The following is a 72,089-nucleotide window of genomic DNA, read 5'->3' as shown; positions in this document are numbered from 1 at the left end:
TTTAATATCAAAATTAAAAATAAGTAAATAAATTAACTCAATAAAAAAATTATAAACAGTAATAATATAATTTTTAAAAATAATTAATTAATTTACCAAACTAAATTTTGATTTTCTAAATATAAATAAAATTATTAATATCTTTTTTTTTTTAAATTAGTTGAGATAAAAAAAAATAGTATCTATCTATTAATTAATAGTCTTTATTTTAAAATTATATAATATTTTTTAATTTTATTTCTTAAATAATTTTGCTTATAATAACTATTTTGGATTAAAAAGTATTTTATGTCATAAATAATATGAAGAATAAACTTTCTAATTGAATGTTTGGAAATTAATATTTAAAAATTATAATGAGTAGTAGAACAATTATTTAAAAATATAGAAGTTAATTTTGATATTTTTTTACATAGTTATTTAATTATATTTATTTTTTTAGATTACTATTTACGTGATAAATGTAAAAAGTTATTTTTTAATTACAATACATAATTAAATAGATGCATAAAATAAATCTTTAATTCGAGAGTGTGTCAAAATTAAATTAAAAATATATAAAAATTTTAATTATTTAAAAAAAAGATAAAAATAATTATAAATTAAATTTTTATTATTTTATATAAACATATTTTTTAAATACAAGTTTTTTTTGTATTTATATATAATTCTAATTTCAAATTGTAAATATTGGTGTATCAATATGCGCTACCATGCCAACTAATTCATTCTTTTTATTATTAAATGTATATAAAAGTAAATAAAAATAAAATTAGTTAGGATGACATGTTATTTATAATTTAATTAAGATGTTTTAATTTCAAGTTTTAGAAATAAAAAAATATTTTTTATAAATTATATATAATAAATAGTATTTTAAGAATAAAAGTGTTTATTAACTCTTTTTAATTTTTATATCTCCATTATATTTTTAGTATAATTAATAATGTCCAATAATATTTATTTTAGTATAGATATTTTTGCTCTCACTTCTAAAATTTTTGGATTCGTGTCACTGTTGATAAGAGAAGACATCAATAATTATATCTCTAATATTATATTATTATATTATCATTTAATCAAATATTTGTGTTGATAAATTAATGGAATAATAGATGAGCAATTAAATGTATATTTTACCTTGTACAAAAGTGAGAAACATAAATTAAATAGGAGTAAAAAGATTTATTGAAACTTGAAAGTGACCACTTCAGGAGGAGCTACCTTTCCTCGTATTACAGACTTGACACGTTGGTTAAGCCCATGAATTTCAGAAAATGATATTTTAGTCCTCTTGCATTTTTTCTTTCTGCTTCATCAGTAAACCCTAAAGAAAATTGAATAATTAATAAATAATGGGCGTTGTTGCTCATCAACCATAATATATATTACTAGATGTCAATAGTATGTCATTATCTATCATTTTTCAGTTATGGAATTTCCATACAATACGAATAATAACTGATAACTCCACGATGATAGATAGATAACCAACGTTAAAAGGGGATGAATTTTCACTTTCATATGCAATCTATTGTAACTTCAATTTTGAGATTGATTATATATATTTGTTGAATAATTTTAATGTTTTTCACGATTTCACTCCCATCCATTTATAATTTCACATTGAATTCCGCTAGGGAGACAATGAGATATCTATATAATATGTACAATTGGCTATTTGTTTAGTCCAAATTAAATTAAAAATAACAATGAACTTTTATTTACCCTAATTTCAACCCATAATTCAAATTACCCCATTCACCTTTATTGATCGTCGGTTACCCTAACCCCAAAACACATCACTGTTGTTGCTCGAAAATTCCCTGCCGCGCCGCTGCCTGCAACGTGCATCAGCTTTGACGAGAACTGCTTCGCCCATCCGTCTTCGCGAACGTCCACTGTCGTTGGCAGTACCGAATTCGCAACGTCGACGCTGAACATTCAACCGGTGCGTTGTCGCGCGACCTAGCACAGCCGTCGTCTCCGAGCCGAGCTGCAGCGTCCAGTCTCCGCGCTAATACCCAGTCGCTGGAAGCAATCCCGGCGCACTGTTCGCAGCTGAACATCCGGTTAATTGTAGACACGAACATCCATCATTTGTGATTAGAGATAATCGCATAATCAATAAGTGGGATCATATACTCAAAATGACCATCCATTTTGTTTTATAAATTAACCATCCAGATACATGTTGAATCGAACATCCAGTTATTATGTCGGCGCGATGTCCGACGGCGGCTGGTAACCGTGGCGGCGCTGTACTGACGAAATTCAAGGAGAAAGGGAGAGAAAAAGGTCACACCATATTGCGAGAGGGAGGTAGTTTCTTTGTTTTTATAACTGACGGTAATCCTAATTATTTGATTTAAATTTTAGATTGTAAACTATTCAAAATTAATTAATTATCTATAATTTAATTTTAATTTTAATTTAACCCCATTATACACATTGTATAAATTATACATTAACTCTTCATACTTTCTCTTTCACATTATTTCAAAGAAAGTTTCCTTAGATAATTGTAAAAGATTAAACAATAAATGATAAACTTCAAAAATTTTAAGTAATAAAATTTTAACCGTACTAAGCTGGTGTACAAAAAGAATTAATTATTAAATTAGTCATATTTAATATATATTAAAAATAAATTAAATAATACATATATTTATATATAAATATATAATTATTGATTTGATGATTAATTTTTAGTATATACATAGTAGTTTTTAATTTAATTTTATTGTTTAAATTCCTAAAAATAATTCATGAATAAATATTAAATGTTATATGTTATCGAATGTATATTGAGGAGTGTCTATTTATAAACTAAAAATATAACTTAATTATTATAATAAAATTAATATAAAAAATATTTAAATATTATATTAATATATAATATTTTAAATATATTCTAACATTTATCCTACTTAACGCTGGTAGGTGTTGAAATCTGGTATTCTCGTTGAATTTTAACAATCCATGAAGATAAGTGAAGACATTTTAAAAGCATATAGACATAGACTTCTTCTACCAAAAAAAAAGATAGACATAGACTTCTTTTCCTAAATGAATGCATGTTATTTAATAATATTTTTCATTATTTTAAAATAACTTCTTTGATGCTAAAAGATTTAGAGAAAGAGAAAAAAAAAGAACATAGTAAGCTCAGCTCTATGAGAAAGAGCAGTGATAGGTTTGGAAAGAAAAATTAAAACAGAGACAAAGACTTGTAATGAGAGTGTAATCAAGTTTCATTTCATTTTAAAATCACACACTTGCTAAGCCAAGTTTGCTATATATATACATGGCTAGTGACTATTAAAGCTCAATACTTATCAAGAAGGACACTAATCACTAATTGAGAAAGACAGCAATACAAAGAAAGACAACAATGCAGTTTTACACACAGTTCTTGTACACTATTACTCTCTATCCTTAATATCCCCCCTCAAACTGAGGTATGGGTTCTGAAATACTCTCAGTTTGCGCTTATACCTATCAAATAGGTGTTGTGACAGTGATTTTGTTAAGCAATCTGCAATCTTATCAGAAGAGAAAATATGCACAATATAAAGAGATTTCTGGTTAACTAGGTCCCTTAGAAAATGTAGATCTAGCTCCAGATGCTTACATCTGCTATGAAATATAGGATTTGCAGCAAGAAGACACGCACTCTGATTATCACAATAGATAGTAGGCACCACAGTTTGAGGTATCCGAAACTCTTGTAGAAGCTGTTGTATGGACATAATTTCTGTTTGAGCTGCACACATAGCCTTGTATTCTGCCTCTGTGCTACTTCTACTCACTTTAGTTTGTTTGTTGCTCTTCCAAGATATAGGGTTGTTCCCAAGATATACACAGAATCCAGAGATAGACTTTCTATCCTCCAAATTCCCTCCCCAATCTGCATCTGCAAAAGAGAAAATTCGAAGATCAGCGGCTTTCGTGAACACAATCCCATGATCCAACGTACCTTGCAAGTATCTAAGGATCCTTTTTACACTTTTCCAATGTAGCAAAGTTGGACCGTGCACAAATTGGGACACACGATTAACAGCAAATGTGATATCAGGTCTTGTCATAGTGAGATACTGCAGTGCACCCACCATATACCTATATTGTTGGATTTTCAAACGGTTCTGAATCATTGGAAAAGAGTTTGACATCTGTAGCTATTGGTGTATAATGGTTTAGAATTCTGCATTCCTGCCTTTAGAAGCAACTCTCTTGTGTATCTGGCCTGAGAGAGCATCATGTCACCATGAGGGAGATAAGTTGCCTCTAAGCCTAAGAAATAGTTAAACCTGCCAAGATCTTTCAGCGAAAAAATTCTGTTCAATTAAGATATCAATAGTTCAATTTCTTTTGAATTATTGCCCATTACTATAATGTCATCTACATATACTAATAAATAGATTACATGTGACTGATTATGTTTGATGAACAATGAAATGTCTGATTTTGTATTCTTAAAACCAAATTGGAACAAGGTATCTTCTAATGTCTTGAACCAAGCTCTAGGAGCTTGTTTCAAGCCATAGATTGCTTTATTTAGTTTGCAAACTAAATGACTATTGGTACTAACATATCCTTGTGGTTGGGCCATAAAGACATTCTCTTCCAATCTGCCATTCAAAAAAGCATTATCAAAGTCAAATTGTCTTAATGGCCAACCTAAGAAAATTGCAATAGTTAGAATAACTCTCACTGTGGTTGGTCTAATAACTGGGGAATAGATTTACTCGTAGTTTATCCCCTCCTTTTGATGAAAACTTTACCTACCAACCTTGCTTTATACCTGAGTATCTCACCATTTTGATTCTTTTTGATAGCAAAGACCCATTTACTTCCTATAATGGTTGAGTTTAGTGGTGGTTCAGTGAGAATCCAAGTCTGACATCGCTGTAATGTTTGTATCTCTGCATCCATTGTCTGTTTTCAATGTGGATAGTTAAGGGCTTGATTGACAGTAGTTGGGGTATGGTGTATAAGGTCAGTGGTTTGTGTGACAAATGCCTTAGGTTTACGGATTCCTGCCTTTGATCTGGTGATCATAGAATGAGTATTTAAAGGTGTAATGAGAGATAAATTTGTCTCAGGGTCAGTGATAGAAATGAGTGTGGGATGGTGTGATAGAGTTTGAGTTGGTAAGGGTTGAGGGGCAGGCTGAGCAAGAGTAGTGGAAGGATTAGGTGATGCCAATGGAAGATGAGAAGTTGGAAAAGGTTGCTATGTAGAGAGTAAAAGTGATGAAGGATGATCAATTACAAATTTTGTCAATTCTGCAGTATCTGCAACAGTCTCTATAGCAGATTGGATTGAGGAATCACAAAACATAGATTGATAAGGAAACAAATTCTCAATAAAAGTTACATGTCTTGCAAGATATATCTTACCATTCTTATTCATACATTTGTAACCTTTGTGGGTAGAATCATATCCAAGAAAGAGGCATAAGTCAGATTTATAATCAAATTTATGTCTATTATAAGGTCTTAAATAAGGAAAGCAAGCACATCCAAAAACTTTAAAGAAGGCAAAATCTGGTTTTTGATGGAATAAAATTTCATAAGGACTCTTATTGTCTAAAACTTGTGTAGGCAATCTATTTATGATATAGACAGAGGTTACAAATGCATCTTCCCAAAATTGGAAGGGAAGAGATGCAGAAGCAAGAAGGGATAGTCCCATTTCTGTGATATGTCTGTGTTTCCTTTTCACACTTCCTTGTTGGTGATGTGTGTAGGGACACGACTGTCTATGATGAATGCCCTGAGTGTTAAGAAAATCAACAAATGCTGTGGATAAAAATTCACCTCCTTTATCAGTTTGTAAAGCCTTAATCTGATGTCCTATCTGTTTTTTCATAAGTCTTTTATAGTTTTGAAAAGCTAGTAAAGATTGAGATTTATTTTCAAGCAAGAAGATAACTGTAAATTTAGAAAAACCATCAACAAAGCATGCATAGTATCTAAATCCATTTTTGGAATTAACCGGGATAGGACCCCAAAGATCAGCAAAAACACATTCTAATGGTTGATGATATGTAGTTTGAGTTTCATTAAAGTGAAGTCTATGCATTTTAGCCAATGGACAAATTTCATACATATATTGTAAAGATGATCCAGAATTAAAGATAGGAATAGAATACTGATTCATTACTATATGAACTGTTTTCATTGCACAGCGGCCAAGTCTTTTATGCCACAAGATTGTATTATTACTATTCTGATTACAAGAACTGTTAAAAGCACAAAAATTAGGAGGATTGGTTTCTTGATTGCTAATCCTATTTGAATTACATTGTATTGAAATAGAAGGATGATTATTACTAAAAGGTTTATGAGAATAGGTAGAGTTGTAAGACAAAGCATATTTCTCAGAAGCATGCCTAGGAACTCTGAGATTGTGAAAGGAATAGATCCCATTCCTAGCTAAGCTCTGTAGGAGAAATTTTCTGGTAGCTTGATCACGAATAAAGCAGAAATCAGACCAAAATTCAAAAAAGACACCATTATCAGCTGCAAACCTAGAAACGCTAAGCAGATTTTGGGAAATTTGGGGTACATGGAGTAAATTTTGTAATCGAAAAGTTATATTAGCATATGGATCATGCAAAATTGAAGAACCATAGTTTTGAATGGCAATACCTGACCCATTACCTACATACACTTGATCGGAGTCATTGTTGCTCGCAGTGGAAGTTAGCAAATTGGATGGATCGGGGGTCAAGTGATGGCTCGCACCAGAATCTGCAAGCCAGGCAGCATCACTTATGGAGGAGGAAGAGCCTGTGAGATATGCAGTTGGTTGATGGAAACTGGAAGGGGGTGGTGGAGGTTGAGCATTAAGGTAGGGAGGCTGAGAAGATGAGTTAGGGTTTCCAGAATTAGGGTTGAAAGACTGATCAAACCTATGATAGCAGTTCCATACTACATGACCCATCCTTCCACATAGTTGACACTGCATTCTTGTGTTATTGTTGTTGTATCCAAATCTGCCTCCTCCTCTATCATTTCTGCCTCCACGTCCTCTTCTAAAAGTATTATCTCTGTTGGGATCGAAATTTGGAGAAGGGTTCTGCACATAATGGGCTATAGGCATACCAAAGGTTGGTTTCTTGAAGCGTTCAAGCATTTCTTCATGGGAAAGCAAAAATGCTTCAGCCTCTATAATCCTAAAAGATCCTCTCTTTGCTGTTACGGAAGAAATATACACTGTATATTCTTCAGAAAGACCCTCAATAATAGCCTGAAGATGATCATCTTCTGGCACTTCATATCCCACAGCAAATAGAGCATCAACAATTCTTCTAATTTTGGACAAGTAATCAGCAGCGGAACCTGTTTTCTTGCACAATCTCAATTGACTCTTGAGACTTTGAACACGAGCAGAAGAGGCTGCCTGAAAGTAATCATCAATATTTGCCCATACTTCAGAAAATCTTGAGAGGTGAATCACTTTGTTCTTGAAGCAATTAGTCATGGAAGCAACGAGCCACGTTGTGAGGGTTCTATCTCTCTGGCGCCAGGTTTTGTATTCTTCAGATTCTGTTCTTGTTTTCTTGATAGCATCAGTTGTAAACTGCTCAGGAATCTTGGAGGGATCGAGATGACTTTCAAGACCAAGACTCTCAATAGTGAGAATTGCAAGGTATCTCCATGTAGAATAGTTATCTTCATTTAGTTTTTCAGCAATTGGGGAGAAGGTCTTCTTTGTTGAATCAGAAAGGATGATTTCCATTGTAGAGCTGAAACTAAGCAATAGGCTCTTGATACCATAAAAGATTCAGAGAAAGAGGAAAAAAAAGAACATAGTAAGCTCAGCTCTATGAGAAAGAGCAGTGATAGGTTTGGAAAGAAAAATTAAAACAGAGACAAAGACTTGTAATGAGAGTGTAATCAAGTTTCATTTCATTTTAGAATCACACACTTGCTAAGTCAAGTTTGCTATATATATATACATGGTTAGTGACTATTAAAGCTCAATACTTATCAAGAAGGACACTAGTCACTAATTGAAAAAGACAACAATATAAAGAAAGACAACAATGCAGTTTTACACACAACTCTTGTACACTATTACTCTCTATCCTTAATAGATGCAATAACAATCAAATCCGTAAACAATTTGACAATTATTTTTAAATGGATGAAACATTAAGAGAGTTTTAAGTTAGGAATAACTATAACTATATATAGTAGCTAGCACTATTTAGTAATAAGTAGTAGTAATTTCGTAGTTCGAGTTATAATTCAAATAACATAGTCTTTTCATATTAATTTAGAGGTCACGAATTCGAATTTTACTTCTAACTTTAAAAAAAAAAATATTGATTTCGTAATCAAATATATATTACATCCCTTATCAAGACTACATATATATTTCACAAGATTTTAAATCATATCTGCTACTATATCTTTTTCATTTAGCCTGGATTTGCTACTATATACAATAATAAAGATGCCTCCATTAAGTTGCAAGCCCCAAAACATTTTTCAGCTAGGAATATGCCGGAAAAAAAATGGATCAAATATTCTATGCTAACAAAGTTCTACAAATACTTATATATTTTATATATTTTATTGGTTTTATAATTATCATTGTTTTTTATTTAAAAATTTATTATTGGATAATAAATGGTTACATACACTAATTTAAACTTTAATATTTATTTAAATAAACAATTAAACAAATTAATTAATTAATTTATTGACTTTATTATGCTATATGCATATAATAATTTAACTTTTAATACATCGATCAAAAATGAAATTAAAATTTTCATAAATATAATTTTGATATAGTGATAATATATAAAAATATGTTATATATAACTAATAATTATTTTCTACAACATAATGATTTATGTTCACTATCAATGCATTACAAATTAGATTCATCAAATTCCATTTTTATTTGATTATACTATCACATCAATAAATATGATTAACTTTTATAACTATATCTTAGAAGACAATAATGCGATAAATAGGATTTAATAGAATCTAAAAACAGAACATCATATACATAACTTCATGCGTGTTGATGGTTGCTGTATCAGTAAAGAATTGACGAAAGATGCAACAACGAACCTATAAATAAAGTGTTATTTATATATCGGCTTCAACGAGGAAAAAGGCTCTCAACTTTTGCTTTTCATTTGATAGTAACTTTACTAGTTAAATAGTTTAATTTGCTCACATTTTATTTTTAAAGGGATTGTTGATTTGGGTATTTTCATTTTGCTTTTGATAAAAAATAAAAATAAAATATGAAAATATAATTGTATAAATATTTTAAAAATATTTTTAAAATATTTTTAGCGAAAATATTTTTAGAAAAATTAAAATAAAACAAAGTTAAAAATATTATTTCTATGTTTTCAATATCTTTAATTTTAATTTTTAAAAACGTTTCCAACTTTCGCGCTAACTTTTTTTCCTTTAATTTTCTATTATTAGTTCTCAACATGAACTCCTCTCTTCTCTAATTTCTATTGGTTTTGTCAAGATATTCATTCTTTATTTTCAATTTATACATATATCTCTTTAAAAAGATAAAGTTTTTTTTTAAGTTTTTCTTTTATTTCATTTGATCTTTTTGTCTTTTTTTTTTTTTATTTTAGCCTTAATTTTTGTATCTTTGGATTGCATAAATAAGATAAATAAAAAAAATAAAATAAAATTGAATATGTATTTATTAAGTTCTTTTATGTAGTACTAAAAGTGTATTTTCTAAATTAAAACTAGTAAATAATAGATTCACTAACTACCTAATTATTATATATTATATTTTTCATTTATTAAAAATATATTTTAAAAATTAATCAGCGAAACATATTTTTATTATTTTCGAAAAATAAAAATTATTTTCATAAATTAATCACGTTTTCAAAATAAAAAAAAAGTTAAAAATAAAATTATTTTCTAAAAATAGAAACAAAATATAAAAATAAAAAAAATATTTTTACACAAAATATTATTAGTATTGGTGATGATGACGGTAGAGGAGATAATGATGATAATAAAGTTTGGTTACACAAAAAAAATAGTAGAGGTAGGAGTGATAATAATGAGGATGAAAAAGACAATAGTAGTAGTGGTAGTAATTAGTTATATTGTTGAAAAGATTTTTGTGGGGGTTTAAAACCCCCCACAAAATACAAATAAAAACCCCTACAAAACTAATTTTTATTATTAATTGCTGAATTTTTTAATAAAAGGACCGTATTGTCCCAAAATAAAAAGGTCGAGGATCGAAGTGTCCCTTTTTTTTGGACAGGAATCGTTTTGTCCTTCGTAAAAATGGACAAGGACCGGATTGGGTGTTTACTCTTCATTTAATTTAGATTTTTTTTCACCGACCTCGATTCGGTCTAGTCAGAAAGATAGATCAAAGTTCAGCGACCACTAAGTTTTAATATTTATGTATAGCAAGTATATAGTATGTAGTATACTAAGTCTTTCTTTTTTTTCCTTCGATGTGGATATAGATGTTGAGTGTTAATATTACTCTACGCGTTTTCTAATAAAGCTTCATTCATTGCATAAAAGGGGCGTGTCTATATCTACTGTATACAGAATTATAGATCATAATATATTATTGATCATGGTGCGAGTGTTTACACACAGAAAAGGATGCGATCCTGTGATAACATAAGCATGATAAAAAAAAAAGTTATGATATAGTAATGTTTATGTATAAATATATTATATGATGAGTGGATTAATATATATGTTTTCCAAAGTCAGATGCCATATCGAAAGCGCATAGATCGTCACGTGTACGCATGATACAAATTTGTGCTCGGCAAAGTGTAAACATCATAAGGAAAAATATTGGTAGGAGAAAAAAAAATCAAGAATCAATAAGATATATTTATATGTGTAATTTTAAATTTTTTAATGTACGATTTTCTTTTTATTGACTGATTTTAAATTTTGTTTTCTTAACAGGACCAATATAATAAATGCATTGCAACCCAATATAAATGTAATTATGTACTCTTAGAATAATGTTGCCTGGCGGTGCAGAGTGACACATTATTCACATTTAAATTGGGTGCAATTGATGACTCCATGTACTTTCACATTCAGTTATATTTCGATGTACAATATGTATGTTGCGTTATATTTTTTTTATTTCAGTTTCATTAATTAGAAATAAAAGTCCGGTATGGTGTATATATCTGTTACTACATTCAAGTAGTCTTTACATTTATATAGATATTTAAACTAGCTTAAATTAACCCTACACATCTAAAGAATGAAAAATTATACAATTTGGGTTTTTTTTTTTTTTTTTGGGTAAGGACAATTTGGGGAAGTTACTAATTTTTTCTCAAGCTGAAAAAATGATGATTTTGGGCTAGAAGATAAAAGCTAAGAACCAACAATAGAAGAGGAGAAGAAATACAATAATTTTTGGACAGGGCTTTGATTTCAACCCCCAACGCTTTTTCTCTTTCGGAAAGGGCCTCCAAGGCCTTAGAGGCCCAATAACCTAATACTTTTTTGGTCAGAACAACCTAATCTTAAACGGGCCTGTTCAGCAAAAAGACAATTACCAAAATCGTAAGTTATTGGGCCACTATCAGCACACCGAAACATTACATGACCAAAAAAAAGATTATCATACCAATGAAGAAATAAAAAAAATTAATTCCGCAGATTGGTTAATCATTTGGAAGTTTCTGGTGATATATATAGTTGGTTAATTTTTTAACTCTCATACTAAGGAAACCATATATCACTAGCTTCATGTTGTGCTGTTTGAAGAGCTTACTAACACATGTTTTTGTTGTTGAGCTTATTATTGAACATGTTAACCTACCTAGGAGTTTGGGTACGGTTCATTACATGTCTAAAAAATAATAAACGTTACAATCACAAACTAAGTATGAACACACACATGATTGTCAAGTGTGGATGGCTCACGCAAACACGTATCTCACTCTAACACGTCTGTGACATTATATTTTTCTTCCCAATTTTTAAGTACTATATCACCAAGTAACATTTACTGGTAAATTGAAGGAATATATAATTATAGTTGAAATAAAATTGTTTTAACACTTGCTGATGAATAAGAGAATTATGGTTTATTATTCCAATTGATTAAAAAGGTTGACATATAATTGGGATGACTTTGTTATGTGTGGTGATGTCAAAACTTAGATGGCCATCATGTACGTATTGTGTAATCATAAATGGTGAATTATTATACCTATGCACATATGTAGTATCTAAAGTGAAAAGTCAAACAAGAAATTAAAAAGAGGAAAAGGCAAAAAGATGATTTTGCCGTTTCTCACTTTAAGTAGATACATAGACACAATAATGAGGATGCATGGACCATCAATAATTGTTCATATGCATCATTAATTAACCTTCTTGTTAGTCTCGGTTCAACTTAAGTGCTGCTGCTTCTTTATTCTCTTGTACACTTGAAACTGTAGTGTTAAGTTAGGATGTAAATTTGATTATTAGAGAATCTCTAATGTTAATTTTAATTTTAATTTTATTTTAAATCTTATAAGAAGATGATAATAAATATTTGAAGAATTATTTATTATAAATTATGATTTAAAATTAAAAATAAAATTTGTCTTCTTAATATTTAATATTAATTTAATTAAAATTTTATATTATTTTTAATTATTTTATCAACATAATTATATGAGTTATAAAATTTTATTAGTTTTTTATTAAAGTGATATTGTATCTTTAAAGTGATACCGATTTTATTTTATTAATCAACTACAATATAGATTTCAATTCTAAATCAATTCACTTTTTGAAATTATAAAAGTAATACTCTAAAAACCCTCCATTGGAGATGCTCTTAATTTCATGTTACCACTAATTTCAAAAATTTAAGTCGATAGAAAAAGACAACACGAATGATTATATTTCTAATACCAATGCATATGATCAAACTCTAGACCTTTCGTACATAGAGTTTTAATACCATATTATGAAACCATTCAACCCAAAAATTTAAGCTAATAAAAAAAGATAACATGAATGGTTATATTTCTTTGCATTTTTTCTCAAGTAAGAGTCTCTTTTAAATTTATTTGATTTTTTACATAGACCTACTTTTCTCCTTTTATTTGTCTTATGTCATTTTTTAATTTTTGGAGTTCACCAACAATATAAATAGTTATATTTCTAATAACAATTAGTAACAAAACACTACCACATTATGCTTCTGGTTTATTTGATCCTTGATGATGAGTCAAAAGAAGAAAGGAAATGAATAATATATGTATTTAACATGATTAGCAGTTAGTCTTTCTCAAAGAGAAAAATGAACTGTTAATCAATTAGATGGTTTAATTATATAACAGTCCAATAATAACATTATTTAATTATGTAGATTATAAATATCTTGACCAAAAAAAAATAGAAAATGTAAATTAATTAGTTATATTAAGATCTTGCTCACTTTATAGTCCAAATTATAGGATTACATATATTGACCAAAACCAAGGAAATTCGTAACATTATAGAAGAGCCAATTAACAGCACAGGAATTATGCAATATAAAAATGAAAATGCTTCACATGTTCTACATAATAATGCGTCATACTGTGATATAATACCTATATAAATAACCGGGAGTTTAAACTACTTTCGTTAATAAGCCACCGTATATCATTTCAAGAATTTTATTCTTCTTGTTATCTATCCTAATTAATTATATATAGGATTGCCGAAAGCGATAAGCCATCAACACTTTTGACTAAGAAAATCTGTTTAAATAGATAATTTGCAATTATGTTTTCTTGAATTCTAAGCCTTCTTTTATATTTACTTTGCTTCATGAAGAGATTAATAGGTTCTACATATATATAGAGCATGTTTCTATTATTGGTTCGAGCCACTGTATATTTGCATAATTGCATTCATTAAAGCTAATAAGTAATGTACGTTGACTATGTCTAATAAACTAATCAAACTTGTTCTTTAATTTGAATATATATAACTAAATAATGTTATGACTTAGCTTAACTCAGTAAATAGAGAGATAGCAACCCAAAAATATCAGGTAGCAGTACGTTGAACTTTGTTATGATTGATTGATCATGCCTCATGCGACTTTATTCTTAAATAAGATAACTGCAATACGGCCAAAGCAACAATGACATTAAAGTTATGGTCAAAAGTACAACTGTTATTTTCTAAACTAATTTAATACCAAAAACTAATAATCTACGGTTTTACTCGATTTTTATAACCTTAACAGGATATTTCGATAATATGTCAAAATCGAGTTTTGTATGAAGATTTCAAATATCAGAGAGTAATACGATTCTTCTTAAAAAAAAAATGAATTTGATCCAAAAATTATTTAATTATAATGTCAAAATAATTTTATATTAAAATTACTAGTAATAGAATAACAAGAGAATAAACAATTAAATAAAGAAAATAATAAAAATGTAAAATATTGATTAAAATAAAGTAATAACAAAATACACATAAAACAAACGACAATAAATTAAATAAGTAACATAAAATAAGTTAAAAATTGACTTCTAACATTCATATGTACTTGCACTCCATATTTTTCCATTACATGGCTATAGAAACAAAGAATTTTATGAGTTTAGACAATGATTTAGTGTTATCAGTTGAAGTCCTTAACTCTTCTAAGTTTTTATTATTTATAAACCATAGAAATGAACTTATCTTGGAACATGTTGTCCACTAACGATTATCTTACTCCCTTTTTTTTAGCCATACGTGACTTTGTCTTGACCATAAAGAATCTTGATTCTCAAGTTTTGACACTTATGTCTCTCTTAGTCTTTAAATCTCATGTCTCTTCAACTTACTCCTCAAATTTTGCACCTATATTTTTCACTTGGTTTTGAACTTTTGATAGTTGAGTAGCAAATTTTGATGTTTAAAAAAAGATAATAACTACCTTTCGACTTTGACGCTCTTTGTACCTTTTTTTTTTACTTCAGCTTACTTGTCTCTGTTTCTGTAGTCAAAAGTATCGAGAGTCAAAATGCTCTTTTATTAAAAAAAAAAAAAAAAAATCATTTTTGTACCAACATATATATTATAAGCAAAATGATAAATGAATAAAAAAACTAATTATAGAGAAAGACCAAGCACTTTAGAGATATATAGATCCATTTCAATTAAATTAGAAGACTCCAAAGTCTCACACAATAATAAGCCTACCTAAAAAAATCTATTTCATCATCACTAATCCAACATAAGCAAGGTCCAATTGATACCTCAGGTTAAGTACTGTTTGATTTGATGAGTTCAATCAAATTTCAATTTCCTTTTCCCACCTACATTATAATTTTCACATACAGTACACATGTTATAATTTAATAATAAAAATATTATTTATATACTAAAATTAATCACTAAAATCAATTATTATATATTATTTAATTTATTTTTAATATATATTTTATATTTTAATATATATTTTATACTAATAACTAATTTTAGTGACTAATTTTAATGTTCATGTAATATAGTTGTTTAAAAATACTATCCATTACATTCTCCGCCAACAACGAATTCCAAGGTGTTTCAATCATTGTGGTAGTGTTACATCTATCAACTATTCTATCTATTTGCATATGCAGGAAAAATCAATATACTTCTTTTTACAAACAAAAATTGTAAATAAATTATTTAAGGTTTCCCTATATCTAGCTAGTACAAACATATATGGAATAGTATACAAGCACATGTAACAGTTTTGGACGAATATATATATATACAATATGCTGACACACTTTATGATTTCAAGCGATAAGAATTACAAGGTGCATTCATTCATTCATCAAATTATTTGTGATGCAAAAAGAAAAACGATCCTATATATATAACTTTAATTTTTTGTGTGTATGATAATGTACAACATGTGGATAATCACAGATATATGCTACCAATCACGTCTCGATAGAAAAATAATCCTACAATAAAAATCTAGTTAATTGATTAATTGAAAGATACATACATGCCACAAATTATATTAGCTAGTGACATATCCAATTTATTCCGCCAATAGCAGCAAGATGAACAGTTATATTATTATCCTCCTTGTTTTTCATGTGCGTATTGATTGTAACTTAGCCTTATCCATTATTTTCTTTTTATTTTTCTTTCTTGTTTTGGCCACAGTGTCTTATCAGGCGACTGTTGACTCAAATGAAAACACATGTCTATCCTCAATTGTACAATTGAAATTGATGTTTATCGTTAATAATTCTTATATTCCAAATTGCATCTTCAACTAATTAGTCTGGATCTTAATTATCGCATTTTGGATGTGGGGAATATTCTTCTGATTTGTGGTAGTAGATAAGTGTTGTGTAATCATAAATTGTTTCATGAATAAAACATTGTATGCTTGTAGATTCGCAATCAGCCCAATTAACCATTCGAAGGCCCATTAACATATTGAACACTGAATTCCTCGTGGAGTGATGTTACGTAGCTAAAAATTACAAATAATAAATAAAAATATATTTAATAATATTTTTATTTATAAAGAGTATAAATTATTTTTTTAATTAATTGATACAATTAATTGTTTATAAATATTTTTATTTAATTATACCAAAAATCAATTCAAATTTTATAAGAATCAAATCTAAAATTTTAAATTATTATATCATTAACTCTAAAAATATTTTGAAATTATCACAACATATTTTATAACAAAATATAAAATAATTTAAATTTATTTTATTTAATAATTATTAATTATCGTTATAATTAATAAATATTAAATAAGATAAATTTGATAAATTTAAATTTTTAATTAAACAAATTTTTTTGGTAAAGTTATAAAGTTATTAAATTTTTAATAATTTGTTGAGTATTTATTAAAATAAAAAATTTAAATTTTTTATTAATAACAATTTTAACACGTATTCTTAGAAGTTAGAATTCATAATAACTAAATTTAAAATTAATTAATATTTTATTAAAATTAAATACTAAATAGAATAAAAATATTTGTATATGAAAATCAATCAATGATCTAGATATTATTGTGGTGAAGGTTTTAAAAGGTTTAGAGAAGGTGGTTGAATCTATGACCTTCTTATACTTTAATAAAGTAATCATTTAAAATAAACTTTCAATTTATTCTGTTTGAATTTAGCAACGAAAAATTTATGAGACAATTTCATTTTGTCTCATGAATATCAGAAAACAGAACAGAGAAGGGAAGAGAGAAGCTGACACCATTATGTATCCTGGTTCGGTTTTCTTGTGCAATGCAACCTACATCCAGTCTCTACCATAACAGTGGCGGAATTTTTACTATAGTTAAAGTATTACATACACCAATTCCACAGGATTGACACAATCCTTTCACTCTCAAGTTCTAACCTAACTTGACTTGGTTATGCTAATACCTAACTCTTCACTTTTAGTGCTCACCCAACTAAGAAAGGGATACTTCACTGGTACAAAATACAAGACACAGAATCAACCTAAAGAAATCTGAAATCACTCTAGACTTTTCACTCAAGTGTTTCTCTTTGTCTCTTTCCACTCTTAAGTTTTTACTTGAGCTTTCTCATTCTGCCTTTTACCTCAAGAAATTACAGAAAGATAAACATTAAAAAGAAAATTAAAATATGTAAAACATGAAGGAGATTAATGCTTCAAGAGCCTCTTTGCTATGTGATGAACCAGATTTGCTTGTCTCTGATTTAGTTCCTCATTCTGGCAGAATGCTCCTGTGACTAAGAAACACTGTCCAAGTTGATGAACTTTTTCAGAGAATTCTTCTCAGAACATAAACCTCAAAAAAATTGGTTATCTCTCTTTTTCTTCAGAATGATGAAAAATCTTCTTTTGTATCTCCTTGCATGTTGTTAAATTGCTCTCTCCTAGATCAACTCCTTGAGTTGTATGCTACCAACTTACCACATCACTTTTTCCAGTTAATCCTCAAATTAGAAATTTTGGTTCTAACCTTCTTCCTTGACCGAAAGCCACAGAACAGCAGAAAAAATATTTTCAATGGTAAACCCAAATTTGGGCCATTGAAATACTACTTGGTCCCCAAGATACAAATTTGACAATAGATTTGCAGCAGAGTTTAACAGAGATTACTTTCTTCATTTATTCTAATTTGGAGTGGCAGAGAGTTGGGGAAGAGGAGAAGAAAGCACGATGCATACAAGAGGAAATAAATTACCTTTAACTTCTACCTTAGCTTGATGTGATTTGATTTGGCTGATTAGACCTCTGCCTTTCTTGCTTAATCCTTCTCTTTCTTTCTTTTTTGGTGAACAGCTTAGAAACTAAGCTTTCTCTCTCTTTCTCTGAGTTCTGACCGAATAGGAAAAAGTGAACGTTACCTTTGTGAAAGCAAATTGGAGGGATTGACTTGAGAGATGAATTCGGGCTTGGATTGGTTCTTTTCAAGTTCAACCCGTTTTGCTTTTTATTCAACACCTTTGAATTTTTATTGTTTTGTAACCCACCAGCTTTGGTTTTATTTTCCATCCTATTGGGCTGCTGCTTTGTTTTTTTTTTGGCCTGCAACACTTAATCAAATTCAATTAAAAATTAATTGGTTAATTAGCCCAATAAAAATAATATTTATCATCATCAAATTAATTTAGTTAATTTCTTAACTCAACACGTGGTCAATAGATTTAATAATACTAATTGACCAATAAAATATAATATTTTTGACAAATATTTTACTAATTTTAAATATTAAAAACTAAATTCTAAATCTTAAATTTTATAATTATTTATAAGTTATAATGAGATTTTTTAATAATTTATAAAAAATATTTATAATTATTTTTTTTTAATTTATTATTGAATGTACTCTTTATTGTATTCATTATGAATATTATTAAATATACTCTTTATATACGTTTGTACCATAATAAATCAAATTAACTTACATCTATTTATATATCTTGGTAAATTGATCTGTGCTTATAACTCAACGCATACTAATTTGACCTTGTCTGTTTCAATTTACCCTAGCCATTTTTGTTTATAAATCGAACTTGTCTCGTTTGATTTACTAAGAGCACGAACTTCCAATTAATTATTGTTGTGCTATGTAATTCGAGGTCACATTCGATTTATTGCTTCATTTAGTAAAAAATAACATTCCCATGTAATTCGAATCTCACCAATTCGATTTACTATTAGATAGCGCGTAAATCGAATTTGACCAATTCGATTTATATAGAAATATAGTTTAGAAGATCAATGTAACATTTTTTGATTTGGGTGAATCACGTTAGCTTTGGTTTATTTATGTGTTTTGTCCTAGATTATATGTTTGAAGTTATGGATGTTATACAAATCAAAATGTTAAATTAAAAATATTTCAATAACTTCTACTATACAACTCATATTTTACATATAGATTATATATTATAAATAAAAAATAGAAATAAATTATAGAAAAAAATTATGAAATAAATTATGAAATATAATTATTAATTGATTGGATTAAAATTAATAAATAAATATACGTATGAATATCAACTAAAAATATTAAAATAATTTAAAATTATGATCTATTGACGTACATGTTAGATAATTCAAAAAATACATATCTTGAAATTTGAATAATATCAATCATAAAAATTTATTAATTATAAATATTATATGTATAAAAGTATAGATGTTACTGGTATAAAATTATAAATGTTATTTGTGTAAAATTATAGATATTAAATTAAAAATAAAAAAATTAATTAAAAAATTATGTGCATAATAAGCAGAAAATTAGCACAGGCACAATAATAAAAAAAATCTACCAAATTTAATAAAATTGTTAATCATAGATAATATTATTGCCATAATAATTGGTAAAACAATTTGAATACTATTAATATACTTTCTATTATTATTATTATTTGTCATGGTAAAAAAAATGAGGAGCGTGAGAAGAATAACAATAAATATGAATTTTTTATTTAAATAAATAAATAAATGTAATAATTATCAAAATAAATAATTTAAAAATATTTATCGTTTTGCATTTTTAAGTCATATTTCGTTTACCGTGTAAACAAAATGATAATTTATGTATCTTATTTATACCGTAAACGAAATATGACATGTTAGCTACAACGTACTTATTTCGTTTACACTGTAAACGAGATACATATATATTATTTTGTAGCTGACGTGCTATATCTCGTTTATCGTGTAAACAAGATATATGAATTGTCATCTCGTTTATACTGTAAACGAAATATGACTTAAAAATATAAAATAGTAAATATTTTTTAAATTATTTATTTCGATAATTATTACATTTATTTTATTTATTTAAATAAAAAAATCTCAATAAATATATATTATAATTAAAAAAATTAATAAAAAGACTAATTTTATTTACCAAATATTCCCGTCCCTCAAGGGTATGCACTAATCTTAGTTATCACTTATAAATGTCTGCCTATTATTGCATCAATAGCCTTTTCTAGGCCTAGCGATAAATTGATTAAATTCAATTACGAAGTCAATTTTGTTTTTTGAAATTATTTTTTATTTTAAATGTTAAATCTTAAATTATAATTCTAAATCTTAAATTCTCAAAAAAATAAATATAAAAATAATTTTATACTAAAAAATTAATTTATATTAATTAATTAAAAATTAATTTTTTATATTTTTTAGTGTCTATATTTATTAATAAAATAATATATTACATATGAAAATTGAAATTAAAAAATTAATAGAGTATTAGAGATTATCAAATTTTACATCTATTAAGAATAAGATTTTAAAATTATTTATAAGTGTGAGACAATTCTTATTTTTTAGTTAATTTTTGAAATCAATTTAAATTTATTCGGTTTTATTTCTAATAAAAGTATTGTTTACATATTTTTATTTTTATTATTATAAAAAATAATTCTTTTGGAAAAGAGAAAGGTAAGTGAGAAAGAGAGTGAATGGCTTTTATTTATTTGGTGTTAATTAAGATAAAAATTTACATGTAGTTATTTTTATATGAAATTGATAATTAATAATTATAAAAATATAATTTAGTTAAATATATTAAATTATCTAATAATTTTCATTTATCATTTCACACAAAGATAATTATATATATAGGTGAGTTTTCATTTTTAATTAAAAGGACGTATATGATGGATGATTGAATAATATGGCATGTTACATGCGTTAAAAGGAGGTCAAAGAGAATTAGAGAGTGAAGGTATTTTAGAAAAGAGAGCATGAATCAGAAGTAAAAGAATTGTATTAAAGATATGAATTAAACTTAAGTTCAACAATAACCTAACATGCCTTATATAAGAGAGATTAAACTATAAGACCCACCCAAGACCCTAACAAATTCTCCGAAACTAATCACTAACTAATTACAGCTAGAACAACAAACCTATACATGCATAAGACTAACAAACTAAACTGAAGGCATTCTAACAAACTTACACATTGATCAAGTTATTACTTCATCTTGACACATAGTTCCTTCAATTAGTTCAGTATCACACTTGTCCTCGTTCCCCCCTCCCTCAAACTCAAGAAAATTTTGAAAATTACCTTGAGTTTGGACTTAAATCTTTTAAAGGGATTAGCCGTTAACGGCTTAGTAAATATGTCAGCCACTTGATCAACAGCACTTATATGCACCACTTTTAGTTGATTTTTATTAACTCTCTCCCTACAAAGTATAAATCGATCTCAAAATGCTTGGTGCGGCTATGTAATATTGGGTTTGTTGCAAGAAGAACAACGCTGATATTGTCACAGTAGAGAACTGGAATGCCTGATGATGATATGTGAAGTTTCTTGAGAAGGTTTTGAAATTTGAACCTAAATTAACTCAGTATCCACAACAGCTAGCCCCCTATACTCAGCTTCAGTGCTGGATCTGCTGATCGAAACCTGTTTCTTACTCGATCAAGCTATCAAATTAGAACCCATGTAGACACAATAACTATAAGTTGATCATCTGTCATCAAGATCGGATGCCCAATCAGAATCTAAAATGGCAACCAAGCAAAAATTAGTGCTAGAATGAAAAATTAACCCCTGATGGATAGAGCCAGCTAAGTATCTAAGTATTTCCTTCACACATTTTCAATGAGGAACCAGAAGAGAGTGTATAAATTGACTGACTTTATTAACAGAGTATGCAATTTCATCAGGTCTGGTAAGAGTGGCATATTGTAAAGATCCTACAATTGATCTATAAAGTGAAGGGTTCTCAAACAATTCAGCCCCTTGACTCGTCAACTTAGTGGTGGAGAACATTAGTGTTGAAACACCTTTTGAATCAGCCATGCCAAATTTCTTTAAATGGTCACTAATATATTTTGTTTGTGACAAATGAATAGCTCCTTATGAGAGTTTTGTAGCCTCAATACCCAGAAAATAACTAAACTCACCAAGGTCTTTTAAAGAGAATATATCATTCAATTGAGTAATAGTTGAACTAATAGCATTAGGATCATTACCCGTTATGAGTATATCATCAACATACACAAAAAGAAAGAGTTGAAGATTACTTGATTTCTTAATAAAAAATAAACGGTTTGACCTTGTATTTGAAAAGCCAAAGGAGGATAATGTTGTTGCCAACTTAATAAACCAGGCCCTTGGGACCTGTCGTAATCCATATAATGATTTATTTAACCTACAAACTTAAGAAGAATCACCTTGATGAAAGCCTGGAGGTTGCTTCATAAGAACTAATTCATACAAATCATCATTCAAAAAAGCGTTATTAAAATCGAATTGACGAATAGTCCATTTATAAGAGAGAGTAATGAAGAGAATAATCCTAATAGCTGTTGGTTTTATCACTAGTGCAAAAACTTTATCAAAGTCAATGCCTTCAATTTGATGATTATCTTTAGCAACCAATCATACTTTGTATTCAAGGATGGTACCGTTTGGGTGTCTCTTGATGGCATACACCCATCTACAACCTATAATTTTTTGGTCAGAAATAGGGGTAACAAGGGGTTACGTTTGTGTTTTATAAAGAGCATTAAGCTCTTCCAACATAGCTTGTTTTCAGTGGGGTGCTAATAATACTTTTTCTATAGAAGTTAGTATATTATTAAAAAGATCTAAGGGTGCACAAGAAATAGTTAAAAATAATTTTGGTTTGGAAATTTCAGATTTGGATCTAGTTTGAATTTTGTGTATGTTAGAGGAATGAGGTGAGGGAGAAAAAGTTTAAAACTAAATTTCTAAGTCTGAGATGGGGATGATGTCCTTGTGCAAAGATTGGTATAAAGAAATAGAAGCACTAGTGTCTTTTGGGTATAAAAAAAAGTAGTAGAATTGATATTGTCAGCAGAATCTCAAAAAGAATTATTGACATTAGCTTGAGATACTAGATTACTAGTATCCGAATTTATGCTAGGGCCCTGACTTAGATTAGACGGATTATAATCACTAGAAGGTGAGATATCAATAGATAATGAAGGATTCAGAAATGAGGTATTACTTGTATTTGGCGGAGAGAAATTGATATTAGATGGCATGAAAGGTGAAATTAAAGGAATGGAGAGAGTAGGATGTAAGAACTGAACTTTAGAAGAATTTAGTGGATGAGGAAACATCTCAGTGTAAGGGAACATACTCTCATCAAATCTGTGAAAACATGAAAGGGCAATGTGACCATGTTTGCCACAAACTTGGCATTGAGGGCGCGAGTCTTGATTTGAATTTCGTCCATCTCTGAAGAATCTTAATCTGCGACTTCTTCTTAACTGTGAAGTTTCACGAAAATTTCCTCTTCCGATTTGAGTAGGATTTGTAAAATTAGCTTGCACATGAGGGCTAAGTTGAGATTTTCTAAACCTTTCATACATATCCTCATGTGCCAGAAGCAAGCCTTCTGCCTCAATTAGTGAAATTGCACCAGATCTTGTCATGATTGATGATATGTATATGGCATACTCTTCACTGACGCCATCAGTAATAGCAGACTAACAGTGATATGCTCATCTAATGAAAGAAGATGTCCAATACCAGTGAGTGCATCAACTACCTTGCGGATTCTTTGAAGATATTCTATAGCAGTCAATGCATACATCTTGATGTTCTTGAGCTGTGCCTTCAGTTGCTGAATCCTTATCTTCGAGATCTGGAAGAAATAGTCATTGATTTTGTTCCAAACTTGATAAGCAAAGTGGCAATCAAGTATTCTGTTCTTGAATGAGGGATCCAAGGAGGTGAGTAACTATGCTATCAATTGATGATCCTTGAGCTTTCATGATTTGTATTGCTCAGATTCTGTATCAGCTTATTTCAATGCTTCTCTATCAAATTGTGATGGGATCTTCTCTTCAATCAGGTGATCTCCTAAACTATTTCCATTAATGACATGTAAAGCTAACTGCTGCCAGGTACGATGGATATTCTCATCAAGCTTGTCTAAGATTGGGTAGGAAAAGGTGTTTGAAGAAGATTGGAAAGGAATAATAGCGTTGGCCATGGATGCAGAACCAGTGGCTCTGATACCATAAAGAGAATTAGAGAGTGAAGGTGCTTTAGAAGAGAGAGCATGAATCAGAAATGTAGAAGAATTGTATTGAAAATGTAAATTAAGTTTAAGTTCAACAATAACCTGACATGTCTTTATATAAGAGAGATTAAACCACAAGACCCACGCAAGACTCTAACAAAGTCTCCAAAATTAATCACTAACTAATTACAGCTGGACTAACAAATTTATACATGCATAAGACTCTAATAAACTAAATCAGAGATACTCTAACAAACTTACACATTAATCAAATTATTATTTCATCTTGACACGTAGTTCTTTCAATTAATTCAGTATCATATTTGTCTTCATTAAAAATACGTGATAATTCGTTATCAATAAATTATAGAAGTTTAACCGTCAACCGTAATTTGACACCTCTCATCACTCATTCCATAAACACGGTTATCACTTAGTTTCATGCTCTATAACTAAAACTCTATTTAGTAAATTAAATAATTAGTTGTAAAATATGATTGAGCTGAAAAAGAAGAAGATGAAAGCGCGATGACTTTATAGACAATATAATGTGGTGAATGGGGGAAAACCAAGCGAAGAGAGTAGATTGTGATTCATTTGCACTTTGTTAGTAATTGGTGGTTGGCATTATTATTATTGTAAGGGGATGGTCAAGATTCTCATACTTATTTGTCCCATTATTTATGCTCTTCAATTCCTTCTTCTTTAATCTTTATCCCCTTCTCTGCGGCACAGTCATTTCCTCCTCTCTCCTTTCCGTCCCATCATCATTTCCATTACAATTATTATTATTATTATCATTTTATTATTTTCAATGGTGGACTTATATGTGTGGACTGTGGACTAGTGAACAACACAACACAACCCACCTTAGCTTCCTTTTCTATTTTCCCATTTTTCGCACATTATATATTATATACACCAAATTGTAAGAGACGGATATGGTAGAAATAAAGCACAAGGTATAAGACAAAAATGACACTTTCAAATTTGTGAGATAAATCTATTCATAAAGGTTTCAATAATATAATTGTTTAATTTTGATATAATGGTATTGTAAAATATTTTATATACATATTTAATTATATTTATTTTTTTAGATAATTATTCACGCAGTTAATATAAAAGATAATTCTTTTTATTAATATAATGTTACGTAATTAGATACACATATATTTAATATAATATACTTCTCAATATAAATTATATATAGATACTTAAAAATAATAATGATTAGGAGTCTTTTTAATTATTTTTTAATAATTAAACGAGGAAAACATTAAATATATGTTTTTTTAAAATATTAAAGAAAGATAAAAAATTCAAAACTTTTTAATTTAAAAATTAGAAAAATAATTAGAAGGATGGGTTATATATATGTTATTATTTATTATGTAGGTAGACTAGTCCATTTTTTTTGTTGGTTTATTATAGTTAGGTTATAATTTGAGTTCTAATATTGTTAAAGCACTAGTGTTCTAGTCTGCCATATTTTTCGTCTTTATTTCTCATTATTTCCCTTCCTTAATGATTCTATGAAGAAAAAGGTTTGAGTTCTCTTTAATAACTATCTAGCTCGCAGGGACACTGCCTTATTTTGCTTTGCCTTGGTGACTTTTTAGTTTGCCCTTTTCTGGAATTGTTTGGTCATTACACATATTCTTGTTGAGGATATAATTATGGGTCCAATTTATTAGATCTTTCTTTGATAATATGGGTCCATTTTAAGATCCTTACGTATTATGATATATGGGACGGCTTGCACTAAGATATGGATTTTGTCAAACCAAACAAAGTTTATGGATACAAAATTGAACTTTGAAGTTGATATTGATGTGATTTGTGCACTAATTTTAATTTAAATATAATACGACATATATATATACAAAACTAATAAATATTATATACGTGTATAGTTGTATAAAGCAGGAGAATTTCACAAAAGTTCATCATTACTTTTTCTTTTTGTTTTTTTTTTTTTTTACTTTTTCACCTTCTTTAATTTTTTTGTCTCTGGATGCCATTATTAATTATATTTAATTATTTAAGTTTTGCCTTTTCTGGAGTAACAATTCTCTTATTCTCCAGAATAGCTTATAACTGTTCATAAAAATATATATTCGACTAAATGCAGTTACTTTAATTTCCGCCCATATTTATGTTTCTAAAGTTGACCTACATGCAAACAAATACGTCTAATCATCATCCCACTTATATGGAGTAAATTAACAATTCGATTCTTGATATTTTTTCGAATGATAATGTGATTTATCACGAAAAGTTAATTTATTTTAGTTTTTGTCTTCTATTTCCGTGTGACAACGCAATTTTTTTTTTATATATTTTTTGTCAAATCTAAACAGCAAAATTGGCATATCACATTTACTTGAGACAATTTTTTATGTGTCAACATAGATAATAAAAAATAAACAAAAACTTAATTATCTTTAAATTCAAATTAGTTAGGACCTATTTGTTGGGGATCTATTCTTTTTAAAAAAAATTAATACAATATATTTTTAAAATTTTTCTTATTCATTATATTAATATTTTTTTAATAAATTCTTAAATGTATGATATAATAAGTACAAACTAGTTAATAAATTATTCAAATTTAAAAAGATATTTTGAAGCTAAAAAATTAATTTTTAATATAATTTTTAGATATATAAATAATAAAAATCAAAATATAGTTAATACATTAATAATAATAATCCTATGATATATTATTAGTATTATGATTTACAAAATTTTCGTAATAAAATAAAAACTAACAAGCACATTATTTAACACACACACATATATATACTCCGCTTCTGCTTCTCTCTAATAACGAAAAAATAACTTTATATATATATATATATATATATATATATATATATATATATATATATGTGTATGAGAGAGAGACATATAATAATAATAATAGTAGTCATAATAATTTATAATTATTAAATAATTATAATCTTTTAACTAAGTATTAATATGTATAATTTTTTTTTGAGTAATAACAAACTTAATTTTTTATCTCGTTAAACTAAATTAATAATTATAATATATAACTATTTATAAATTCAAAATATTAGTAATATTATTAATTTATTAATGATATATATTATCATAAAGTCAGAGATTGATAAAGATTTATCGAAAGAATGCAGATTAATTAAAATTTTGCCTACATTAAAATTAATCAATTACTTGCATAATGTAACTAATAATTAAGTAGCGATGACTTATGATGAATTTCAATAGTTATTTGTATATATAGTCATATATAATGATTTTTATTGAAATAATAATATATTTCAATGCCAAAATACCAAATATAATTATTAATTAGTTTAAAGAGATGACAAATTAAGTTTGTCATTACTCAAGAAGAAATGTACGCATATCAATGCCAATTATTATTATTATTATTATTATTATTATTATTATTATTTCAAATAATGTATTAAATAGTTTTTATTTTATTATAAAAATTATCTAAATCATAATATTAATAATATATGTCACAAGATTATTATTAATGTACCGTATTTCAATTTTTATTATTTACATATTTAAAAATTATATTGATAATTATTTATTTAGTTCATAATAAATGATATCTGTAAATTTAAATAATTTATTAAAAAAATGTTAATATAATGAATATAAAAATTTGAAAAAGACGTTATTTTGTTTAAAATATAAGAACAAATAAAATTTTAATTAATTTGAATTTAGAAATAATTAAATTTCTGATAATTTTTACTTATCTACATTGACATATAATAACCACCTCAACAAGTATGATGTGACAGTTTAATTTAGTTTAATTTAGGGGTGTTCGCGATGCGGTTTGATTCGATTTTAAGGAAAAAAGTCATCCGATCTGAACGCTTAATTTATATGCAGTGCAATTTGGATTGGATGAAATTTTTTTTTGGAAATACGATCCGATCCGATCCGATCCGATCCGGTTACAAGCGGTTTGGATCGGTTTGGATTTGTGGTTTTTTAAATAAAAAAAATTAAATACATATAACAACTCTCAACGTCAAATTTTAAATAATCAACAATGACATAACAAGTCTTAACAATATTTTAGAAAATCAACGATAACATAACAACAGAAATAAAATTATAGGTTAGTTAAAATAAATAAATAAATAACATTTTGAATATAAAATACTTATTAAATAATAATAATACATGAATAATAGAAAAATATATAACAAATTGAACATGCCAATGAGTAATAGCTCGAATGGCATAGTCTTCTCATACTCAATTAAGAGGTTGCGGGTTTGAGTCTCCTATTTTTGGTGGATTGGATTTTAATCAGTTTTCGGTTTGAATTAGATTGGATGAGCAGTTTAATTTGAATCGATTTAAATTTAAACATCCCTAATTCAATTTTGTAACATGACAGCTTAACGTTTTTCATTCAAATTTAATAAAGAAAAATACATAAAAAAAACTGTGTTGTTTTAAAAAGTAAAAGATATGGATCGAAGTAAATTATTTTTTCGTGAAAAGTTACGTAGTTATTCAAAAAAATAGTCAAAAATCGCATTGATAGTTCACTCCGCTTATAAAAAATGGGGTTGCAAAATGATAGAAATTTTGTAGCAACAGAAATAAGCAAGCAACATCACATGCATTTAATATACGAATAAACATTTAAATTGGATTTTGAATAATTTTAAATTAGTCATTTTAATTATTAATAAATTTTATTATTTGAAAATTCTTTAAAATTATTCATGTCATATAGATTAGTTCATTCATTGTTTTCAGTTAAATTTGTAATATGCATATTAAATAAATAAATTTATAATAAATTTTATTATAAAATAATTAAATTAAAAAATATCACTAAATATAAGATAAATTAGTTCCTTTCAGATGATAAAAGACTAATTGATTTGATGGAGTATTTTTTTAAAAAAAATTTAAAGCATACAAATTTATTAAATATTAAATATATAGAATTTCTTGAGTATTAAAGTGGGTGTTTATTCTTAATTTATTTATTTCGTTTGTTTGCAAAAACCTATGTCATCACGTGACATCCATTAATTAATAACTAATAATCAATAAAAAAAGACCGAAATTAATTAAAGAGTCATAATCAACGGTATTAGTTAGTGTACATAGGTGGTTGGGGATATTTGGAACTAATAATTAATTAACAGTTTTATATATAATTAGTGCCCTATCCAAACATGAAAGGACATCGTATTTTACAGTTACCTTTAATATTTTACAAACCGGGGCTCTAAAAGACAAGTCAAAAAAGAGCCTCTATATATAAGACTATATATAGGTTTGTCAAATTATTCATAAAATAAATGACCTAGCTTAAGCTTTCACATGTTACGTGTACACAGTATACTATAAAGGAAAATCATATTATCCTATGATTAAATAGTATTCCTGGTCCCCTTAATACCCTCTTAACTATTATTAGATTATTTGAGACAAACATTTATATATGCAAATCCTCAACAAACCTTCTTTTCCATCTTCATCTACTTTTATACTTCTATGTATATCTTTTGAAAACAAGACCACACTACTGAGACCAAAAACTACTTTTTCTCATTCATGCTGCATACTTGAAATAATATTTGTTTATTCAAATCTTTGTTTTTTCTTCCTATTTGATCCATACAATTTAATAACAAGAGAATATTTCTACACTAATTAGTAATAATTTTTCATGACTTTTTTTTTATTCCATAGATATCATTTAAATAAATTTATCAGAGATAATTCTATAGATGAAGTAAAATATTTTAAGATACATTTAATTAAAGAGTCAATTTTTACAGTTAATATCGGTTAATATTTTTAAATAACATTTTTTATTTTAAATTTTAAATCTTTAATCCTCAAAAAAAAGTTTTTAAAATTAGCTAATGTTAACTAATTAATTAAAAAAATTAATTTTTTATACTTAATTTTTAGAATATATGGAGAATAAAAATATTTTAATCTGATCGAATGTACAGGACATTACTGATGAACATTTGATACCATAATTAAGCACCGATTCTAACAAACTAAATAAAGATAATATTCAAAGAAAAAAAAACTTCTGAAAAATATTTAAACTAACTCTGTCTCCCCATATAATTTATTCCATCTTTCTAACTCATCATGCCTATGCAGATTATCTGCAGAAGAAACTGTTTCCTTGATATAAGTTGATATACTAAGCTTTCGAAAATATTTCCAAGATATTTGATAACAAAAAAAATCAAAATAATCAAAATTTATTTTATTTAATATTTATTAATTATAATAATTAATAAATATTAAATAAAATAAATTTTGATTATTTTTTTATTTTTTAATATATATATATATATATGTTATTTCCGAGATTACCATCAGTGAAATAAATAAATATATAACAATAAGTTTGTTAGAGTAAATTTTACTCCATGTGTTCTAAAAAACTTGAGAATTAAAATTGAGAATCTTACGTGTAGAGATAATTATTATTCTAAACACTCAAACCAATCATTATATGTATAGGTTTGTGTAAATTATTTTAAACATATAGTTTAATAGATATTTTAATTAATACAAACATACATCAATTAATATATATATTAATAATTTGCAGTAGGGAACGCATATATAGCCAATAGGATGAGAAAATAATTATTAGCAAGAAGAAGCATTTGAGGTTGGAAACATTTCATATAAGAAACTTTGAATAGGAATCTTTTTACTCGTTTCCCCACAAAAATTACTACTATAATTAACCTAGAGTTAGGTGAAATAATAAAAGTAACAAAGGAAACCGCATAAAGAACCGCACACTCGTGTCTCCAACTAGTGCTCCATCTTTTTATGTCTTTTTTTCCATCTTTGTTTATTTCTCAAACACTAAATGAAAGGCATAGCAGTGAACACCAACCAATTATCTACAATACCATTTAGTTTTCATTGCTATGGTTGTTTCTTACCCGTCACGGATTCATAACTTTTAAGTCGTGGGAATAAACATGAAACACATTAAAATAACAAAAAAGTTTGTATAACCATATCAAAACATATAAAAATAAATAACATAAAAATATTAAATATTAATTTTTTATAAATTAAATATAATAATAATAAAGTTGAGTAAAAAAACTCAAAGATATAAATTTTAACTAAATAAATTCATTAATTTATAATGTTATAGTAATATTTTATTTTATATTTTTAGATATAAATTAGAGTTTAATTTTGATGTATAATGTAAAATAGTTTATACGGTTGTTCAATTATTTCTATTTTTTATGATCATTCACACGATCAATGTAAATGGTAGTTATTTTTTATGATATGACATTACGTAATTAGATGCACGCAAAAATTTATTTTATACTGATAATATACTAAAATTTAATTTTAAAAATTAAAAAATATATAATAAAGAAATTAGCTAATTTATACTCTAAGGGAACATGTTAAGAGTTTTTAAATTTTTAATATATTTAATACGTTAAAAATACGAAAAAAAAATTTCAATAATTTTTGTCAAATCTTTTTTTATGGTGTTTTTAAAATATATTCTTAATGTATAGGTTAACAAAATTTTTAAAATATTTTGACATCAAATTTAATACGTATATTTTTTAATGTAAAAACAAATACAATTTTTTAATATAACACATATATATTTATACATATATTTTTGTATATTTTTTTCAAAATACTAGTGGGATACTTGCCCCACAAATTAATAAGTAAATTCGTCTCTGTTTGTTACACATAAATTTTATTCCTTTTTTATTTTAAGTTAATTTTATCATAGAGATTCATATACAATTATTTTTATATAAAATTAATAGTTAAAAATTATTAAATAATTTAATCTATTTAATTAAATTAACATCTAACAATATATATAAATATAATTGTATATGAATTTTCATCTAATTATATATATTTAAATGACTGATATTAGTTATATTTTTAACAATTAATTAGTGGTAATTATGAAAAAATGTACATAAAGGCGACATTTATCCAAATAAAATTAGATATTCTATAAAAAAGAATCAAGGAAAAAAGATGTAAGTAAAAAATGATTGAAGTATACATACAAAGCCGCCCAAGAAAATTAAGTGTCATAATTATTAGGAAAAGATTAATTTAATGAAAAAGGTAGCTTGGGACAATTACTGGGATGCCAATAACCAACCAGCTAAGCACATTGAGCCAAATAAAAAAATTGCAGTGGGGACACGAAAAGAATAGAACAGAATATATATAGCAGCATATAATTATAAAAATGATATATAATAAAAGTAAAAATTGATATCCATGTTAGTTTTAGGCATCAAAACCCAAGAACAGAATATAAAATTGAGAAATGAGAACAAGCTAATAAGAGGTGGTCCATAACTCCATATACACATATACAGAGTAATGATTAAAAATTTTAGTTTAATTTTTTAATTTATTTTTTTAATATTTAAATTACTACAAGATTAAATATATGTTTAATTTTTGAAAACATAAAAATAAATCTAAAATTTTTTATTTAAAATTGAGAATGATATATAATTTAGAACTCTTAAATGATTTTTTAATGCAACATATTATTATTATTATATAAATTAATGGTGCCCTGTGGTTTGAATCCTTCAATTATTCGAGGTTATAGGTTCATAGGTGCATGATGCATATACTTGATTGCAGCCTGACCGATACATACACACAATTTAACAATGTTTCTTTCCAAACAAGAAACACCACAAACTGACGAAGAAGAAATATATAATGCTATCACTCTGATACTGAAACCATACATACATATATATCTATGTTCTTAACACCGATAGCAGTGATTCCCACCAAGCCAAGAAAGGGTTGAGATCATTCTTTTTTCTTTTAAAATCTGAAAGGCAAATGTCTCTATTCCTCGAAACATGAAATTAAAAAAAAAGGGAGCACTTTATATATAATTACTATTACTATATAGAAAGATAGAAAGGAAATACTTTCAATGCTTGCCTAGAATGTAATATAGCATGGTTTGGGACTTTGGTGCAAATTTAAAACCATCATGCGTTTCTGAGAATGAGAAGGAGAAAGATAAAATAAATATTTTCATTTTGATATATATATATATATATATATACTTCCAAGTACATTTATTTTTTTAACTTATTAGGCTACATTGTATTGTGAAGAGCCTTTTTTTTTTTTTTATTAGGCTACATTGTATTGTAATTATATATATATATATATATATATATATATATATATATATATATATATATAATCTTTTTTATGTATGTTAATGTGATGTGTATCCTTTTTTTTTTTAAGTGAAATCTATGACACAAGATGTCTAATATTCTAAAAGTTCAAGGATTAATTAATTCAAGAATTAACTTGTCTTAAAAAAAAATATTAGAGTAAATTTGAAATATCACTCTTTTTTTTTTTTCTATTTTTTCTTTTACCCTCTTTTACTCCCATGTCTTTTTGAGCCCCACAAAAAGTAAAGTAGAAAATAATAAGAATAAAGGAGGTAAGAACAGGAAAATGATTGTATATATTTAGCCAAAGGTGTATATTTCAGATTAGAAGTCTATTTATTCATAAAGAAGTTATGTTTCCATTTGAATTTTGAATAGCAATATAATTAACATTTTTAGTGGAGGGGGGAAAATGGAGGCTGCTTAATGAGTTTGGTTACTTTCAAGATTATTCAAGTGACCATTATGATTTGGTTCTCAGAATCTTGATGCTAGATAACCTGTATTGTCCCATTCAAATTTCCACAAATTCATCAAATTTGAATTCTTTTCCAATTTGATTGTTGAAATAAAAATTAAAAAAAACTCAAATATTAGCTATCAATGCAATAGCCTTAATATAAGACTTTCTTTGCTACTTGTTACCTTTTTCTTTTTAAGTCTTAGTTGTATTTCCTTCTTGATCCCTTAATAAGAAGTGGTCCAATTGATTTTCAATTTTTCCTACTGCTCAGGAATGAGGTGGTCCTTTGATTGTAACACTTGAAGATGATGGTGGTCTTTATCTATATACATATATAGAGAAATCTAGGGCATAACTTATCTTTCAAGTTGACCCAAGAAGCATTATTAGTAATTAGATTATATGATTTTAATTTATATGTTTTTGTTTGAAGATGCTTACATCAGTGTCAAGCTGCCGCCTTTACATTTGCATTGCTTGTTTTACTTTTTTTTTTTAAATATAAATATTTAGATACATTAATATAAGATTTGTGTTAAAATGTGGTAATATTAAATAAAAGAGAAAATTTAACTCCCCTCTCATGCGAAATGTTAAAATGATACTCCTTTCTCCTCTATTTTATAAATGTACATTTTTTTCCCTTCTAATTTTTAAAAAACCTCATCTTTAATTTATTTTAAACTTTTTGTGTTAACTAATGTTAACTTTATCTATTTTTTTTTTAAAAATACCCATTAGAAAAAATTTTATTTTTTATCATTAAATTTTGTTTACCAAATATCTTTTAATAAATTATTCTTTTATTGATTAAATTGTATTTTTTAAAAAATATAATAATTATATTATTTTTTTCTAAATACCCTTCAATAATTTTTTAATTATTAAATTATAATTTATCAAATTTTTCGTTAACAATTTTTTTATATTCTACTATTAATTTTTCAAAATCTATATATATTATTTTAACATTAATAAAAAATTTTAGTAAGATTATTTTTCAATATCAATATATATTAATTGTTATATATATTAACAGTGATAAGATTTTTTTATTTAATGTTAAAATAATATATATTGATATAAAAGATTAATAGTAAATATAAAAATAATTATCAACAAAAATTTTAATAAAATCACAATTTAATATTTAAAAAATTATTGAAAACTAGGTATCTTAGAAAAAAATAATTTAATTATTAATTTTTTTGAAAATATTTTGATAAAAATATAATTTAATCAATAAAATAATAATTTATTAAAAGATATTTTGATAAGCAAAATTAATGATAAAAAATAAAATTTATGTTAATGGGTATTTTTTAAAAAAATAATTTATTTTTTATTAAAAAATAGATAAAGTTAACATTAGTTAACACAAAAAATTTAAAATGGATTAAAGAGGAGATTTTTTAAAAATTAGAAGGAAAGATAATATACATAAAGAAGAGAGTGTCATTTTAACATCTCAGAGGAGAAGAGAGTTGAATTTTCTCTAAATAAAAATGGTGAACAAAATAAATAGTAATTTATGATAAGGTTACCTAATAAATTTCAGGCAAATCACAAATGATGATTATAGCACGCTTAAATTATGGGTTCAGTAAATCATGATCATAAGTTATTAACTAACAGTTACTTAAAAACATTACTATTTTTTTTTTTCTAAAATGAATATTCAAAACAACTATCATCAAATTAGTAAAACTTTTTACTTTATCATAAAACCAGTAATCTCATTACAATTGTTTATATATATATTTATATGTTATTTTTAATATATATTTTATATAAATAATTAATTTAACAATAATTTTATATATACATAATATAATTAAAATAACGAATATTCCAAAATATTAATTACTTATCACATAAGTCCAAAACAGTAAATGTAATCATACTCCCAAAACACTACTAAAATATATCCATATTATCCAGTAATTTAATTGGCAATGTTTGTTTGTAGCAGTAATCATTGGTCTAAAGCATAATTACTATCAATAAGACTCCATGATTGCCATCATCAAACTTTGATACTAATGAAAGAGTTTTTAGCAATAAGTTGAAGTGTCCAAAATTCAGCTAACATGCATCATAATTATATATGGGGTTACGTAATTAATAATTGAATTGAACATTAAAACACAAAACATTGTACTCCTACTTTGTTCATTCTTGTTTATTGTTAGATAGGAGCAGTGATGAGAAAGGAGTATCCTTTGCACATAATGATTTTCCCACCTCAGTGATCAATCATGTCTCATAATAAGTATCCAACTTCTATACAAACTACACAATCAAAAAACTTCTTCACCCTTCTCCTACCCTGTCCTATCATTCATCAACACACAATCACTCCCTTAACAAGGGTCAAAAATACATTAATAAAATGATATTCTCTTCAGCTTTTTACAATACAATTCATATGTGCTTATTTATTTATTTATTTTTTAAAATTTGTCTACAAAGTTAACCACTCTAACTTTTGTGGCAAACAATTTTTTGATATTATTTTTGTTAAGAAATTATTTTTTTAATCTACAATTAGCTAATAAAACAGTGGATGAGTAGAGACTAAATTTTGGAAAAAAAAAATTAACAATATCATTTTTTGAATAATGATAAAAAAGTTAATTTTGTAATCAATATTAATAAAATTTTTTAAATTATTTTATTTATCTAAAAATTTTAAATAAAAACATATTTACTAAGACAGTGGTGAGACAAATATCTTCATTAAAATTTAAAAATATCCTAAATAATACATAAAAATTATGTTTAATTATCTTATTATATTATTAATTTTGATCTCAATATCCTGCATCTCTCATTTTATTTCATGTTATGTTTAATTTGTTCTAATTGTAAAAAATTTTTAGATTTATATTTGATTTTAGAATCTAAAAAAAAATTATATTTAAAAAATAGTTAATGTTAACTAACTAAAAATTTATTTTTTATATTTTCTTTTTTTCTTTTATTATTTATTTTGTCTTCTATTGTTTTTATTGTTAGATTAAATGATAAACTTACTTGATAATAAAAGAAATTATGAAACAAATAGAAAGCATATCTAATTATTAAAATAGTTGATAAAATTATTGACACTTAATTCAATTTTATTTGACAAAATTTTTATAAGAGTAAGAAAACATTGCATTTCATGTTAGTTCACAAAAACTTAAGGTGACGTGAGCATGATAGTAATCCGCACTCTCTCTCTCTCTCCCAAGTCCCAAGCTTTACACTCACACACTCATTTCTCTCTCCTATCTTCTTCCTCTTCTTCTCTCTCTCTCTCTCTCTCTCTCTCAGAGACAATACTCACTCACCGAACCCAAACAAAACAAAACAAACAAAACCAAACATTTTCCCTCTCTCTGACTACTCCCGACACTGTTTTAGAACCCGACAAAAGCAAGCTCTGTCTCTCTCTCTCTCTCTGGTGGCTCTGCATGTAATTCCCCTCAAAAGCGTTCCTCTTTGTGAAACCCCTTCCACTTTAAAACACTTCCATTTATTTTCTCACAAATGGAAAGCCAGAACAAGTGGGAATAATATTTCACAGTTTCCACTGTCACCCACACACCACAACCACAGAGCGCAGCCCTCAGAACCTGAACCCTTTTCCTCTCTCTCTCTCTCTCTTCAACAAGCTAAGACCTCACACACCCCAACGCCTTCACTTCCCCACTTCAAAGTTCTCTTCTTTTTCTATCTTCATCGTTTCCCATTCCCTCAATAATGGACAAGATCGTTGCTCTCTACAACCTTGAAGCTCGTGGCATAGTGTGAACCCAACTTCAAAAGCTAACTCCTTTGCTTTGCTCTCTCCCTCTCTCTCTTCCGTACGTCTTCCTCTTCCTGAGGATGGCCTGCCGGAAACTCATCGCCGGGAACTTGGATCCGCAGCGAAAGAGAAGTGGTGGATTGAGGACTAAACAGGCGGGAAGAGGATCATGCCGCGGTAGTTAGGACTTTTTTGCAACACTCACCGGAAAATGCATGCTCATCGGATTTGAAGGTTTCTACTCTTTTCTGTTTCTTATCTTCTGTTGGTGCATGCTGCTGTTGTTGTTGTTCTTCCTTTAAGGTCAGAGGAAGGAAAAAGAAAAGGACTTTTTTGTGTGGTTTTGAGAATACCCCGTTGGAAGAAAGATGGGGTTTTTGCTGAAAGAAGCTTTAAAGACTCTCTGCGGTCGGAATCAGTGGTCTTATGCTGTGTTCTGGAAGATCGGATGCAACAATTCAAAGTAAGTACCTGGTTGATTTTTGCAGAGAAATGAAAAGAACAAAAAAGAAGTGAAATCATTTTGCTTTATTTTGTTTGTTTGTTTTTTGTGGTTTCTAAATCCATCAAAGCATGATTTTTTGGCTGCTACTTCGGTTTATGAGTAATTTTAAGAAAAGCTAATAGTGTTTTACACCCTTACTTTTACTTTCGAGTTTATGCTGCTGATTTGTGCGTGTGCCCTTTATTTCTCTTAATGATAAATTTGAGATTTTTGTTTTCTTTCTAAAACCTGGATAATGCAACCTGAGAGTAAATTATTTAGCTGATTCATTGAAAATTCTTTCGTTCAATATTCCCTAATCATATGGGTGGATCTCATAAGAAATTATGATAATATATTCCATTTTAGGGGTTGCCTTGATTCCTAGATATTATTGAGATGTTAGGCTCTCATTTTGTTGGTCATTACTCATTACATTTACTGCTTCTTTGTATTTGATTCTATTCTTATTCTGTTCACTTTTATACTCATTCTTACTATTTTGGAGCTTAGTGCTTTGATTGTTTCTGATTTGTCCTTGAGAATCTTAGTTAAAGAGAAAAGAAAATTGAAGTTTATTTGCCCTAGTTGCCAGAGGCGCACTACCTACTGTATTTGATCTGTTTGTGATTCTGAGAGCGAATCTGCAAAATAGCTTGCTTTGGTAATGAGCCAAAATATGATCTATCTTTGTCATCCTTGCAACTTATGATGCATCATTGCTTTTAACCTTATACATATAACTGAACATATGAAAGTATTTTAGTTACTTTATTTGAGTTAACTGATTGTAGTTTCATATGGCAGACTATTGATCTGGGAAGAATGTTATTATGAACCATTGCCATGTTCTTTCCCTCAACCAACTTTTGGGAATGGAGAAGGCAGCTGGTTTTCTTCCGAGTCTCGCTCGTCTCAGATGGGGATCCAAGAGGAGGACAGAGTTTGTTCTTTGATTAACAAAATGACAGTGAATAATTCAGTCAATATCGCAGGTGAAGGGTAGGTGCTTTCCTGTTCCCTCTATTCTTTGAATATTTATTGGGGATTCAGGATCCTAAGAGAAAATTTGTAGTGACTCACATACTTCATTTTGTTGCGAACTCAGAATAATTGGACGCGCTGCATTTACTGGCAACCATCAGTGGATTCTTTTCAACAATTTTAGTAGAGATGCATATCCACCTGAGGTATTAATTTGATCTTCTGTTCCTAAGAATGCTTGACTAATTTTTGCTGTATATTGCAGATGTTGTGGTTCAGTTAAAGTTTTGTGAACAATATTTTTTAAGCTTGCACTCCTGTTTATGCTCTCTCAATTTAATATAGTTTCTGGAAATTGTGTAATATGCATTATATAGGGCTGTAATTGATGAGTTTCGTTTTGATTTCTTATTTTGGTGCACTCTTCTTAGGTATATGCTGAGATGCATCACCAACTTTCAGCTGGAATGCAGGTTTGTGATCTTCTTTATGCTCCACATTTTTTTGTAGAGTTCATGTTGCTATATTATGATACCTTGTTTTCTTGTCTATGCAGACTGTTGCAGTGATTCCTGTGCTTCCCCATGGGGTTGTTCAACTTGGATCTTTCTTGCCAGTAAGTCCTTTTCTTATGTTTGTAGTTCTGAAGAGATCTAATCTGATACAATATCCCCAAAATTATCATGCTGGGTCAGAGTATCTCACATTGTAATATAATATTTTGGTCAAGAGTGAGTAGCCTCTGTTAGCTTACATGTGTATATGTCACATACTCAGCATATTAGTTCAGGATCACATGAATATGATGAATTGCATAAATCTTGGATAGACATTCTGGAAAGCTGCATGTTATGAGTTGAATAAGCTAGCAATGCCCTCTTATCTAGTGTGAATGCGCCATTGTAATTGTTTTTTATGCTTTACATTCTCTTTCGACGTTCTTCTGCAATTAATTCAGCAATGTCAACCGCTACAGATAATGGAGAATATTGGGTTTGTAAATGATGTAAAGAGCTTGATCTTGCAACTTGGATGCATTCCCGGTGCCCTTCTATCGGAAGATTATTCAGGAAGTCCTTCCATTGGAAGAGCACTTGCTACTGGCGGCTTGCCTGTCTCTGTCGAACCACCTGGAATTCCCTCACATTGCATTCCATCAGTATCTAATGGCTCAAATGAGCAAAGTAACCCATCTCATGTTTCAAGGCCAACTGTTCAAACACTCTGTCCTATAAGGGGAGAAATGAATAACTTCCAAGGTTCAGTATTGACTCCCAAAACTCATAACCTGAGCCAGATATCAAATGGTTATTGCCAACCAAATGCTACTACATTGATTAAAACAAACTTTGCTGGCCGAAGTGAGAATAGGGTTGTGGAGGCTGAAATGATACCCTCAAGCAGAGGTTCATGCCTACAGCAGCCTTCTGTTTCATATAATGCAAGATCTGCATTCAATGGCTTATCCAGTTTCGGTCAATCAGTTGCAAGCGATTGCAATCTAAAATATATGGAGCAACAAATGATGTCAGTCCTTGGGAATCAAGGTCACAGTAATCCTAGTATAAATGCGTCAAGTACATTAAACATGTCTCTACTAAAGACAGATGGAGGCCATATACTTGATCACAATCAAAGTTCTAGCAGTGCTTCATTACTTGCTGGAATACCAATACATGGTGGGGTGAGTAGTCTTTTGAGGACAAGTCTTGTTACTGATTCTGGTTTAAGAACTCCAGATGTGTCTGTTGGTGATTTATCCGGAGCACAAGGGGGTGGGGTTGGAGTTAAAAGTGATGGTTCAAGTGAAGCAGGTGGTTCTTCTCTGGCTAATTTGTTCAGTCACTCAGGTTCCTTTACTGTGCCTCCACAAGGTTCTGATCAGAAGCTTCTCTCTGTAGATGTGAAGCATGTTCATGATGCTTTACCTTCAAAGCCTGTGACTACCGGAGATCAAAGCCCTGATTTTGTCCAAGATTGTGTTAATAAACATGTTACTGGTCAATCTATGGTGAAGAATGTTAAACAAGAACAAGTTTGTGCTCAACCGTCATCAGGTGATGATCTGTTTGATATTCTAGGAGCAGATTTCAAAAACCAACTTCTGAGTGGAAACTGGGATAAGTTGTTTGCTGTTGGATCTGAATCTAATACAGAAAATATGGATAAAAAGCCAACATGTATGAATATGCAGGGTATGAACTCTGATTATTACTCTGCAAGTGAAGCAATATCAGAGAGTGACATATTTTCTGGGACAGGCACAGACCACCTCCTGGATGCTGTGGTTTCAAAGACCAAATCTGTCATGAAACAGAATTCTGATGACATGTCTTGCAGGACAACTTTGACAAGTAGTACCTGTTCAGTTCCCTCTCGTGCCTACAAGCCGGCTATGCCTGATCATATCCAGGGTGGGATGTTTGGTATTCCTAAGAGTGAGGGTAAAACAGGTGCTGTTGAAAATTCCATGAGGTCTGGATGTATTAAGGACGACGATGGAAAGTGTTCCCAAACTTCTTCTATGTTTGGGTCCCAACTTAGTTCATGGGTTGAAAATAGTAGCAAGCTTAAGCTTGAAAATAGTGTTTCGACTGGATACTCCAAGCGGCCTGATGAAGTTTGCAAATCGAATCGCAAAAGGCTTAAACCGGGAGAGAATCCTAGGCCTCGACCTAAGGATCGCCAAATGATTCAAGATCGTGTAAAAGAGTTACGGGAAATTGTGCCAAATGGAGCAAAGGTATTGACTTCTTTTTGCTCATATACTTGATTCCAGCATATCTCTTTTATAACTCTAGTATTTTGGTTCATGAATGATTTTGTATGTAACAACACTGAATATTTTTCCCCTTGGTCTCTTGTGATGATTTAACAGTGTAGCATAGATGCACTGCTGGAACGTACCATCAAGCATATGCTTTTTTTGCAGAGTGTGACAAAGCATGCTGACAAGCTGAAACAAACTGGGGATTCAAAGGTAAGGGACAATGTTCACTATTGTACCCTAAAGTTCACTATTGTACCAATCAAACCTTTTATTCAAATAAAATTTTTTGGTTTTGCATCATTTATGCTATAAAGGACTATCAAAAGAATATGTAGATGATAGCTTTTTCATTTGAAGAATAAGGGGGAACAACCCATGTTCTTTCTTTCTTGAATGTGCAGATTATCAGCAAGGAAGGTGGACTGCTTTTGAAAGACAACTTTGAGGGAGGGGCTACATGGGCGTACGAGGTTGGCTCACAATCAATGGTTTGCCCTATTATAGTTGAGGATCTGAACCATCCTCGTCAGATGCTAGTGGAGGTAGTTTGCAATGCTTTACCAAGTTTTTTTGCATATTTCTTTATCACCTCTCATCACTTTTCTTGGTTATTCCAATAGATGCTTTGCGAGGAACGAGGTTTCTTTCTGGAAATAGCTGATTTAATCAGAGGATTAGGCTTAACTATACTAAAGGGGGTAATGGAAGCAAGAAATGACAAAATCTGGGCTCGTTTCGCCGTTGAGGTAATGTTTTAAGAGTGTGTGCATGCTTTTCAATGCTCATATATGGTGCTAGTTAGTTAGTTAACTTGTCAAGTTTTGCAGGCGAATAGGGACATAACAAGGATGGAAATATTTATGTCGCTGGTTCGGCTTTTGGACCAAACGGTGAAGGGAAATGTGTCTTCATCGAATGCAGGTGACAAGAACATGATGGCATATCAGTCTTTTCCGCAAGCTACCCAGATTCCGGCAACTGGTAGGCCTAGTAGTTTGCAATGAACCACCCACCAGGAGCTACGTACGGTTTCTTGGCATGGATGTGTTGAGAGCAAGTATGATATGCGCTACGCTTGCAATGACTAACATCAAATCCAATCCATTCCAATCCGATCCAAAGTTTTCTGGTGGTGTTAACTTCTAACTGTTCCCTATCTCATATCTGATAATGCTAAGTTAGTGAAGAGCACCTCAGAATTAATATGTACTCTCCCATATTGTAACTGTTTCCACATGTTCCCTCCAACATGTGATGCTATTAGTGAACTCTTAGGTGACTTGTGTTGTATCCTTTATTTTTAGTGTGGAGGGTGGTTCTGGTAGTGAGTATTTGGTAGCAGTTTGGTGATAGATTCAAGATTCGATGTATAGATATTGTAGGATGTGTAAGGAAGGGGGTTAATGTGCACTTTATACTCTTGATTTTTCTAATTAGGGCCCTAAATTGGAAGTGTTATATCTAAATACATAAAAGCTTTATGTGTGGTTTGTAAATTATTGCTACAATGTTTTGTGACTTGCATAGATATCTGCATCTGCATTAGCCTCTCAATTATAATGAGTATTGAATTTTCAATTTTTTTTAACCACTTGCTGTTTTCTCTAAACCAAATGGAAGAAAAGTTTGAGTTCTACAAATATAAAATACCCGTCAATCTTGGGTGTGTAAAATGTGTTATACTTGACTCTAGAAGAATAAGGGATCAAGTAAAGCATATAAATGTGCTTCAACCTGCAAGCTAAGAAAGTGTAACCGTCGTGTCTCCATAAAAGATAAGGAACACAAATGTGAATTTGAATTTATGATCTCATGCTTTCATGACAAATCACGTGTGGTATACAGCTTCGATCACTTTACTGGTTTTCTGCATTCACACATTCGAACTCAGTAGACACGTTCAATTTTATTCTAGGATTTTCTTTCAGTTGAAACCATGCATGTATGTATATTTCCATAACAAACCGCGTGTGGTGGACCAAATATAGAAATAATGGCGATAATTGTATTATGTAAGGGAGCAAAGCTAACCACTAACCAGCATTACAAGTAATAACCCATATTAACTCTATTATTGAGTATGAAATGATCCCATATTTCCATAACAAACTGCGTATGGTGGTGGACTTAAATGGTCTATAACCATATAGTAAGCTTACCAAGACTAGTCTTAATCTTAATAGAAATGATGGCAATTATTGTATTATATAAGGGAGCAAAGCTAACGTACTAGCATTACAAGTCACAACCCTTCAAACATAGAGCGGCCATAAAAGTGCCTCGGAGAGACATGGCAACTTTCGAAAGAGATCATTGTGTTCTCAATCAAGTTCTCTTTCATATAATAATAGCATCCACATTCTTTCTTTCACTCAAAATCACAGCTTCTCCAACAACAGAAGCTCAAGTCCTTGTGAAATGGAAAAACAGCCTAGTATACACTCCTTTTCTCAATTCATGGTCCCTCTCCAATATTCACAACCTTTGCAGTAGTTGGGATGCCGTTGTTTGCGACAAAACAACAAACACAACTGTCTCAGAGATATACCTTTCTGGTTTCGATCTCAGTGGCACCCTTCATGGCTTGGATTTTGCTTCCCTACCAAACCTCACTCACCTTGACCTCAATCATAACAGCTTTATTGGGTCAATACCACCTCAAATTGGCAGCCTCTCCAAACTCATTTTCTTGGACTTTGGAAGCAACAACTTTTCAGGGACAGTGCCTTATGAGATGGGACATTTAAGGGAACTCGAATATCTCAGCTTCTACGACAACAGTTTCAATGGTGCTATTTCCTATCAGGTCATAAGTCTCCCAAAGGTATGCTACCTTGACTTTGGAGGAAACTACTTTGCATCTCCTCCTCACTGGTCTGACTATTCATGCATGCCTTCCTTAACACACCTTGACTTGTCTTCCAATTCATTCACTCCCGAATTCCCAAGTTTCATAATGAAGTGCCACAACTTGACTTTTCTAGACCTCTCTCAGAACTATTTTAATGGCACAATACCAGAATCATTGTATACCAATTTGGCCAAGCTTCAATACCTGAACCTCTCAGGTTGTGGGATGGAAGGACCATTGTCGTCCAATATATCCAAGCTCTCAAACCTCAAAGAGCTTGGTATGGGTGACAACAACTTCACTGGTCCTATTCCCATGGAAATAGGATTCATAGCTGGGCTTCAAATTCTTGAATTGCATAACATTTCAGCCCGCGGGGAAATTCCATCATCCCTAGGCCAACTTATGCAGTTAAGATTTCTTGATCTGGGAGGGAATTTTTTAAACTCTTCAATCCCTTTGGAACTTGGCTCATGCATTCATCTAACCTGCCTTGATTTATCAGGCAATAATCTATCAGGTCCTTTGCCTTTCTCATTATCTAACTTGACCAAGCTCTCTGAATTGGTATTATCATATAATTCCATTTCTGGTCAACTCTCTGCCTCACTAATTTCTAATTGGACTGAGTTGATAATTCTGCAACTCGATCATAACTTGTTGACAGGAAAGGTCCCTCCAGAAATTGGTCTGTTAAAGAAAATCGAGTACCTCCTTTTGTGCAGCAATGAATTTTCTGGTCACATTCCTAAAGAGATTGGAAGCATGAGGGAAATGATAATGTTAGACTTCTCTCAAAACCACTTCTCTGGTACAATTCCCTCAACAATTTCGAATCTTACAAACATTGAAGTGATAAATCTTTTCATGAATGAGCACACCGGAACCATTCCCAGAGAAATAGGAAACCTCAAGTCACTGCACTACTTTGATGCCAGCCGTAATAATTTGGAGGGAGAGTTGCCAAACAGCATAGCTCAACTAACTGCTTTAGAATACTTTTCTGTGTTCTCCAACAACTTGTCAGGCAGCATCACCAGAGATTTTGGGAAGTACAGTCCTAATTTAACTGATGTTTATCTTTCTAACAACAACTTCTCAGGACTACTGCCACCTGACTTGTGCAGTGGCATGATGCTATATGGTTTGACAGTCAGTAACAACAGCTTTTCGGGGATTTTTCCAAAGTCCTTGAGAAATTGTTCAACACTAACTATAATAAGGCTTGATGACAATCATTTCTCTGGAAACATCACAGAAGCACTAGGGGTTTATCCAAGTCTTCGTTTTCTAGACCTGCGCTCTAATGAATTCACGGGAAATATACCCCATAGATTTTTCAGATTGGCTAATCTTACCTTCCTTGATTTATCTAATAACAACTTGAGTGGAAGCATTCCTAATGACTGTGAAACATTCAATGCAAGCTCTCTTGAAATTCTCAACTTGTCTCACAACAACTTGACAGGAACAATTCCACAATGTTTGGCAACCTTACCCTCTCTCACAGTTTTGGACTTGCATATGAACAACCTTTATGGAACCTTACCAAGAATCTTCCCTAAAGGTAATGTCTTAGATACTATAAAACTGAATGGCAACTTCTTGGAGGGAGCATTACCCAAATCCCTGGCCCACTGCACAAAACTACGAGTTCTGGACCTTGGAGAAAATAGCATAGAGGACATATTTCCTAGTTGGCTAGGATTGCTTCAAGAGCTACAGGTACTCATTTTACGAGCAAATAAATTTTATGGTACCTTCAATAACTCTTCCAACTTTAGAGATGCACATGCATTTCCAAATTTGAGAGTTTTTGATGTCTCCAACAACTATTTTAGCGGGTCCTTGCCAGTATCATTCTTGAAGAACTTTCAAGGAATGATGAATGTCAATTATACTCAAAGTGGGTTGCAATATATGAGTTCCAATTATTCCGGCCTTGCATCATATTTTGCTTCAATAGTGGTCAACATGAAAGATCAGTCAGTGCAACTTGTGAAAATATTAATGACTTTTACAACTATGGACTTATCAAATAACTCATTTGAGGGTGAAATCCCACAAGTAATTGGAGAATTAGATTCCCTCAAAGGGCTCAATCTCTCACATAATAGAATAACTGGCACCATCCCACAAACTTTGGGTAACTTGAGAAATTTGGAATGGTTGGACCTCTCATGGAATCAGATCAGGGGTGAGATTCCTTTGGCCTTAACAAATTTGAATTTTCTGTCGGTCTTAAATGTTTCACAAAATCAATTAGAGGGAGCTATACCTACAGGTGGCCAATTCAACACATTCCAAAATTATTCATATGGAGGAAATGCAATGCTGTGTGGATTCCCTTTGACAAAATCATGCAGTGGTGGCAATGATGACAATGAACATGCCTCATCATCTTCGACATTTGAGGATGAAGAAAAATTTGGATTTGGCTGGAAACCTGTTGCAGTGGGATATGCATGTGGAGTGGTGGTTGGAGTGCTCTTAGGATGTTACTTTTTCTACACTGGGAAGCCACAATGGCTTGCAAGGCTTTTAGGTATCCGTATACCAAATAAGAGAGTCAAAAGGAAAAACAACAAAAACAGAGTGCATGTAAATCATAGAAGAATGAATTAGCATAGTTATTTTATTTTCATTTTTATTAACGTGTTTGTAAAATAAAGCCTAATGTAGACTGATATCTCTCTGTTTAAATCTGTTGGTGAAATAATAAAACATATTGATTAATGATTACCACTTTATTTTGGAATTATCCTTATTAACGTTGGACTTTTATACCAAGGCCCAATATCTGGAGCAATCTTCTGTGTGATGGACAGAATTATTTAGGGTTTAGAAATGCTAAATGGGCTATTTTGTTTTTTGACAGCTCGTTTTAAAATACAAAAAAAATGGAGAGGATTAATTCTTTTTAAAAAAAAGGTTAATAAAGTAGAAAAAGGGAAAGACTAAAGTCAACCACTTAAAATCAAGATAATGAGGTTTAAATTTAATAGAAGCTACCAATTTTATATTAATTTTTTACTTTCCAAATTTACAAAGCTTATTTTAGATTTTTTTTTTCAGAATATTTATAAGACAAACAAACAAATAATCGAAAAAACATAGTATAACGATATGTGTAAATCATATATCATATCATCTAAACAAAATAAGTAATCACTCGCATTTATTTCGATTCAATATTTTATATACTAAATACTTTTTTTTCATCTTTACACAACATAATATTAAGTGCAATAAACAATAATATATACTATATTTATCCTATAATTAAGTTATTCAATAGAAGTATTTTCATAAATAATTTTGTAACCAAAGTTTTATATTTCATTTCTTAATTAGTAATTTAGTATACAAATGAACTGAGAAATAAACATAGTTATCAGAATCGGATCAAATAAATCGGTTTGATTAAAAAATTAGTAAACTGACAATATAACCGATTTAAGTAGAAATATGGACCGAACAAACTAGCATTGTAAGCAACTAGCATTGCTATTAGGCTACTTTGCTGTTTAACACATTATATGCTAATTATTATATATATTAATACCTTATAACTATAGTTTCAAAAACCAAACTGAATCGACCAATTTAATTGGATTAATTAAGAATCGGTCATCAGAGTAGTTCGATTAATCTCAAGAATCGTCTAACAAAAATTCGGTCAAAAAATTAATCGAACCAGTAGTTAACTGATGAACTGACAAAATTGACCAATTTTTTAAAGGTCTTCCGGTTTGGTGAAGCCCTCCAAAACAAAGGAAGGGTGACTTGTGTTGTATCCTTTATTTTTAGTGTGGAGGGTGGTTCTGGTAGTGAGTATTTGGTAGCAGTTTGGTGATAGATTCAAGATTTGATGTATAGATATTGTAGGATGCGTAAGGAAGAGGGTTAATATGCACTTTATACTCTTGATTTTTCTAATTAGGGCCCTAAATTGGAAGAAGCTTTATGTGTGGTTTGTAAATTATTGCTACAATGTTTTGTGACTTGCATAGATATCTGCATCTGCATTAGCCTCTCAATTATAATGAGTATTGAATTTTCAATTTTTTTAACCACTTGCTGATTTCTCTAAACCAAATGGAAGAAAAATTTGAGTTCTACAAATATGAAATACCCGTCAACCTTGGGTGTGTATAATGTGTTATACTTGACTCTAGAAGAATAAGGGACTAAGTAAAGCATATAAATGTGCTGCAACCTGCAAGCTGAGAAAGTTTAACTGTCGTGTCTCCATAAAAGATACGGAACACAAATGTGAATTTGAATTTATGATCTCATGTTCTTACAGCTTCGATCACTTTACTGGTTTTCTGCATTCACACATTCGAACTCAGTAGACACGTTCAATTTTATTTTAGGATTTTCTTTTAGTTGAAACCATGCATGTATGTATATTTTCCATAACAAACCGCGTGTGGTGGACCAAATATAGAAATAATGGCGATTATTGTATTATGTAAGGGAGCATAAAGCTAACCACTAACCAGCATTACAAGTAACAACCCATATTAACTCTATTATTGAGTATGATATGATCCCATATTTCCATAACAAACTGCGTATGGTGGTTGACTTAAATGGTCTATAACCATATAGTAAGCTTACGAACACTAGTCTTAATCTATAAAAATATAAAGTGCTACTTGACTAACACGAAATAAAACGACCAAGTCAAGCAAATAACTACTGTAGTTTAAGTTTTGCGATCCTCTTTTAATAAAAAATAAGAATATTTATTCTTATGGTATAAAAGTTGATATCTATTTTTTTTTTTATATTGTGTTTAAGTTTTTTTTTTTTTTTTAAACGATGTCATGTAAACAATTTTGCTTACTTGACAAAACTCAAAAATTAATCAATTATTTTTTTAGTAAAATCTTTTAAAAAAAATAAAAAGAAATCTTATTGATTATTGTTAAATTAAAATATAAAGTACTAATTAAATACAATAAATATATATTAACTTCTTTCATAATAATAATAATTATAAAAAATTTTAATTTTAAATATTAAAATTCTATAATTTAAATGTGTTAATACTTATACTATTACATTATTTGGTCTACTTTTGCATGCTACATAAGACTATACTATTTTTATTATATTTATCTCTTATATTCATTAGCAAAAATTCCTTCAAGTAAGTTAAATTAGCTACATTTTTTTACTAAATACATTTAAATATATCATTATATAAAATTAATTCATAATTTTGTATTTACATTTCTGGTATTTTTCGTTCTCATTCATTTTTCTAAACCCAAATAAATTCAAATTTAACACATCTCTTTATTAGATATATTCAAATATATGATAATTATAAAACTAACTTATATTTTTGGTGTTTTTCATTCTCATTCATTTAAATTTATTTTTTTAATTATTTACAACCTAAAGAATACCATATGAAAAGACAAAGTATGATAATTAAAGCAAATAGAAAAATAAAAGCAACAAACAAAGATATAATTTTGTACAACTCTAATATAAAAGATTTATGTCTTTTTTAAAAGTAAATAAATTTAAATTTTTAAAATAATAAATTATATTTTAATTTATATTATATTTAAGTTAAATAATTATATAAAATTATATATAAATTATCAAATAAATATTCTACAAAATATTTGTAATATAAAACAATTTAAATTTAACCTTAGTTTACATATTATCTAATCAATTTCTAAATAATATAACACTTATTAAAATATACTATATAATATAATAAATTTATTTCTACACACATCATATGTGTTTCACTCTAGTATTATGAATTTATAATCCAATAATGACATAACAAACAGCGTGTGGGGATCAAATAGTCCACACTCCACACTATATAGCTATTTTATTATGTACAAAAAAGAAATAAGCTTACCGAGACTAGTCTTAGTCTTAATCTTAATATAAATAATGGTGATTATATGGTAAATATAAGGGAGCAAAGCTAACCAGCATTACAACCCATTCAAAGTAAAGCTTTAAACAAAGAGAGGCCGGTGAGACATGGCAACTTTTGAAGGAATACATTGTGTTCTCAATCATGTTCTCTTTCACATATTGTTAGTATTGATGTTCTTGCTTTCATGTAAAATCACAGCTTCTCCAACAACAAAAGCTGAAGTCCTTGTGAAATGGAAAAACAGCCTACTATACACTCCTTTTCTCAATTCATGGTCCCTCTCCAATATTCACAACCTTTGCAGTACTTGGGATGCCGTTGTTTGCGACAAAACAACAAACACAACTGTCTCAGAGATATACCTTTCTGGTTTCAATCTCAGTGGCACCCTTCATGGCTTCGATTTTGCTTCCCTACCAAACCTCACTCACCTTGACCTCAACTATAACAGCTTTATTGGGTCAATACCACCTCAAATTGGCAGCCTCTCCAAACTCATTTTCTTGGACTTTGGAAGCAACAACTTTTCAGGGACAGTGCCTTATGAGATAGGACATTTAAGGGAACTCCAATATCTCAGCTTCTACAACAACAGTTTCAATGGTGCTATTCCCTATCAGCTCACCAGTCTCCCAAAGGTATGGTACCTTGACTTTGGATTAAACTACTTTGCATCTCCTCCTCACTGGTCTGACTATTCATGCATGCCTTCCTTAACACACCTTGACTTGTCTTACAATTCATTCACTCCCGAATTCCCAAGTTTCATACTCAAGTGCCACAACTTGTCGTTCCTAGACCTCTCTCTGAACTATTTTAATGGCACAATACCAGAATCATTGTATACCAATTTGGCCAAGCTTCAATACCTGAACCTCACAGGTTGTGGGATGGAAGGACCATTGTCGTCCAACTTGTCCAAGCTCTCAAACCTCAAAGAGCTTGGTATGGGTGACAACAACTTCACTGGTCCTATTCCCATGGAAATAGGATTCATAGCTGGGCTTCAAATTCTTGATTTGCGTAACATTTCAGCCCGCGGGGAAATTCCATCATCCCTAGACCAACTCATGCAGTTAAGACATCTTGATCTGGGAGGGAATTTTTTAAACTCTTCAATTCCTTTGGAACTAGGCTCATGCATTCATCTAACCTGCCTTGATTTATCAGGCAATAATCTATCAGGTCCTTTGCCTTTCTCATTATCTAACTTGACCAAGCTCTCTGAATTGGGATTATCATATAATTCCATTTCTGGTCAACTCTCTGCCTCACTAATTTCTAATTGGACTGAGTTGATAAGTCTGCAACTCCAACAAAACTTGTTGACAGGAAAGGTCCCTCCAGAAATTGGTCTGTTCAAGAAAATCCAGTACCTCTTTTTGTACAGCAATGAATTTTCTGGTCCCATTCCTAAAGAGATTGGAAGCATGAGGGAAATGATAAGTTTAGACTTTTCTGAAAACAACTTCTCTGGTACAATTCCCTCAACAATTTTGAATCTTACAAACATTGAATTGATAGATCTTTTCATGAATGAGATCACTGGAACCATTCCCAGAGAAATAGGAAACCTCAAGTCACTGTTCTACTTTGATGTGGAGAAAAATAATTTGGAGGGAGAGTTGCCGAACAGCATAGCTCAACTAACTGGTTTAAAATACTTTTCTGTGTTCTCCAATAACTTGTCAGGCAGCATCTTCAGCTTTTCCAGATTGGCTAATCTCATCTTCCTTGATTTATCCAAGAATAACTTGAGTGGACGCATTCCAATTGACTGTGAAACATTCAATACAAGCTCTCTTAAAATTCTCAACTTGTCTCACAACAACCTGGCAGGAATAATTCCACAATGTTTGGGAACCTTACCCTCTCTGACAGTTTTGGACTTGCATATGAACAACCTTTGTGGAACCTTACCAAGAATCTTCCCTAAAGGTAATGTCTTAGATACTATAAAACTGAATGGCAACTTCTTGGAGGGAGCATTACCCAAATCCCTGGCCCACTGCACAAAACTACAAGTTCTGGACGTTGGAGAAAATAGCATAGAGGACACATTTCCTAGTTGGCTAGGATTGCTTCAAGAGCTACAGGTACTCATTTTACGAGCAAATAAATTTTATGGTACCTTCAGCAACTCCTCCAACATTAGAGATGCACATGCATTTCCAAAGTTGAGAGTTTTTGATGTCTCCAACAACTATTTTAGTGGGTCCTTGCCAATATCATTCTTGAAGAACTTTCAAGGAATGATGAATGTCAATTACACTCAAACTGGGTTGCAATATATGAGTGCCAATTCTTCCGGCTATCGATCATATTTTGCTTCAATAGTGGTCAACATGAAAGATCAGCCGGTGGAACTAGTGAAAATATTGATGACTTTTACAACCATAGACTTGTCAAATAACTTACTTGAGGGCGAAATTCCACAAATAATTGGAGAAATAGATTCTCTCAAAGGGCTCAATCTCTCACATAATAGAATCAGTGGCACTATTCCACAAACTTTGGGTAACTTGAGAAATTTGGAATGGCTGGACCTCTCATGGAATCAGATTAGAGGTGAGATTCCTTTGGCCTTGACAAATTTGAATTTTCTGTCGGTCTTAAATGTTTCACAAAATCAATTAGAGGGAGCTATACCTACAGGTGGCCAATTCAACACATTCCAAAATGATTCATATGGAGGAAATGAAATGCTGTGTGGATTTCCTTTGTCAAAATCATGCAGTGGCAATGAGGACAATGAACGTACCTCATCATCTTTGACATTTGAGGATGAAGAAACATTTGGATTTGGCTGGAAACCTGTTGCAGTGGGATATGCATGTGGAGTGGTGGTTGGAGTGCTCTTAGGATGTTACTTTTTTTACACTGGAAACCCACAATGGCTTGCAAGATTTTTAGGTATCCGTATATCAAATAAGAGCGTGAGAAAGAAAAATAAAAGAAAAAACAGAGTGCATGCAAGATCATAGAAGCATGAATTAGCATAATTATTTTATTTTCCTTTTTATTAACGTGTCTGTAAAATAAAGCCTGATGAAGACTAATATCTATGTGTTTAAATCTGTTGGGGAAATAATAAAACATATTCATTACCACTTTATTTTGGTTCTCATCAAATGATGAAATGAATTATTTTGTGCAATAGGTCCCTTAGTGTGGGAGTGGTGAACGATTTGGTTTTTGTCTGTTATTAATTAATTTTTATACATAATAAATTATTTAATATAATTTTGCTAAGGATTAAACGCTTTTAAAATAAAAAAAAAAGTTAATAATAAAATAAAACAAAACACTACTCAACGTGTAAAATCAAAATAATAAAAGTTACATATAATTGAAATTACAAAATTTTATATAGATTAATTTTTTTTACTTTCTAATTTTACAAATCTACTTATTTTAGATTTTTGTTTTGAAAATATTAAGAAGCCAAACAAACAAAAGTACAGAACAAACCAAAAAAACATAATATAACAATAAGTGTAAAACATACATAATATCATTTAAACAAAACAAGTAAATCACTCGCATTTATTTGAATGTAATATTTATATACTAAACACTTTTTTTATCTTCACACTCCACATAATATTAAGCGCAATAAATAATAATATATAATATATTTAAACTACTATAACTAAGTTTTATAACAAATTTTGTATTTTTTTTTCTTAATTAATATACACATGAACAGAGAAAGTAATAGTGTAAATCCGGGGAATTACTTTTCGAAACACACTAAATTAATTTCTTAATTAGCATTCTCAAAAATTATATAGAGTGTTGTGACTAGGAAAGGATAAGAATGGATGTCCATTTAATGAGCAACCCATTTTCTACGTTGAAGAGAACAAGTTCTTAGGATGAAAGAAATAAATGTAGTTTGAAAAGTAAACTTCTCTTTGCCTATAAAAGCATGATCTGAGGCAAAAGAATATACACAACAATAATAAAATCAAATACTCTCTCTTTATGTTACAATCAAATACTCTTCTCTTTATATTTCTACTACAGTTCTTTCTCTTCTTTTATTTTATAAGTATTTTAAATTCTATTTTCTATTACTCTTTACATATAATATTAATAGCAATATTAATCATCTTTATTATATTGAGATTGTAACAATAAACAAATACGATTCTCTCTCTCTTTATTTTTAATACTCCTTTCTATCTTTGTATATATATACACATTACAACATATAATATTATTATATATATATATATAAATTATTATTGAACTAATTATTTTAATATTAGAGTCTTTTATTTATACATCTCTATTATATATATCTTTTATTTCACAACATAGAGTACGTAGCTCTAGTGTAATGTACGTTGAGGGATGAAAACCCAAAAAAAAAAATTTACGGATTGAATTTTCAACCTGATACGATTGAGGAGTTTGTATATCAACGATCCAGTGCTGCTGGCCCTAGTTGGTTAATTACAGTCATTAGTTGGTTAGAGATATTGCTGATGTGGTGCTGAGTCAGTTATCATTGCTGCTGATGTGGCACGTAGAAGGTTAGTTACTATTTAAAGAAAATTTAGGACCAATATTTTATTAAAATGAGTAAAATCTGATCTAACATTTAACCGAAAAGTGAATAATACTATTAAATATAATTTTATACTATTAAAAATATTAATGATGATTACAAATTATAAAATTTGTTAATTTTATGATACTCCTCTATTATTTATATTAGCGGCTCAACAGGTACTATGTTGTCTGTTGAGCCGCTTTTCTATTATTTTTTAAAAAAATATTCTTCTTTTGTTAATATATTATTTATTTTTTAAATTTATTAGATAAATATTTTTATTATTATTTTAATATTGACGTGACCTTATTTATATCATATTTTTTTACCTTAAAATTACTATAAATTTTTTTTTAAAATATTAAATTATAAAAGCACCAAATCAAGAGATATATATATTATCAGAAAAAACATAGTTAAAAAAATAATGATAATAATATTATCCTGATTCAAAAAAGAGTATATATAAATCAAAATATATGTTAATTATTTACAAAAGATAATTCTATTTAAATGTTGTGGATATTAATATTTGTCTTCCTTTTTTTTAAGTGGTAGGTCAAAATGTGAATTTAGATCTGAAGAGGCTTAATTTTTCTATAAATAGTGAAAAAACAAAAGAAATGAGAATGCTTGTCTTTTTTGTTTTTGAATATCAAACTGTAAAAGTCTAGGGGGTCAGCAACTTTGTTAAATTCTGGCCAGCATGTAACCAGCAAAGAAAAGTGAGCCATTAGATAAAATATCACACTATTAAAACCATTATTGATGGCTATTTGATAGCTACAAATCACAAAAGTTGTTGGCCCCCTAGCATTCCTCTATCAAACTATAAGAATAATTAATAAATAAAATAGGAGAATATAAAAATTGTGTATCTGAGAAAAAATTTCGTCATTTATCATACATCTTCGTATTAATAATTTTTTGAGTCTTGAAAATTTGTCACATTTTTTTACCATAAAAATAATTATATAAATGATTTAAGATTATTCAATTAAATTGATTCCTTATTATAGGAACGAATTCAATTAATTCAATTAAAATATGTAGAATTGATGAGATATCTTGTTTTGCACCGAATCTTTTGAAAAGACAAAAAAAAAATGACATTAGTCTTAGTTTATATATGACAAAATATAAATTAAATGACATTACATTTATTTATTAGGAATTTATATTATTGTTTGTTACCAAAATGAGCTAGTTGTGCACTTCTGAGTTTATGGCTAAAAAAAATTAAATTTTTAACATAATTAGTATATACGTCTAAATAGATAGTATTATTATTATATAATAAAAATTTATTTCATTACTTTTTATTCAATATTTCTCTATCTTTCTGATGAAACCGTAACCTTTTAATTGAGTATGAGAGACTATACCATTTGAGCTATAACTCATTGGCTTAATATCACATTTAATTATTAATATTAAAATAAAGAGGAGTGCTACACATACAAGTCTTTTTGACTTACAAGTTACTAGGCCTTTTAATGCGTTATTCAACGTTTCCTATTTTCAAAGCGCTACACTCAGAACGGTTCTTCTTCTTCTTCCTCTTCCTCTTCCTCTTCCTCTTCCTCTTCTTCTTCTTCTTCTTCTTCTCTTCCTCTTCCTCTTCTTCTTCTTCTTCTTCGTTTTTTTTTTTCGATTTTCATAGTTTCTGAAATCAAGCTTTGAAATCGTTTTGAAGAAGAAGAAGCAGCAGAAGATGAGGAGAAAGAGAAAGAGTTCTGAATTATGCAACGAATTTTGGGTGTATTTCTTAAATACTTTGGGTGTATTTTTCGTAATCCTTTGGGTGTATTTCTGTAATCTTTTTGAAGATAATGGAATTTCAGAAATACACCCAAACGATTACAGAAGTTCACCCAAAATAATTACAGAAATACACTCAAACGGTTACAGGAATTTACCCAAACGATTATAGAAATACACCCAAAGGATTACAGAAAATACACCCAAAGGATTTAAAGAAATACACCCAAAATTTGTTAAAATACATCTTATGCATAATTCAGAACTCTTTCTCTTTCTCCTCCTCATCTTCTACTGCTTCTTCTACTTCAAAAACGATTTCACCATGAAAAATCGAAAAAAAAAAAGATAAAACAGAGAGAAAGAACGTAAATGAAGAAGAAGAGGAAGACGATGAATAAGAACGTGCAGAAACGAAAGAAAAGGAGAAGAAGAAGAGTAAGAGGAAGAAGAACGTGCAGTAAGAAGAAGAAGAAGGAGAAAGAGAAGGCAAGAAACGAAAGAAAAGAAGAAAGAGAAGACGAAGAGGAAGAAGAATGGTTCGAAGCGTGTTTTGAGCGTTAGTTTTAATTGAACTTGTAAGGCTTACAAGCCTTAATCGCTTGTATGCCAAGAATTACTCTAAAATAAAAATACGTATAATCAATACAATTGTCATTGTCATTAATATAGTAATACTTAGTTTATTGTTTATTGGTCTCATTGATACAATGAATTGATCATCCTTTCATATACTCTATACCGGTTAGAATCCTTCTTTCTATAATTTATTGTATATATGTATCACAATATATCTTAATAGTATTTTGTATATTACTTTAGCATTAAATAATAATACATCCCAACTAAGATATACTTTTACCTTTTATTGGTTTTGAAAATTTTATTTTTATAATAAATGTCCATACCAATATAAATAGAAAAAATAAAAAAAGAGTGATAATAAAAATAAAAAAATAACGATAATAATATAATAAAAGAGTACGAAACAATATATATGAAATAATACGAACAAACTGTTCTTATGATAGTAGAAATAATGATAACTACATATGGGTTATTTTGGACTGTTCTTATAATGGTAGAAATAATGACAATTGTATCGGTTGTTTTGGGTTATAGTGATAGAAGTAAAATGAAAAAAATAATTGGACATCAAATTCTTATATCTCTTTTAATTTATCGGGTAACCAATGAAATAAAATATTATTATTTACAGTATAAATTAAATTAAAAATATTTAATCTGTAACCTTATAGTAAAAAAAATAATTATTATAACAAAAATTAAAATTGTCAATGGTACAATAGCACTGTTTCAATTCAACCTTGTGAAAAAAAATCAAATCTAAATTTATTAGGTATTAAATAAAATAAAATATTATTAACACTATAAATTAAATAAGAAAATATCAATACTTTTAGAATTAAAAAATTAGATTTTTAAAAATAAATAAATAAATATTTAATACCATAGCTACTATTGTAAGAAGAGTGATTGACATAATTTACAGAGCATAACTCACTTTAAAATTTTAGTGTTCAAATTTAAGTTTTAATATTATCTTTTATGACAGAACTTCTCTGTAACACCCTAAGTTCTTATACTATCGTGGAGGTTTTTAAAATAAGGTGCCACACTTGATCCAAGAAAAAGAATGACTTAATCGTTACGCGAGGCAGGAGTAAATACGTGTAGAGCGGAAAACGAGTAGCACTAAAACGTTGGAATTTTGAATTAGAGTGAAATAAACATCTTAACCATGAGTACATTTCAAAATACTTATAGGGAACTAAAACAGGAAAAGAAGCTAACTACGTCCTAAACTAATCTCGTCGAAGAGGCTCCCCTACTTGCATCCTATCCTATCCTTGATCAGGAGTCTTTAGTTATTCACGAATTGAGGTACCAAGGGTCTCCCTCCAACACCCTTTCGCGCAGTGAAGACCTGGTTCCGTTGCGTGGGATGAACAAAAACTCGACGGGGTGCCGAAATGGGGGAGTAGGGCACGTATTCCACCTTTGGGCCTCCACAAGGGTTCAACTTCTCCTCTGGGTCCTCCTCCATGGTGTCTTCCTTCTGGCCAGGGTTGTCGGATTTCTCTTCTTCGGTCTCGGGGTCGGACTCAAGGTGTACCACCTTGGATGACCGCTTCCTAGATGTTGAAGCGTCCCTATCTAGGAAGGTTATGACGGGCAGTTGGGGTTCTTCTTCCACGAGTTCTCGACCTAAGTAGATAGTTTGGAGCACGGTAGTAGTGGTCGCAACTACCCACGCGTGCTTCGAGGGGTCATACTCAGAAGTTACCCTCGAGGGGGCACTGCGTCGTCTCTATCCGTTGTGCCATGTTCCTCTGGAGATAGTATGGGAAAAGAAAGGGAGTGAGAACCTAACGTCTCAGTAGGAGTGCTATGTAACACCTCCATATCCATCTCCAGACCACGTGCGGGATTTTAAAAACAAGCGTATAACATGGCATGTAATATGCATCTTCTTTTTTTGTAAAACATGTGTGTAAAAGAAAGGGGAAACATATAGGAAAATAGAAGGATAACATCAACATAATCATAATTAAATCTAAGGAAAACATAGAACTCAAGCTTTCATTCGTGCCTTCTTTCTTTCTTAATTTATAACTTATATGGAGGGTATTGAGCTCAAACCGGTATAAGTGGGAGTCCCCTTCCCTTACCGAAGGTTCTTATCCCAAACGTTTTGGCGATCACCTTCCCTTACCGAAGGATCATCTCGATCGATCAGCTTCCCTTAGCGAAGGATCATATCGATATCTTGTCTTTAGGGTCACCTTCCCTTACCGAAGGATCATTCCCTCAGTTTAATTTACAATCAAGGTTATTTAGACATACACAAGAAGAGAGTCATATAAAAAGATATATTATTATATAAAATTGATGGGATAGTCCCCTTCCCTTACCGAAGGTTCTTATCCCAAACGTTTTTCGATCACCTTCCCTTACCAAAGGATCATCTCGATCGATCACCTTCCCTTACCGAAGGATCATATCGATATCTTGTCTTTGGGGGTCACCTTCCCTTACCGAAGGATCATTCCCTCAGTTCAATTTACATTTAGGTTGTTTTAAACGTACACAAGGGAAAAATCATATAAGTGCACATTATAAGAATATTAAATATTTTGAAAAAAAACATGTACTCTTGACTTTAAAGGAATAATGATAGAAGAGATCACATAGATGCACATAGGATTAAATTTTTAAATAAAATATTTGAGAAAGCATGTACTCTTGACTTTAAGGGAATGATGATAACATAATGGTATAATAGGTTACATGGATGCACATGATGAAATAGGGTAATTTAAATAATTGAATTAAAATATTATAAATAATAATATAACCACGTAAGAGATCACACATATACCTATATGTTGAACAAGACATAAGAAGGCATGTACTCTTGGCCCTAAGGGAATATTAATTTAATAATATAGGATATTGAATAAGCATCTTAAGAGGGCATGTACTCTCGACCTAAAGGGAATATTAACAACATAATTATATGAAAGAGCACAAAATGGGTATAGTAAATAATTGAATGAATATCATACGGAAACATATAATAACGATTCAAGAAGACGTGAATGGCATGGTGGAGAGACATGATCATCATGAATGAAAGGTGAGTGAGAGAAAATTAATGTCGTGATAACATGGAAGAAAATAATAATAAAAAATGGAACATAACACATGCCAAGCGTTTTTAAAAACATAATTCCCTACCTTCTTTTCTAACGCTTCTTTGAGCTTGCCTCTTGTGTTTGCCCACAGAATGTTTTTTCTTTGTAGAGAGAGAAGGGAGAGGATAAGTGTTTGAGAGACGTAATTTTCTACCTATGGGTGCTCCCCTATTTATATACATTTGGGGATGAGGTGGTTGGGATATTTTAAATTTCAAACTGAGGGTGGTTACCAGGTTCCTATCCAAAATTTCAAAATTCTAAACTTATCTCCTAACTGATTTTCAAACTTTAAATTTAATTTTGTTTCTAGAAGGGGCGGTTGTTACATTATCACCCCCATAAGAAAAGAATTTGTCCCCAAATTCCATGTCTGAACTTGGTCGATAAGGGTCGTTTAACTAACTTAGGGGTCCTACTGAAATTTTCTTACTGTTGGGGAGAAAAGGAGATTCTCACCACGATTGTTACCTGTAAATAAGTCCGGGAGCTTCTGTCTCATGTCTGCCTCTTTTTCCCATGTGTAGTCTCTGGAATTGCCGCTACCCCATGCCACCTTTACCAGTCGTATCGTCTTGCTCCTTAGTTGCTTCGTACTTCTGTCTACAATCTCTATGGCTGGTAGTTCAAAAGTCAGGTCGTCCTTGAGTGTTACATCCTCTTGCTGCAACACATGGCTTGGATCGTGCTGGTATTTTCGGAGTTGGGACACATGAAACACGTCATGTAGTCTTGATAGATTTGGTGGTAGGGCAAGATGGTATGCCGACTTTCCTATACGCCGGAGGATTTGGAATGGACCCAGGCACCGGGGGCTTAGTTTTTGTACCTTAAGAGCCCTCCCTACCCCGGTGGTGGGGGTGATTTTTAGGAATACGTGATCGCCTTCCTGAAATTCGAGGGGTTTCCTTCGTTGATCTGCATAACTCTTTTGTCGACTTTGGGCGGTGCGCATTCTTTCTCTTATCCTCTTGATATCTTCCGTGGTCTGTCTTACTAACTCCAGTCCTAAGTAGCCTTTCTCTTCTGGCCCGTACCAGCATAAAGGAGATTGGCATCTTTGCCCGTACAGTGCCTCATATGGTGCCATCCCGATGCTACCATGGTAACTGTTGTTATAAGCAAACTCGATCAGTGGTAGGTGACTCTCCCACTTTCCTGGTCTGTCTAGGACACAAGCTCGTAACATGTCTTCCAACGTCTGGATGGTCCTCTCCGTTTGTCCATCTGTTTGTGGGTGGTATGACGTGCTTAGGCACAATTTCGTCCCGAATGCCTTCTGCAATGCGTTCCAAAACCTCGAGGTGAATCTTGGATCTCTATCCGAGACTATGGTCATTGGTACCCCATGTAACCTCACGATCTCTCTGATATATAGCGTGGCTAGTCTTTCCAATGAGTCGGTCGCCTTAACTGGTAGAAAATGGGCAGTCTTTGTAAGCCGGTCCACGATGACCCATATAGCGTCACGCCCTGCTTGAGTACGGGGTAGTCCCATGACGAAATCCATCGATATGTCTTCCCATTTCCACTTCGGGATGCCAAGGGGTTGCAATACCCCTGATGGTTTCTGATGTTCGATTTTTACCTTCTGACAAACCAGGCATTTATTCACGATCGTGGCTAAATCCTTTTTCATCCCTGGCCACCAGAACATCTTCTTCAAATCATGGTACATCTTCGTCATGCCAGGATGAATAGTAAAATCTCCTCTGTGGGCTTCTTCCGTAATCTTGCTTTGAAGGTCTCCTTCCCTTGGGACACAGATTCAACCTTGGTATCTCCATACCTTGTCCTCTCCTTCGGTGAAGCCCTTCAATCTTCCTTCTTTGACAAGGCGCTGGGTTTCTTGAAAGTTGGGGTCAGAACTCTGTGCCTTAGTTATTTGTTCTTTGAATTGACTTGCCACTGTTAGGTGGTTCAGACGTATGCTTTTTGGAGCGAGGGTGACTTGTAAGTTCATGTCTCTGAAATTCCTTATCAAATCTGCCTCTTTTATCATCAGCCATGATGCCTTGAGTACCTTCCGACTCAGAGCGTCAGCCACCAAGTTAGCCTTTCCTGGGTGGTAATTTAGAACAAAGTCATAATCTTTAAGAAACTCCATCCACCTCCTTTGTCGCATGTTGAGTTCCTTCTGGTCGAACAGGTACTTTAAGCTCTTATGATCGGAGAATACTTGAAACCCTAGCTCCGTACAAATGATGCCTCCATGTCTTTAGCGCAAATACTATCGCGGCTAGTTCGAGGTCGTGAGTTGGATAGTTGGCTTCGTGGGTCTTCAGTTGTCTTGACGCATACACCACTACCTTTTTGCATTGCATTAGTACGCAACCCAATCCTTGTCCTGAGGCGTCGCAGTAAACTTCGAAGGCCATGTCGGGGTTAGGTAAGGCTAGTACTGGGGCGGATGTCAAGCGACACTTTAACTCTTGGAAGCTTCTTTCGCAGTCTGGCGTCCAAGCAAACGGGGTATCCTTCCTGGTTAAACGGGTTAACGGCAGGGCTAGTTGAGAAAACCCTCTTATGAACCTTCTATAGTAGCCCGCCAATCCTAAAAAAACTCCTTATTTCTGTGACTGACGTCGGCCTTTCCCAGTTTAGTACCGAGTCTATCTTACTGGGATCCACTGATATTCCGTCGCCGGAAACCATGTGTCCAAGAAATTGTACCTCCTTCATCCAAAACTTACACTTGGATAGTTTTGCGTACAACTTTTTCTCTCGAAGGATTCCCAGTATTACACGCAAGTGCTCCCTGTGTTCTTCTTCTGTCTTGGAGAAAATCAAAATATCATCTATGAATACCACCACGAAACTGTCGAGGTAAGGTCAAAAAATTCTATTCATGTAGTCCATAAAGACGGCGGGGGCATTGGTCAACCCAAAAGACATTACTGTGAACTCGTTTGAAATGCTGTCTTTGGAATGTCTTCCTCTCTTACCCTTATTTGATGATACTCTGATCTCAGGTCGATTCTTGAGAACACTGTTGCACCTTGTAGTTGGTCCATTAAGTCATCTATTCTTGGGAGGGGATACTTGTTCTTCACCGTGATTTTGTTGAGTTTGCCTATAGTCCACGCAGAGACGCATGCTGCCGTCCTTTTTCTTCACAAACAATACTGGAGCTCCCCAGGGAGAGGCGCTTGGTCTGATGCATCCTTTTTGCAGCAGCTCCTCTAGTTGGTTCTTCAGTTCAGTGAGCTCCACTGGAGCCATCCGGTAAGGGGCTCTGGAGATTGGCCCTGTCCTAGATATCAATTCTATGGAGAACTCAACCTCTCGTGTTGGGGGAAACGAGGGTATATCTTCGGGAAAGACATCTGAAAAGTCGTGTACTACTGGTATCTCACAGAACTCCTGATGGGAGTCTGCTTTTACCGAATTTAGCAAGGCATATTCTTGCCTCGTACTGGTGTCTTCGGAGGATCTTGGAAGGTCACGTGTGTCTCGTATGGATTGAGAAGGGAAGATGGCTTTTCTCTCAAAACAATCTAACAAGATTCGGTTTTCGTTGAGCCAGTCCATTCCTAGGATGATGTCTAATCCTACTAAAGGGAGGCACACTAGGTTAGCAAGGTATGATCTACCTGAAATGAGGATGCACACCCTCTGACAGACCTGCTGAGGGCAAAGACTCGTCCTTGACGTTGGGGTGCATCGGCAGAGGGTGGGGGAACTGCTGGACATTCCCTTTTTATGGATAACCATAGGAAGAGGCTTCATTAGTCATATCTCCTAGGATCGACTTTGCTCTGATACCAATAATGTAACACCCTAAGTTCTTATACTATCGTGGAGGTTTTTAAAATAAGGTGCCATACTTGATCCAAGAAAAAGAATGACTTAATCGTTACGCGAGGCAGGAGTAAATACGTGTAGAGCGGAAAATGAGTAGCGCTAAAACGTTGGAATTTTGAATTAGAGTGAAATAAACATCTTAACCATGAGTACGTTTCAAAATACTTATAGGGAACTAAAACAGGAAAAGAAGCTAACTACGTCCTAAACTAATCTCGTTGAAGAGGCTCCCCTACTTGCATCCTATCCTATCCTTGATCAGGAGTCTTTAGTTATTCACGAATCGAGGTACCAGGGGTCTCCCTCCAACACCCTTTCGCGCAGTGAAGACCTGGTTCCGTTGCATGGGATGAACTAAAACTCGACGGGGTGCCGAAATGGGGGAGTAGGATACGTATTCCACCTTTGGGCCTCCACAAGGGTTCAACTTCTCCTCTGGGTCCTCCTCCATGGTGTATTCCTTCTGGCCAGGGTTGTCGGATTTCTCTTCTTCGGTCTCGGGGTCGGACTCAAGGTGTACCACCTTGGATGACCGCTTCCTAGATGTTGAAGCGTCCCTATCTAGGAAGGTTATGACGGGCAGCTGGGGTTCTTCTTCCACGAGTTCTCGACCTAAGTAGATAGTTTGGAGCACGGTAGTAGTGGTCGCAACTACCCACGCGTGCTTCGAGGGGTCATACTCAGAAGTTACCCTCGAGGGGGCACTGCGTCATCTCTATCCGCTGTGCCATATTCCTCTGGAGATAGTATGGGAAAAGAAAGGGAGTGAGAACCTAACGTCTCAGTAGGAGTGCTATGTAACACCTCCATATCCATCTCCAGTCCACGTGCGGGATTTTAAAAACAAGCGTATAACATGGCATGTAATATGCATCTTCTTTTTTTGTAAAACATGTGTGTAAAAGAAAGGGGAAACATATAGGAAAATAGAAGGATAACATCAACATAATCATAATTAAATCTAAGGAAAACATAGAACTCAAGCTTTCATTCGCGCCTTCTTTCTTTCTTAATTTATAACTTATATGGAGGGTATTGAGCTCAAACCGGTATAAGTGGGAGTCCCCTTCCCTTACCGAAGGTTCTTATCCCAAACGTTTTGGCGATCACCTTCCCTTACCGAAGGATCATCTCGATCGATCACCTTCCCTTACCGAAGGATTATATCGATATCTTGTCTTTGGGGGTCACCTTCCCTTATCGAAGGATCATTCCCTCAGTTTAATTTACAATCAAGGTTATTTAGACATACACAAGAAGAGAGTCATATAAAAAGATATATTATTATATAAAATTGATGGGATAGTCCCTTTCCCTTACCGAAGGTTCTTATCCCAAACGTTTTTCGATCACTTTCCCTTACCCAAGGATCATCTCGATCGATCACCTTCCCTTACCGAAGGATCATATCGATATCTTGTCTTTGGGGTCACCTTCCCTTACCGAAGGATCATTCCCTCAGTTCAATTTACATTTAGGTTGTTTTAAACGTACACAAGGGAAAAATCATATAAGTGCACATTATAAGAATATTAAATATTTTGAAGAAAAATATGTACTCTTGACTTTAAAGGAATAATGATAGAAGAGATCACATAGATGCACATAGGATTAAATTTTTAAATAAAATATTTGAGAAAGCATGTACTCTTGACTTTAAGGGAATGATGATAACATAATGGTATAATAGGTTACATGGATGCACATGATAAAATAGGGTAATTTAAATAATTGAATTAAAATATTATAAATAATAATATAACCACGTAAGAGATCACACATATACCTATATGTTGAACAAGACATAAGAAGGCATGTACTCTTGGCCCTAAGGGAATATTAATTTAATAATATAGGATATTGAATAAGCATCTTAAGAGGGCATGTACTCTCGACCTAAAGGGAATATTAACAACATAATTATATGAAAGAGCACAAAATGGGTATAGTAAATAATTGAATGAATATCATACGGAGACATATAATAACGATTCAAGAAGACGTGAATGGCATGGTGGAGAGACATGATCATCATGAATGAAAGGTGAGTGAGAGAAAATTAATGTCGTGATAACATGGAAGAAAATAATAATAAAGAATGGAACATAACACATGCCAAGCATTTTTAAAAACATAATTCCCTACCTTCTTTTCTAACGCTTCTTTGAGCTTGCCTCTTGTGTTTGCCCACAGAATGTTATTTCTTTGTAGAGAGAGAATGGAGAGGATAAGTGTTTGAGAGAAGTGATTTTCTACCTATGGGTGCTCCCCTATTTATATACATTTGGGGATGGGATGGTTGGGATATTTTAAATTTCAAACTAAGGGTGGTTACCAGTTCCTATCCAAAATTTCAAAATTCTAAACTTATCTCCTAACTGATTTTCAAACTTTAAATTTAATTTTGTTTCTAGAAGGGGCGGTTGTTACATTCTCCGTTATGTTACATAAAGAAACCACTTTCATAACAATAACTCATCTTCTCTATCTCATTTTCATCTCTATTTCAATAACGGTTATAAAAAAATCATATGTAATTTCTTCTTCAATTCTTTTACTCTATTAATTTATCTTTTAATTTGTTTCACTCTTTTTTCAATTTTTCTTACTTCTATTTCCAATTCAGGATGCACTTCTCTGTGTGGAACAATTATTATTAAAATAAAAAAATAGTTATTATGACAAAAATAAAAAATAGTAAATAGAAAATAGTAGATAAAAATAGTTATTATGATAGAAATCAAAGTTGTCAATCATGCAATGAGACTATTTCAATTGGAAAAGAATAAAAGAAAATCCGAATCTAAATTTATTAGATATTAAACAAAATAAAATTACATAAAATGTTATTATTTACAGTATAAATTAAGTAAAAAATTACCAATATTTTAAAATAAATATTTTATACAATAACTACTAAGCAGAACTCATGGAATAGAAAAAAGAATTAAACATCAAACTCTCATGTTTTCTTTGTATATTGTTATTTTATTATAGTATAAATAATAATTTTGGAATTATCTAAATATTTTAATATAAATTATTTAATATTGTCAGAGCTAAAAAAATTAAGAGATAAAATTAATATTTCTTCTAAGAATAATTCTTTTTAAAATTATAAATATACAATAAAAAATTAAAATACATTAAAATAATATCATAATAAAAAATAATTCAAAAGATAAAATTAACAAACTAATGGAATATATATACACAACTAACCAATGTTATCATCATTCAGTATATTATTTGAACCAATTCTAATACTTGAATATTTAAAAATAAATTTTTAATATGTAAATAATATTTTTTGAATTACATAAATTTTTTAATATAAATAATTTAATATTGGCTGGACAAAAAAAATTAAAAAATAATATTAATATTTATTTTAAGAATGACTTTTATTAAAATTATAAATATATAATAAAAATTTAGAGTACATTAAAATAGTATCATAATAAAAAAACTTTAAATATTAAATTAATAGTGTAAATTTTTTAAGTGAATAATTAACAATCATAATACACTGTATTATAGATATATGTAACATAGTATATTGGAAATAATTAAAAGTTTATTAAGTAAGAATTAAACTTTTTAAAAAATGATAATTTATACCCACTAATATTATCACCGTTCTATCTATTATTTGGATTTGGATCAATTTTATTATTATTATAGGAGTGCTACACATACAAGTCATTTTTGTTTACAAGTCTTACAAGTTGGGCCTAACACGCGCATTACAGAAGAAGAAGAAGTTGGGCCTAACACACGCGTTACAAAAGAAGAAGCAGAAGAAGAAGCGTGAATATAAATGACTTGTATGATTTGTATGGAAAAGCGTTCTCTCTTTGCCTTCGATCTCCTTCTGTTTTTTTCGATTTTCATGGTTTCTGAAATCAAGCTTTGAAATTGTTTTGAAGATGATGGAACTTCAAAAATTTCCCCCGAACGATTACAAAAATACACCCAAACGATTATAGAAATACATCCAAAGGATTACAGAAATACACCCAAACAGTTACAGAAATAAACCAAACGATTACAGAAATACACCCAAAGGATTACAGAAATACACTCGAAGGATTTAAGAAATACACCCAAAGAATTTAAGAAATACACCCAATATAGGGAGAGACAGTATATTTCTTCTTGAAATCAATACACCCAAAGAATTATAGAAATACATCCAAAGGATTACAAAAATACACCCAAAAAATTTAAGAAATACACCCAAAATTCGTTGAAGTACACCTTATGCATAATTCAGAACTCTTTCTCTTTTTCCTCCTCATCTTCTGCTACTGCTTCTTCTTCAAAAATAATTTCAGAGCTTGATGTTAAAAAATAATGGAAACCAAAAATAATGAAGAAAGAAAACAAAGAGAAAAGCACGTAAATGAAGAAGAAGAACAGGAAGAGGAAGAAGAACGTGTAGCAAGAAGAAGAAGAAGGAGAAAGAGAAGGCAAGAAACGTACCTTGAATAATGTTTCTTCGTTTTTTCTGGTGATTTTGATGAAGGAGAAAGAGAAAACGAAAAGAGGAGAAGAAATTTCAATAAAAAAAGAGGGAGAAAGAGAAGAAAAAGAGACACAGAGAAAGAAGAAGAAGAAGAAGAAGAAGAAGAAGAAGAAGAAGAAGAAGAAGAAGAAGAAGAAGAAGAAGAGGCACAAAAAAAAACGTGAAACGGCGTGTTTATAAATGACTTGTATGACTTGTATGGAAAATCACTTGTATGTGGAGAATTACTCTTATTATTATTATTATTATTATTATTATTATTATTATTATTATTATTATTATTATTATTATTATTATTATCATCTAAATGTTTAAAAGCAAATCTAATATTGGCATGAGATTAATGTATTTTTAAAATCTATGAATGTATTCAATAATATTAATAAGAAATGAAATCATAAGAGAAAAATGGATAAGAGGTGAAAGTTACGTCAAGGTGGCTAAGTGGAGTAATGGGAATTTTTTCAGAAATGAGTAACTAACATTAAATGAAGAAGTTAATTAGAAAGGGTAATACTAAAAAGAAATCTTAGACACCAAATTTATGTATTGTCATTATATATTGTTATAAATGTATTGCCATTACTAGCGTGATAACCCGTGCAATGCACGGGGTTCAGGAAATTTAAACCTTTTTAAAAGAAAAATACTAAGAATATAACTAAAATGTATTCTATAAAAATATATATGTTGTATTAAATTTGGATAATTACAAAATTATCACTACATTAAAATAAAATAATAGAATACAACAATTATTCAATATGTCAATAAATAGTATAACATGTTTTCTAAGATAATAAAAGATAATAAAATATAATAACAATTGTTAGACACTAAAAAACAGGAAAAAGAAGTTCAACAGAGATGTAGTTTACTATTACGTATAATCTTAAAAACACATTACGTCAAGATACCTATTGATACCAAAACAAAATATTTACAACATATATAAATTTGTTCATTAATCAAAAATCAAAATATGTCCAAAACAACTTAACATATAATTCAAAATATCTATCAAATAGAGTTATACATAGGAGGCCTAACATCGCTGAATCGACAACTCTATTTGGCGGTTAGCTATCGAGCCGAGTTTCAAGGTAATGATGTCCCCCTCCTTTAAATTGTATACTCTACAACATTCATTCCACCCGACCCCAAACTTCCATTCTCCACCTCTTCTTCCACTTTTCAGTAAGTGAAAAAAGAACACATTCTTCTCTACATTGGAATCTGGACCAGTGATCGTCCAAATCGAACCATCTCCAGATAGTTTAAGATACGCAGCAAATTTCGAAGCCAAATACTGCAACGAATAATTCATAGTTAAGATAAACATAATATTTTCATACACAATGAATAACAGATTTAGGAAGAATATTCAATAAGCTTGCAAGAAAAAAAAAATAAAAGAAATCACTCTTTTGAGATCAAGTTACCAATCTAGATTGACCCAGATCCGAAGCTGTGATGATCTTTTCATAATAAACCTCTGGAGTGTATCTAATTCAGGATAATATAAATACATTAGTCACCACACTAAAAAATAGCAAGTTATCCCATGATCTTAAAATCCAAAACACAAAGAAAAAAGTTACATTTAGCATTATCTATCATCAGACAATTCGTTTGTCACGTTATTTTGTTCATTGACCTCCAATGATAAAGTGCTTCCACTAGACAAATCTATTGAATTATGCGGATTATCCCCTACCAGTGTGCCATCTTGATCATTGTTTTCATCACCATCTGATGAAAACTGATCATCAGATGGTTCAGACCCAGATAGAACAATCACATCAGCTGATGAGTCCTCATCAATTCTGGTATACTTTATGTGAAATACTCTTGATACATTATCAAGTGTCTCTGGGTCCATTAGCTCAGGCACATAGCAGTCAGGATCAAGGTGAACTTGGATGGGTTGGTTGTCGTGATTCCACAATGAAATAAAAAAAATTTCAAAATCGACATACCTAAATTGAACAGATGCCCCTCTATCGATAAAATAGAAAGTTCTAATATGTTCAAATGAGTAGTCAGTTATGAGCAACTGATCATTCTTTCTTATCACCTCCAGCACTAAACAATTATCTAGCTCGTCAATGACATAGAACATTGGCCCTAATCTCTCGCCATGAGTTGAAACAAAAGTTGGGGGAAGAGCTCTCTCACTCTATATTCAAATTTCTTCTTAAAGTTAATTTATGTGTAACAAAACATGCTAAAAATGCTTCACATAATTTTACCTAATTATTTAGCAAAGAGAGGTATATATACCTTTAAATCTACCATTATTACCAACTGAGCAACACAAGAGAACAATAATCATGTAAATGAATTGGCATTATAATGAGCATCACAAAAATAGGTAACTAAGTAACTAACACATATGAGGTCTTTTTGAATGTCAAGGAAAAAATACTGAAGTTTTGAAAGAAACAATGAAAAAGAAATTGATGTTATCTTGATGGATTCTGAAACCAAATCATGTACATAAACTTTGAATCATCTTTTCATGTATTAATAAATGCTGAATTTTTAAAGTCAGTATCAATATATGTATGATTAGTAAACATTATATTATTTATTTTGAATTCACATTGATAATTTATCAAAACTAATCTTTTTAGAGTTGTTGTAGCCTACACCCATTTTAGATTAGAAAGATCAAGAAC

The 72,089-nt window shown here is 30.4% G+C and overlaps 3 protein-coding genes across 3 annotated transcripts; all 3 read left to right on the top strand.

Annotated features, from left to right (window-relative positions):
* Positions 1-37,401: 37,401 nt before the first annotated feature.
* Positions 37,402-43,757, top strand: LOC112771631 (transcription factor LHW). The gene is made up of 10 exons (XM_025816415.3): positions 37,402-38,486; positions 39,315-39,509; positions 39,616-39,697; positions 39,923-39,964; positions 40,048-40,107; positions 40,468-42,234; positions 42,370-42,471; positions 42,663-42,803; positions 42,882-43,007; positions 43,089-43,757. The coding sequence occupies exons 1-10, from the start codon at positions 38,392-38,394 to the stop codon at positions 43,263-43,265; spliced, it is 2,787 nt and encodes a 928-aa protein (XP_025672200.1). The 5' UTR covers positions 37,402-38,391; the 3' UTR covers positions 43,266-43,757.
* Positions 43,758-44,184: 427 nt separating this feature from the next.
* LOC112771630 (uncharacterized) lies at positions 44,185-47,851 on the top strand. Its single transcript, XM_025816413.3, has one exon. The coding sequence runs from the start codon at positions 44,552-44,554 to the stop codon at positions 47,735-47,737; it is 3,186 nt and encodes a 1,061-aa protein (XP_025672198.1). The 5' UTR covers positions 44,185-44,551; the 3' UTR covers positions 47,738-47,851.
* A 3,223-nt stretch (positions 47,852-51,074) lies between these two features.
* On the top strand, positions 51,075-54,150 carry LOC112772846 (uncharacterized). Its single transcript, XM_025817851.2, has one exon. The coding sequence runs from the start codon at positions 51,140-51,142 to the stop codon at positions 54,017-54,019; it is 2,880 nt and encodes a 959-aa protein (XP_025673636.1). The 5' UTR covers positions 51,075-51,139; the 3' UTR covers positions 54,020-54,150.
* Positions 54,151-72,089: the final 17,939 nt, after the last annotated feature.

Source organism: Arachis hypogaea, chromosome 18 (assembly GCF_003086295.3).
Source record: "Arachis hypogaea cultivar Tifrunner chromosome 18, arahy.Tifrunner.gnm2.J5K5, whole genome shotgun sequence".
NCBI classification, from domain to species: Eukaryota; Viridiplantae; Streptophyta; class Magnoliopsida; order Fabales; family Fabaceae; genus Arachis; species Arachis hypogaea.
The sequence above is the reverse complement of the archived record's forward strand: the minus strand, read 5'-3'. Positions and strand labels throughout refer to the sequence as shown.

Bases quoted from the DNA above. Each gene is read 5' to 3' on its own strand.
- LOC112771631 (XM_025816415.3), top strand. From the start codon at position 38,392: ATGGGGTTTTTGCTGAAAGAAGCTTTAAAGACTCTCTGCGGTCGGAAT. The intron at 38,487-39,314 runs GTAAGTACCTGG...TTCATATGGCAG, and splicing joins ATCGGATGCAACAATTCAAA to ACTATTGATCTGGGAAGAAT. The intron at 42,235-42,369 runs GTATTGACTTCT...ATGATTTAACAG, and splicing joins TTGTGCCAAATGGAGCAAAG to TGTAGCATAGATGCACTGCT.
- LOC112771630 (XM_025816413.3), top strand. From the start codon at position 44,552: ATGGCAACTTTCGAAAGAGATCATTGTGTTCTCAATCAAGTTCTCTTT.
- LOC112772846 (XM_025817851.2), top strand. From the start codon at position 51,140: ATGGCAACTTTTGAAGGAATACATTGTGTTCTCAATCATGTTCTCTTT.